General features: G+C 36.2%; 1 protein-coding gene across 1 annotated transcript; it reads right to left on the bottom strand.

Moving 5' to 3' along the window:
* Nucleotides 1-16,419: 16,419 nt before the first annotated feature.
* Nucleotides 16,420-70,430, bottom strand: LOC149543294 (histone deacetylase 15-like). The gene is made up of 5 exons (XM_089798131.1): nt 70,106-70,430; nt 45,630-46,285; nt 45,383-45,464; nt 17,149-17,273; nt 16,420-16,943 (listed from the first exon to the last, which is right to left on the bottom strand). The coding sequence occupies exons 2-5, from the start codon at nt 46,170-46,172 to the stop codon at nt 16,830-16,832; spliced, it is 864 nt and encodes a 287-aa protein (XP_089654257.1). The 5' UTR covers nt 46,173-46,285; nt 70,106-70,430; the 3' UTR covers nt 16,420-16,829.
* Between the last annotated feature and the right edge of the window lie 1,659 nt (nt 70,431-72,089).

Below are 72,089 nucleotides of genomic sequence, written 5' to 3'. Positions count from 1 at the left end.
ATATAATTAGAAACCATAACAAGATACTCATGCACAATAACACCATATATGTTAACTAGGGAAATCCTTGATCATAGGGAAAACCCTGGTGGGGATGGTACCCACAAGGTGATGTACTAATATAAATATTCCTTATTAGAGGATGGACCCTAATAGGAGTCTATAATAACATTTAGTACATATCTATCCCTGTTAGGAGATTCCAACCCTGTTAGGAGTTATGAAAGATAATTGGATCCACTGCCCAAACAAATTCAAGGGAAATATTAATGAACCCATTATCTAATTAATCTCTATATTATTCCTTGTAGAATAATAGAAATGAATTCTACTTCCTTAATCTATCCTATCAACTAGATCTCTGCTCCTTTTTATCTCATAACGAGATCACAAAACTCACATCCAACAATCCCTTGGATCACTTACTTGCATTTAGTAAATGCTTTGCTCCTTTTCACACTTCACACTTCATAAAATGATCACAACATTCTTAATCATCTTACAAACAAGGAAAACATCTTTCCTTTATACCATATCTTCAAAATAATTCCTTGAGTTGGTCTTGAGGTTTTTCAATTAATTATAATAAAATAATTAATTAATTACAATTATAATAGCACTGTCAGTTCACAGTCTATACAAATTCTCACACGTATGATACTAGGGCTTGTGCATCCACTAACATCATCATTAGATTATCCTCTATCACTGACTGAATGCACATCTTCTTATTACATATTAGATGAAATATATAATACAAACATTAGAAACTACTTTCCAAGAACTTTGTCTCTATACTGCTCTTAGTAAATCAAGTACAACTTTTGTACGTCTTCAAATTATGTTCTATGCATTGAACCTCATCATCAAGACATAGTGAAGAACATCTCCATGACTGTGCATCACTAGAAAAGAAAAACCTTGTCAGTACAACTAAGATCTCTCTACTATTCTGCCAATCTTCACAGACTTACTGCTATGTTGACATCAATGAAAAACACAATCATGAATACAACATGTCAATACTCTCCAATGCTTAGGATACTCCCCCAATGTAGTATCATTAAAATTCATTCTAATAATCTCTGTCTTTGGCATTGATGGTAGCATAGATGAAAAATAGTTCCATGAATACCCAAACAATACTCTATTACTACTGTTGTTGTTCTCATCTTCTCAAATCCTTTTCATCAATCATATATGAAATCCTCTAGAACATTTCTCATGTTCTACATCTTCTTTAGGATCAACAATAGTTATTGACATCAATGAAAAAGTCCTTATTATGTCAATTTACTGCTCCAAGTCTTCAACTAGCTCAAGTGTCCAAAGACACTATTAAAGACCAAATACCAAGAGTCCTTAATGACTCAACTCATCACAGATACTCCCCCATATGGGAAGTATTATCATTTAGTCTAGTCTAACAATAGTGCTTTGTACCACTAGACTGATGCACTTACTACATCATCTACTCAAAATTAGAAAAGGGCATAACCCCAAGAATACCTCTCAAGTACTCAAATGTATCTTTAGGAAAAGGCTTTGTAAAGATATTTGCAATTTGATCTTTATTACTCACATACTCTAATTTGATCTCTTTTTCTACTACTTTCTTTCTCAACACATGATACTTAATAGATATATGCTTAGTCTTAAAATGAAATACATGATTATTATACATACTCACTATAATTGTATTATCACAATATATGATAACAGGTTCTACAAACTCAATTCTTATATCTTTTAGCATCTATTTCATTCACATCACTCGATTACAATTATTTTCTGCTGTAACATACTCTGCCTCAACTTTACTCTAAGAAATGCAATCTTGTTTCTTTCTTAGCCAGGAAACCAATCTTCCTCCAAGAAAAAATACTACACCACTAGTTTTCTTTCTATCATCCATACTACGTACCCAATCCACATTAGTTTATGCACATAGAGTGAAATCACTTGATCTATCATACCAAATTCCATAGTTAGATGTTCCTTTCAAATACCTGAATATCCTCTTTACTACTACATAATGACACCTCCTAGGATCAACTCTAAATATAGCTACAATCCCAACTACATTTTTTATATCTGGTCTGGTGTGAATTAGATATTGCAAACCTCCAATCATGGATCTATACTTCTTCTACTCAACTGTAGGTGTCTCATCCTTGCTAGATAACTTGTAACTAGTTATCATGGGTGTACCAATAAGCTTACAAATTTCCAATCCAAACCTTTTCAAAAAATATTTCAGGTACTTAGCTTGTGAATGAAAATGCTATCACCGTTCTACACAATCTGCAATCTTAGGAAATACTTCATTTCTCCTATCATGCTCATTTTAAACTCATTCTTCATTTCTTCAAAAAAATTATCATTTGCTTCATTATTACCTCAAAATATTGTGTCTATCAACAAATATTACTATTATTAGAAAACCATTCTCAATTTCTTTCAAATACAGGTTACTATCTGTCATACTTTTAGAAAATCAAAGTTTTGCCAAATAATTGTCCAACCTTGCATACTAGGTTCTAGGTGCTTACTTCAGACCATATGGAGCTTTCTTTAGTCTACATACCATATCTTTTTCTTGTGTCAGAGGATAACCTTCAGGCTGTTCAATGTATACCTCTTTTTCAAGTTCTCCATTCAAGAAGGCTGATTTAACATGCATCTAATATACTTATTCTTTCATTTCTTGATTCCAATGATCATCTTTACATGCTTCATCTACATTGTTAGGTTCAAATTAAGAAAAAACATAATTCACATGCTTCTTTATTTACCTACTTTTTTGTTTCTACTCACAATGATCTATTCAGAAGGGTGATCTCCACTAGGAGTTTTCAACTGAACTCTTCCTTCTACTCTAGGCTCAGATTTATGTTCTTTAATCTAATTCCCATTTTGTAAATCATTGTTAATCCCAATGATAACTTCTATATTTTCATGTTAGCCTTTTGATCAATAATAGTTACCAAAACCATCTCTTCTACTACTTTATCTTTATCATTATAGTCATTCAAGAATCTTTCCATACTTTCTTTAAATTCTTCATCTTCATTAGAAAATAAATTCTTTCTAAATTTTCTTACTCTCTTAGGACATCTGGATGTAAAATGACCAAACTATTTACATGTCCAACAAATGAAAATTTTCATACCTTCGAGCTCTTTTTCAATAAGCAGATCAATACTCTCCTTGATCTTTTTGTCTTCTTTAGATTTGGTTCTATCTTTACTTGTGCTTCTATTCTTTTGTATGCAACAAAAGGATTCTGGATCTAGAAACTCAATGCTCAGTTCTTTACATAAATCTAATACCTCACCAAGAATCTCCATCTTTTAGGTGTCAAAATTTCCTCTATCTAACTTAGGATTATCTTTTATGAAATAACTTGCCATTGATCTCCCAAAGCTATTAAGCTTTTCCTTCAAGGGCCTGAAGCTATGATACCAATTGTTAGAATATATAGTCCACCAATATAAATGAGCAGGGGGATGAATCAGTTATCCAACTATTATCACAATTATTAACCTTAAACAAATTTAGCCATATGAGAAATATAATTAGAAACCATAACAAGATACTCATGCAGAATAATGCTAGATATGTTAAGTAGGGAAACCCTTGATCATAGGGGAAACCCCAGTGGGGATGGTACCCACAAGAAGAAGTACTAATATAAATATTCCTTGTTAGAGGATGGACCCTGTTAGGAGTCTATAATAACATCTAGTACATATCAGTCCCTATTAGGAGACTTTGAATCCCTATTAGGAGATTCCAACATTGTTAGGAGTTGTGCCAACCTTGTTAGGAGTTGTGCCAACCCTATTAGGAGTTGTGGAAGATATCTAGACCCACTGCCCAAATGATTTTTATATTATTCCTTGCAGAATAATAGAAATAAATAGTACTTCCCTCCTCTATATTATCAATTAGAACTCTACTCCTTTTGATCATGTAACCAGATCACAAAACTCACATCCAATAATCCCTTGGACCTCTTACTCATATTCAGTAAACACTCTGCTCCTTTTCACACTTTATGCTTCATACAATGATCACAACATGCTTACTCATCTTACAAACAAAGAAAACATCTTTCTTTTATACCATATCTTCAAAATAATTCCTTGAGTTGGCCTTGAGGCTTTCCTAATTAATTATAATAAGATAATTAATTAATTTCAATTACAATAGCACTGTTAGCTCATAGTCCACACAAATTCTCATACATGCGATACTAGGGCTTGTACATCTGCTGAAATCATCATTAGACTATTCTCTATCATTGATTGACTACACATCTTCTTATTACATCTCAAATGAAAGATATGATACAAGCATCAAAAACTACTTTTCAAGCACTCTGTCTCTGCATTTCTCTTAGTAAATCAAGTAAAACTTCCATATGTCTTTGACTTACATGTTGCACATTGAACCTCATCATCAATACATAGTGAATAACATGTCCATTACCACACATCACTAGACAAGAAAAACCTTGTTCATACAACTAAGATCTCTCTCTACTACTCTGCCAGTCTTCACAAACTTATTGCTATGTTGACATCAATGACAAAAAAAATCATGAATGCAATATTTCAATAATCTCCAATGCTTAGGATACTCCACCTATATAGTATCATCAACATTCATGCTAATAGGTAGTTCTTGGGATACCACACTTGATGCCTCTAGGGCTAAGATGAACAAGCTAGACTAGAACAAGAAAGACACATAATTGCTAGGATGAAATCTCATATGTTTGAGGAAAACAATGCTCACAATGCTAATGCTCATGGATTTGTAAATCATACACCAATGGATTTGGAAATCATCACACTAATACCTTTGGAGATTGAAATGCTAATGTCACTTATAGCAATCCCTTTGCGAGCTTTGGGAACAATGGAAACAATACCACTTTTAGGACTCCAAGGTCCCATCTTGAGGGTAATATGTCTCCACTTAGAAATTCGCACCATGAAAAACCTTCACATAGGTCACAACATGGGAGTGAGGCAGATAATGAAGTTACTAGCGATGACCTCATAAAATTTGAACAAAAAAATTATCTTCAAAGACTTATGCTTAAGGCTTTAGTGAAAAATGAGGATCAATATTTTGCATACTTGACTTCTATAGGTTGGAAGCTGCTCCATGAGTGTAATGCTCAAAGGATTATTCAAAAGAGAGAACCTACTAAAAATGAGATCTTGAGAGAATAAGTCTAAGATTTACATAATGAATTCACATGCATGAAAAAGGAAAATGAAAAGCCCAAGTCTTCACTAATTGAATCCATATGTGCACTTCCTTTTGACAAGAGTCTCTACATGATTCCTTTTCCACAAAATGTTGAGATCCCTAAATATGACAAATATGATGGTAATGGGGATCCACATGACCATTTTAGGCAATTCTATGCTCTTAGTATGGATTTAATGCATGATGAAACATATCTCATGAGACTCTTTCCAAGGATTTTGAATGGGAAATCTATGGAATGGGTTAAAAAGATCACCCCTCCTCTTAAATCTTATGATGAACTTGAAAAAATATTCATACAATATTATTCTTACAACATACAACATTTCATCACCATACTAGACTTGTGAAACATCAAACAAAAACAAGGAGAACCTTTTGTCACTTATTTTCGAATATGGATAAAGTTGCATTCTAGATATCCTTGAAAAATTTGTAAAAATGAGAAGATTGACATCTTTGTTAGCACTCTTATACCCAAGCTACATTATGATCTTATAAAGCAAGTGTTTCTCAATTTTAATGATATGATTAAGAAAGCATAAAAAATAGATGATGTTTCTATGGAGAAGGGGGAGATAATCTTGAATAAGGATTAAACTAATGGTAATAGGAATGGAAAAGAAAAATGAAAACCTTGGAATAAAAAAACTATCTTCTTAATGTTGGAGTAGTTGATGTTTTTGGAAATTTGGCCAGATAACATAGTGTGAAGATATCATTTATGGCAACATATAATAAAGATTGAGTGAGTAGATATTGGAGGTGAAGATTTGGGATAAAGACTTAAAAAATTGTCTAAGTATCACAACGTTTATTTGTTAGTACATACACTATTTTGATCACCACACTTTACAAAGGCAATTTTGGCATGTGTGTTCTTAGGTATAGTAAGTACAATATGTCAAGATTCCATAGGCATGTGTGTGAGGTCTAACAATTAGTATAGATGAAGATATTATTGTTTTATAGTGAGAGTGTCGAGCCAACAAAATAGGGTAAAAGCATGGAATCAAGTATTTTATATTAAGGAATTATTTTATTTACTACTTGATTAATTAGGGATGACATCCTAGATGTTAAACCTAAGTTAGTGATGGCTTCTAATTTGACAAAAACTCAACAACCTCTTAAAAGGATTAGAAAACCTAGGAATTAGCTAGAGACCATAATGGGCATTTTGAGGCAGAAGTTAAAAGGACCAACTAACATGACTCTGATGACTCTGATGACTCTAAGATAGATCTATCTTAACACTTTGTGATAAGATTATCATTCATTTCCAGATCTCATACTTGTCAAAATATTCAATGAAAACCATAAAGTTCTTCCACTTTACATTAAGAAGTTACATAACCCATTAGATTATTAGAAAAAGTAAACTAAAATATAATTCAAAACAAATTACAACTGAAATTTAATTAAATTTTCCATTAAATCTCAAAAAATAGAATGGAGAAAAAATAAGAGACAAGATCTAGGATGAACAACCAACTTTTTGCATTTTGTATTGACTTCTTTGAAATGTATAAAATTCAATGACAATTTATATTAGAAGACAACTCAATTATACCAACAACTATTAACTTTTTTCATTTAAAATATGGAACAAAATCATATAGTATGGACCGACACAGGAATGAACAAGACTCTATTTAGATTAGAAAACATAGACCCTCCCTCCACATCTTGGAAATTCTTTTATAGAAACAAGGATTGCAATAAGATTAAGTTGGGAGGACATATGTCATCTAGTTATTTGAAAGCTTATTTGTTACAACATGTGACTTAAATTGAAAAACCAACATTTCCCAACATTGCAAACTACCTTGATATGACATGTGAGACAAAACACCTTTATAAACAATATCTTTTTGTTAACAAAAGAACTAATTTTATAACCTATTACTATGGTGGGTACTTGTGGTTTGAGTCATCATTAGGATCATATTTCTTTACCCATTCATGATACTCTTCATCTGTTGGCCATGCATGCTCAAGGGTTTGATTTGCTACTTTCCTATAGGAGTTATACTTTACTATAGCTTGAGTAACCTCCTCCTCAAAGTTCTCATAAAAGGTACTATAATTTACTTATATAGATATACATTCCTTAAAAAAGTGTCATATCCATATTCTTTGTTATTATTTTCACCATGTTACTCACCTCAGTAATAGCATCTACTTTCCAGTTAGTAAATTCTTTAGCAGTCTTGTTCATATCTAGGAATGATGGGACAAAGGTATATTGGTAATTCTCTATTGAATATTTTAATTCCATCAATCTATTTTCAACATTTTCCAACAGCATTGAAAAATTCCTTAAGGATTTAACAATCTTTGTAGTTGGAACAACATTTAAAGAAGCATTAGGGTCTATTCTTGCACATAATTCCACCTTCATTTTTTCTACCCTAGTGATCCATTTTTGGTATGTGGCTTTAGCCATAGTTCCACCATCTTCCAATTTGCTAATGGCCAAATATAGTATCTTACATGCTTCATAGAGATTAAATAATTTTGCATCTATCTTTTCATGCAATGTCATGAATGCAGTTCTAACAATAGTTTTTTTGTCATGATCATGTTTCTCCTTAAAAGTTTTTAATTGAATTTGTAAATTTTCCACTTGTTTTATTAGTGCATCATCCTTTTTTCTCTTTTTGGTTTTGGTTTGTTACAACTAAGCTTATTGAGGGAAAGGCATATTACTCAACTATTTGGAAGGCTCTTCTTGTCTTATTGCATATGTTTCAACAAAAACAAGGACTTTGACAAATTATAATTCATATATTCTTTTTTCTAACAAATTCATTTTTTTTTGCATGTTAGTCTCTTTTGTCTTATTCTCATAAGTAGAAATGACTTGTTTAAACTATTCTTGCAATTCTTCATGTATGTTCTCTTTATCTAGTGCAACATTATGAAGGTAAGCAACTTGTTCCTACAAGGTCATGGTGGAATTAGACAACCTTGAATCTTTTACCTTCTGTATGATTACATTTCCTGTAACTCTAGTGCTTGTTTCATTTCCTCCACCTGATCTAGATATAATAAGATTCCATGTTGCCAAGGCACCTAAATCTTTAATGTAATATGTGCCACTTGATATATCTTCTAACCCTTTCAAGTGTGACCTTTTCAATCTTATATTCTTCATGATGGAGTCAAAAGAAATGGCATCAACAATTTTCAAGTTTTGTTCTAGCTAGACTCTTGCTTGTTTGACTATTTGTCTCCCCTCTTCTGGACAAATTTTATCAAAGATGATCATCATCTCATTTTTAACCTCTTGTTCTAGGTCATTAGCATCAACATCTAGTTTCAATTTCCTCTTTTCTTCAACCCTTTTTAGAGACTTCTCTATAATGTTTCCACAAAAATTTCTTAAAATCTACTAATTTTACAAATTCATCATCATTAACATCAATATCACAAGCTTCCTTCTTCAGCTCTCTAGGGACAATACCTTTTATTTATTGTATGGTAATGTTAGAAAAAGGGGTTATAGGGGTTTTAGGATCTGCTCCTTTCAATAATTCTTTAGGAGTGTATAGATATTCATCATCATCATCATCATCATAAGGTAAATTCAATCCTCCTGATTGTTCTACCTATTAGATGTGTTCCTTTTCTATGATGGGATTTTCTCTTTGGGCTTTCACCTCCTTTCCTTGGGGTATATCTTCAACATGAGCTTCTATGGCATGAGGAGTAATATGATGTGGAATAGGAGAATTAGGAGATGGGGTAATCCTCTTAGGATCTTTTGCTATGATAGCTTCCATGTAAGGGATTTCAACTATATTAGGATCCATAGGTTTTTCTCCCAAACTCCTCTAATACATGCTTAAGCTAGTTTGAGATTTTGGTTCTTGGCTTGTTTCAGTAGTAGGGATCAATGCCTCCTTTATGGCACTCTTCTGTCCTCTCTTCTCCTTTGGGATTATATCCATGGACTATAACAAAGCATTGCAACTCTCTTCATTATCCACTACTATGATATTTATCTTCTTTCTCTTCCTTAATTTCTCATTATTTATGCTTTATATCTATGTGAATTTGTTGAAGATTATCCTTAATCTCTACTCTAGATTTTTTCAATTTAAGAGAGGGTCATAACTAGGGTCTTTCTCATGGATTTCACTTAACATATCTTGGATAATATGCCATCCAATCTTCTTTCTCTTTTGAGATTCTAAATATTCATCATTTTTGATGATATCTTTAGGAAAATCAAATTCATGCACACCCCTAGGGTTCATGTTGATTTTTTGCATTAATCTTGTGTAAAAACCCTCAATGTCATTTAGTCTTTTAGAACTGACATCCATATTATAAGGTCTTAACAAATGAACCAATTGATCTCTGTCTTCCTTCATTATTGAAAAATGATGAAATAAGGTAAAGTCATGGAAGAAAGTTCCTTTCCTAGATTTCTTTGGTGGGAAGTTAGTGTCTTGCCATATTGTAATCTATTTGATAACTTCTAAGAATCTCATTCTCAAAGGAACATACCCAGGCAAAACATTTGGCCTACCTAGAAAACCATATGTTCTGATGACTATTATGTGTTTGTAGAAATAAAAATCTCCCCATTGGTGACACATCTTTGTTATTGTACCATAATCAATTCGCCTAAAAATGTCCTCAAAGCTTGAGGAAAATTTCTTACCTTTTGCAAAATTCTCTTACTCAACACTGTCCTACATTCATTCTCAAATAGGACGACATTTGATCTTTTGGAAATATAAGATAGGCTCAGTTATTGAGAGAGGATGGGTGAATCAGTAACCAAGAAAACTTAAACTTATTTCACCAATTAATCCTTTATATGTATTTTGATCTAATTGCATACATGAAAACTTAAAGTATTACAAAATGCATATGAGGTCAACAATGCAACTAGGGTTCTCGCACTGAAAAGGCAACTAAATCACATTCAAATAAAGAAAGGAGAATCAATGAATTGTTACTTCCTAAGGGTTGCCAGCATTAGAGATGAACTGTCAAGTATAGGAACCATTATTAGTGACACAGAATTAACGCTAATGGCTATAGATGGATTACCAGATTCATGGGAGACTTTTGCACAAGGAATAAGTGCCAGAGATGATACTCCTGACTTCAACAGACTTACGAACGATTGTCTCCAAGAAGAATCCAGAAAACTAAAGAAAGAGAAACTGAAAACAGAAGATGAAGAACTTCATGTTCTTAATACAAATTCCTATAAGGGCAAGAAGAAGTGTTTCATGAAGAAAAAAGGAAATCAAAAGAATGGAAAACTCAAGAAAGATTTATCCAAAATAAAGCGTTCCAAATGTGAAAAGTTAGGACACTACAAATCTAATTGTCCTAATAATTCTAAACAACAAGCAAACTGTACAAATGTTACTGGGGAAGAAGATAGCTATGATCCTGAGAACCGTGTATTGTACTCATCATTATCAAATGAAATTTCAAGTAAAGCATGGATAATTGAAGGAGACATATAACAGGATACAAAGAAGCACTAGACTCTACTTTAGAGAAGGTCAATGGCGAAGTTACCACTAGTGATAATTCAGCACATCCCTTCGAAGGAATTGGAAATTGTACCTTGAAACTAAAATCTGGAAATTCTCTCCTCTAAAAGGTGTACTCCACATACCAAGAATTAAAAGAAATCTAATCTCAATTACAGCACTTGAAGATGATGGGCATAATGTTGCATTTGTGGACGGAAAAGTAATAACTTGGGCAAAAAACTCCTCAATTAAGAAAGCTAAGTTGATAGGTCAGGGAAAAGGATAGTTGTATGAATTGAATTTAGAATCTAGTCGATCTATTCAAACCTTAATTCATGAAGTTGAAGACATAAATGAAATTAAGCACAGAAGATTAGGGCATCTAAACTTCAAAACCTTATCAACGATGGAGAAGATTGTTACTGGGTTACCTAAATTAAATAAAGACCACTCAAGCATATGCAAGGGGTGTGCTCTAGGTAAGAACACCAAAAGTCCATTTCATGATAGCACTAGAAAAACAAATAATGTTTTGGAATTAATTCATTCAGATCTATGTGGACCTATGTTTGTTCCTTCTCTTGGAGGATTTTGGTATTATATTTTGTTCATAGATGACTTCTCTAGGAAAACATGGATTTACTTCTTAAAATGTAAAGAATCAGAAGAAATCCTAAAGAGATTTAAAGAATTCAAAACATTAACTGAGAAATTATCAAGACATAAAATTAAAATTCTTATAACTAATAACAAAGAAGAATATACCTCAGATTTGTTTAAATGGTTTTGTAAAGAATCAGGAATTAAAGAGTAAACCATTCCTTATAATCCAGAACAAAACGAGGTAGTAAAAAGAAAGAATAGAACAATTATAGAAGCTGCTAGAGCTATGATATTTGATCAAAATCTAGAATATTATCTCTAGGCAAAAGCCTCTTGTACTATCATCTATATTCAAAACAGAAGCCCGCATTCCTACCTTAGAGATAAAACTCCTAGAGAAGTATTTACTAAGGTCAAACCTAATATAAGTCATCTTAGGATTTTTGGGTGTCCCGTATATATCCATATTCCAAAAGAAAAGAGAACTAAACTAGAACCCTCTAGGAAGAAAGGTATTTTTGTAGGATATAGTGAAACATCTAAGGCATATAGGATTTTCATACCTGGACATAAAAGTATTAAACTTAGTAGGGATGTAATTTTTGAAGAAAATCTAACATTCAAAAGAGCCCTAAGTTCTGAAGAACTTTCTCCTTTACCTAGTTCTGAAAGAAATAGTGAATCTAGGTCCCAGAAGGAGAACTTAGAAGAAATTGAAGATGAAATTCAAAATCTAAATCTTGAAGAAACTCCAAATTCAAAGAAAATACCACTTTGGGCCATTAAAACAGTTGAGGCGGCTCAATACTTCGCTGCACCTTCTGGAACAGTCAGAGAAAGCAAAAGACCTAAAAGATTCTCTAGTTATACGACAAACATGAGTGATTTATCCAAAACAGAACCAACAAATCCTTCTGATGCTATTAAACATACAGCTTGAAGAGAAGCTATGACAAAAGAATATCAATCTATTATGAAGAATGATGTTTGGGAAATTGTTCCAAGACCTAAAGGAAAATCCGTTGTTTCTTCCAAGTGGATATTTAAAATAAAGCATGCTACTGACGGTAACATTGGAAAGTATAAAGCTAGATTTGTAGTGAAAGGATCTTCTCAGAAAGAAGGGATTGATTATGAAGAAACCTTTGCTCCTGTTGCTAAATAGATCTTTGTAAGAGCAATCTTAGCAATTGCAGCATCGAATTGATGGAAAGTACATCAGATGGATGTAAAAACAACATCCTTAAATGGAAAGGTTACAAAAGAAGTATATTTGGAGCAACCTGAAGGATTTGAAACTCATGATCCTAACGTTTTTGTTTACAGGCTCAAGAAAGCTCTCTATGGGCTTAAATAGGCTCCAAGGGCCTGGTATGAAAGAATTGATAAGCATCTCACCAGCTTAGGATTCTCCAAGAATGAAGCTGATCCAAATTTATATTATAAAAGAGATAAAGATGATATGGTAATTATGATACTGTATGTCGATGATTAAATAATAACAAGAGATGATCCTCCTATAAATCAATGCAAGAAAGATCTAACAAGAGAATTCGAGATGAATGACTTGGGACTCCATTACTTCCTAGGACTTGAAGTACAGCAGAATTTTGACAGTATCATACTTAATCAACGGAAGTATACATCAAACATTTTGAAGAGATTTGGAATGTGGAATTGCAAGTCTATGTATTTTCCAATGGAGACTAATCTACATAAACTTAAAGAAGCAACTATAGAATCACCTTCCATAGATTCTACTCTCTACAGACAGATGATTGGGTCCCTTATGTACTTAGTAAATACAAGACCTGATATTTGCTATGCTGTTAATGCCTTAAGCCAATTTATGTGTCAGTCAAAGGAGATTCACCTAGTTGCAGTTAAACACATTATGAGATAGTTACAAGGCATTCTTACTTTTGGACTCAAATACGAGAAGGTTGACTTAGATTTACATGGATTCACTGACTCAGATTGGGGTGGAAGTGTTAAAGACAAGAAAAGTACTTCAAGATGTTGTTTCAGTTTAGGATCAGCAATGATATCTTGGATATGTAGAAAGCAGTCTTCAATAGCTCAAAGCTCCATAGAAGCCAAATACATTGCAACAGCGATGGCATCTCGAGAAGCAGTTTGGCTTAGGAAGTTACTTGTGGGATTATTTGGGCAAATTAAGAATCCTACAATTATTCAGTGTGATAATCAAAGTTCCATCAAGCTCTCGGTGAATCCAGTGTTTCATGCCAGGTCCAAGCATATTGAAATTCCTTAACATTATGTAAGATATATGGTAGAAAAGGATTCTATAAAATTAGAATACATATGCACTGCAGATCAAACAGCAGACATACTCACCAAACCTCTATCTAAAGTGAAGATAGACCACTTCAGGAGAAGACTTGGTATGGTTGAATTGTAATCTATTTGTAATAAAATAATTTTATTTGTCAGGCTATTGACTGTTATGGGCTCCACCATTTGTATTCATTATTTAAGAGGTGACGATCTCTGAGATAATGAACACTTGTATAAAAGACATTATGAGAGATGAGATCTCTTAGATAATGTGCTAAACAATAGAGTTCTATTGTAAGATCTAGATGAGTTCAAGATCATATTGTGATGCTGACACTACTATGTCAATGAGTCACAATTTGGATAAAGGAAGAATTTTATTATTCTCCGAGTTTATCCTATACTTTGGTAGGTCTTAAACTTAGGATCATGTTATGATATAGAAATACCAGTATCTATGAGTCACAACTTGGATAAATGAAGAAATTAAATTAAATGATAATGTTTGTATTAATATTAATCTAACAACATTGTTTGTGTTTGTAATTAATATTTAATTATCCTTAGAAAGTCGCCGACTTCTAGAGGTTAGGCAAATGATTTTGGAAGAGACATGTCCCTTCTAAGGACATGTCCCTTGACTCCTATACTTATAGAGGGTAAGAATGAAGTCTTATAGCACACAAGAACAAATACAAGTCTGCTTCTTAGTCATTATTGCCCCCATACAAATTGCAGAAGTAAAAGACAGAATTCTCATTTACATTTCTAATCCAATTAAAGGCAATAATCCGAAGTTATTCACAGCAAGCTATAAGGAGATAAAGAAGATAGAATCCAGTCTATATTCAGTCCAAAGAATTTGCAGAAACTTTACAGAAGTGAAAAGATTCTAATGATTATTGTCAATGCAATTGGGTAGTAAGGTTCCATAGATAAAATTACTAAATCAAAGAAATGGCTGCTATATGCTACAATCTGTGTGCTTGTTAAGGAAAGTCAGGTGCTTGCTATTCAGATTTCCTTATCCTATAAATTTGAAATTTGGGTATCATTTGCCATTCGTGTGGCAATATGGGGCATAACTCTTCTTTAAGAAGGAAGAAAACCCACAATGTTTGGGAGAGAAAGGAACATTGGCCTGCCCCTCCTCCCTTTCTTTAAGGTTTAATAAGATAAAAACTTCTCTCTATTAATACTCAAGGCTTGATGATGCTGTTATGTTTTCTCCCGGTCTCAAAAATAAAAGATATTAAGATGAAAACAAAAGCTCTATAGACAGTTCAAAGATGAACCTTGATAATAGAGAAGTTAGTATTTCATCCTTGTCTCAAGAAGAAAAGGATCCTTGTATCACAAAAGGGCAAACTAATCTGCATCACATTTTGTAACCACCCTGATATGGTTAGGGCTGATCTTCTGCAGCTTTTGGTCTCATTGCTGCTTGGGTGCTATTTATTTTTTGGTAGCTGCTTTTTGGTAGTTAAGCGCGCTCAGGCTGGAGTAGTACTGGGATGGGTGACCTCCCGGAAAGTCCCAGTGCTTCACCCCTGTTAGCATCGCCTAGATCCAATGGGTGCTAAGTGTTCCATTTGTTCTCATGAGAGATGGATTCATATTGAATCACTACTCATGAAACATGGGTCAATGAGTTTGACTAAAAAATCACACAGTTAAATCCTGATAGCAATATCACAAGTTCCTTTATGTCCAAATGTCCTTAATGCTCTATCTTTTATAAAAAAATATGGGTACACTCTTAAACCCTGCTTACCCTGATCAAAAACTATAGATGAAGATCAATGAATGCTTTAATAAAGGTATTGCTTATACTAACCAATTGCAGACCAAGCAAAAATATGTATCAAATAGGATCACCTTCCCTTACCATGACAAGCATATTTAAAACCACAGAAACATAAAAAGCACTTATATCCAACTCCTAACAATGACCCAGAAGACAGCATATAATAAATACGTCATCTGGAACAGGCATACTATAACAAGACATTATAAATTAATTTATCCCAAAAATAAATGCCCATCCCTATGACCTGGGGGGTGATCAAAACAGAGTAAATCCATGTCATCAAGAAAAGCACAATGTCAACAAGCAGCAAAAGCACACTGCAACATAAAGCTTAACTACTCCTAGAGAGTATTTCCTTGGTTCCTTCATAACCAAAAGCACTCCCTTTGCTATGTATAATAGCCTACCATATTCTGAATGGCAGCATAATTGCAAATCATGAACTGAAATAGTCATGTCAATGAGATTCATGCATGAGTGCTCAGATAGCTACCATGCACCTATCCTAGCACCTATCCTAGAGATCATAATCAAACATTACATAAGATTTGCCTAAAGGTACAAAAATGACGAAAGCTAATGCATACATGGTATCTTTGCTGCAGGCTATACATTTATGTCTTCAATGTGCAAACTTGAGTACTGAAGGCCATCTAGCTAATAAATTTAAATGGATGATGCTTTAGGTGGTAAGTTGTGACTCATGATTATATGCTGATATTTCTTTCTGTTTATAATATTTTCAACTTCACTTTCTACCTTATAGATTATTTTGACTTGCAACTAACAAGGACTGTGGTCGACTCTACAAACTTCAGTGACCTTCTGTACATAGAACCCAAAATCAGTCTTTCCATAAAGATGCCAAAAGGAAGTATTGTGATATTGAAATGCATATCTGACACTTAGTGTATAAAATTATTGTTTTGGGTAGACCTAGTTTATTCCATTGCAAGGTTAACATGTAGTTAAAACTCAAATTCCCTGACAATTGGTAGCATATTCTCCTCTCAAGACACATTCCCTAGATCACTGTCATTTAGCCACTCTAAAGCTATCCATGCAAGGAATTCAGAAAACAGCTGTGTGTGTGTGTGTGTGCGCATGCATGTGTGCATGTGTGCATGCGTGGGTGGGTGGGTGGGTGTGTGTGCATGCATCTGTGTGTGTGTGTGTGTGAGAGAGAGAGAGTGAGAGAGAGAGAGAGAGATTGTACTAATGTGACACTACACACACATTCTCAAGAGCCAAAAAATTTGATCTATCAATGTTTCTAAATTCTAACAATGCAAGATTCTCTTTCTTGCGACTATATAACAACATCAATACAGACCTACAGACCTAACTCCCAAAAACATACCAGCAGCTGTGAGACTTCCAATGATTGCTTGAAGACGATCGGGCCTTTCAGGATGAGGATGTGACTTCATCTTAATCTGTTTCATTTAACAACAAACCTGTGCATGAATTTCCCAAAGGAAAATCTAGTTCATAGACATGCCTCTGGATACAACTACCACACAACAATACAAGAAAAGCATTTATAGTTTGACTTGAATTATACGCATGTTTACAGGGAAACATACAACAAATATGAGTTTCTGAAAGTGTTCAAAATTAAATCTAAAACAACATGCTCACCTCTGAATGGAGTAGCATCCGCTCATCAAATCCAATTGCTGTCCGTTTATGAAATGATGATGTGCATGACTCCTCAAGTTTAGATGGTGCGAGAGATTGCAAAGTAACTGCATCATTTTTACTTTCTGCCAATAATGATATCACCGATGTCAGAAAGGTGCAGAACATAGTCAAGCATAAACAACACAGGCATTGGATTGAAAAAGCAGTTCTCCGCAGAAGAAAAATACGTGCATAGCCCATGTACACATTTAAACTTGCACGGTTTCCATAAAATTGATGTGAGAGTAAACAAATATGAAAGATAAATTAAAGTCCGAACATAATAAGAAAAAATATATCAGTACCAAATTTACATGAGACCTGGCTAAATAAATTGAGTGTACAACTTGTATAAAATGAGAGACTAAAAATTGCAAATAGTTTGGAGTGTAGAATGGGTGAGAGAAGGCCAGAAGAGATGTCTCTGAAAGCATGTCAATTTTTCACACATACTACATACTGAAAATTGGAAAATTCACAATAACCTGTGTTCTAGAACAACATTGTGTCAACACAGAGAATCATAAGTTCCCACAATGCTTGTATTCATTCTAGAATTTATACACATGAATTGATACATACCAAAACTTATATTGTATTCAGGTCCCAGGATCATCATACAGGAACATACATATAGTAATCATATGGCTGCAGCATTGGCAAGCTAAATGTTGAAATAAAGAATTTTTTTGTTACTGAAACTATATGAAGACATACAATACCTGTTGGTAGCATTTGCCATTGCACAAAAAGCTCGAACTATTAATGCCTGATACAAATGCCCAGATTTACCTGAATCCACCGCACAAATCTCTAAGGAGGTGCTGACCACCAAGTCAACACTCTCAACAATCTCCCCCTCAGCACCGACTGAGCCTTCAGCACCCACTGAAGGGAGTCTCGAACCCGTGACCCAAGACTCCGATGCCACTTGTTAGTAGCATTTGCCGTTGCACAAAAAACTCGAACTGTTAATGCCCGCCAAAAATGCCCAGACTTACCCGGATCCAATGCGCAAATCTCTAAGGAGGTGCTGACCACCAAGTCAACACTCTCAACAATATCATGATCACCTTACTGTGATACAAATATTATCTTTTATTTAGAATTACCTAAGCATCAAGCATCTTTGATTCCATTGAAAAAAAACATTAAATATTGGTTTTTGTCACTTTATGAATGTTGTTCATCGGCCAAGGCAGCTTGACGGTACTCGGCGATTCAGTTGAGGTAGCTGTCTTGGCGAGTCAGTCAAGCCTCTGCTAGGACTCAGTCGAATCCAAGTCTAGAGGCAGATAACCTCAAATGCCCACCTCGCCTCGAGACTCACCAAGTCCTATAACACTGCAAATACGGATCAAACTGGGTTCATAAGGTATCAATCAACGTAATTCTTCAATACTCCAACCAAACACAAGCAGAGGAAAGACCAAAGCATTTTTTGCACCTCTCACATCATCAAAATCATAATCCACCTTGAACAATACAAGATGACGAAGAATGTAGATGAACATGCAAAAAAAGACCTTCGAAAATTTATAGCATTGCAGTGCATTGTTGAATGGCACCAAGTCTCCATACTCACAAGGCATGGTGGATGTTATTATAATTACAAGTCCTAGGTCCAAAGCCTTACGTACAAATATTAAGTGTCGGATGCTTGATGAAATGATAAATAACATTTCCATTGTCGCTGAACATTAATTAGAGTAACCAAAAATTAGAGTCGCCAAACATCAATGATGAATGGTTGGACAAATAAAAGAAAGTAATTCCTCATCAAGTTCCTTATCCCATGTGATCTTGATCGAATCTTTCTAGAATCTATGGATAGATCAAATAGGGTAAAATTCGTGAATAGCTCAAATGCTTGACAAGGTGATTTTACAAGTAGGCACACAAAACATGGTATAATTTAGTATAGACAACGTTGTCGCTTGTGTTACCACTAAGAAAAACCTAGCAGGCAATTATCCCTTTGTTTTTTAGCCGATGTGTAGCACACTACCTTGATCTACCCCTAAAAGGCATTGCAAAACTTGAATAGGGTAAAACAGTATTCAAATAGGCCTAAACTATTACCAAATTCATCTATAATCACGAAAGGAAAAGAACCACTTCAGCCAAGACAAAAAAAAAATGCTATGCACTTCCTTGCTTTGCAAACTCTTTGCTAACAAAAATTCAATTTGAATCAATAGTTCATTTCAAATGAGTGGATGTAACGTAGCTTTGCCAATCAAATGGATAAAAGAACAATGGCAGATTGAAAAAAGTTGCAATTTCATGAAACAATGTTTAGTAGTTTTCAGTTTTTTAAAGTCTCTAATAAAAGTTTAGATATTAGTGGATGGGGGCAAATACACAAGTGTAATGTCCCCATTGGGTCATCTCCAACATTCAGCGATTCATGGATTTGGCCTTCGTTCGATGTCATTTGGACTCCATTTGCCATACTTACTATGTATAGTAAGTCAGGGGTAATAGAGATGGACACTTTCTATTTTTAGAAACTGTATTTGGTCACATGGGGAATTATGAAGAGAGATATTCCTATTTCAGACAGCATGGCAATCAGACAAGTATTTCAAGAGATATTAAAGTTTGAGTGACTTAAGTGATTTATTTAAATATTTAATGTTATAAAGTTATAAAGTCACTTAAGTGACTAAAAGACGAAATTGGCTTTTAATCCCACATTGCCTAGTGGTTTGTGTCTTCCCTCATATCGAGGTTATAAAAGCATGGAGCTACATTGGGATTCACACAACGAATATATGATATTATAAGGATCATGAATGGTTGCTTAAATGTGATTGGATTACTCTTGAGGACAAAAACCCTTGGGATGGTGGAGACATTGGACGTAGCCCCAATAACTCCTGTACTTTGCAATCAGCTCCAGTACGAGAAATCAGAGTGTGTTGTTCAATTCCTTATTCAACATTTGACAATAAAGTAGTTCAATAGTATTAGCTAAAGATAGAGCAGAGGAATAATGGTTTATGTTGCTGAAGAAAGAAGGGAAGTAAGTCATAAAAAATGGGTTCAGGCAGATACAGACCAGTCAGTACAGTCAGCATACACAGCCTGTAGTACAGGTGTTGGAAGTTAGTAATACCAAAGAGCATCGGCCTTTAACATTGAATACCATCACAGCAGTAAGGACGTCTATCCATTTACACACGGCTGCTCTTGTTTGGAAGTGGTGTGCAGTCGATACCACCTGTGCTCTAGCAGTGACTGGAAGCGGCAAGCCAATACTGGTCACCTACTAACTGTTTCCCAGTCATGTCACCCAGTCAAGATAGTGGCTGCGAGCTCATTGTGAGACTGTCATAGCTCAAAGAAGATCATAACAATGGCAGCGTTGGAATGGCAGGTGATAACTTTCATTGAAAGGTCTACACCCAGTGCGGTATACTTTACATCAGATACCAGCGTTATCTATCGTTTTGCTTCTACAATGAGGCAAGGGTCATTACTTGCGGCTCCAGGTTCTTCTTCCTTAATGATTGCATTTTGTTAAATAAGAGACTGTATCTGTTCTTTACTTACTGCATGCTCTTCTTGGGATTGGAATATATGAATGTGAATGACTATAAAATAATTAATAAAGTCAGAGTGTCCATGAATTTGTCTTTTCATATTTGAATCTAGCATTTGATAATGTCATTCCCCTAGAGGCTTAAATAGTGATATCAGAACCTTGTACTATGTTGGGCACCAACTGTTTGTTAAATTGTCACTAGTCAATCTGTGAATTTCATTGTCAACTAAGAGCGAGAATATTACAGTGGTATCAAAGCCACAAGACCTACCATCTTGTGGGAAAATGGAATATTTGCAGACTGATTTTTATCCAAAAATGTCAGCTGGGAATGAGCAAAAGACATTATAAATTCAGCCATCCTGTTGGGTACAAATAGAGGTTCGTTCAAAGTTTGATCCTCCAATGCTATTATAAAGTCCAAAAATGGTGCTTAAATTGGCTATTGATGAAAGCAGCAGTTGGCAAACAAGAGGATGATCAATTCATAGATAAAACAAGGTATACTTGGCATGAACTTAGCTCCCCATTCTCATGGGTTATTTCACACAGTATGAAAATCCCTCAGAACAGAGGTAACAGGCAGTGTAGAATAATTGGAAAGTTTTATATGAACTGGCGGTGGCAGTAGGGAAGTTATTTTATTTTCAGTTTGTTGTTCCATTTGGAGTGACCAGCACTCTAGTTTGTTTTTTTTTCTTCCTATGGACAGACATAGGAGAACAGGTAATTGTAGAAGCCGGTGGAGTAATGAGGAATTTAGCATGAAAATGAATGCTTTCCAGGAGAGTATGGAAAAAATTAAGCTTCATCAACAGAGGTTGGCGGAGAGCTTGTTGTATCCAAAGATAGTTAAGAGGATAGTGAAGTATATAGTTTCTGCCCTTAGAAGGCCGACTTCAAGTTTGCAGGGAAAGAAGCTTCAATTTTTCCCAACAGGTGACCATGATGTAGATGTACCTATATTTAGTACGAGACCTGCTAGTCTTATCTGCAGTGTTGATGGTGGACCCTTTTTACAGAGATCAGTAGATGGGTCAGTACCCTTGGTGGATAGTGAAACTAAGCTTCAGCACGTTGAGGTCCCCAGAGTTGTTGCAGTTAGCGCAAAGATAGTTGCTGCAGCTACTACTACTAATAATTCAAACTCTCTTGAGGGAATTATTATTGGAGATTTGTATGGGGGTTGTCATAGTGTTTCTCCAATACAGGAGGTAGTGGCTTCCTCGGGTGGGACTGATGCATGTATGGAGTCTCCCAGCTGTGATGCCGGTGATTTGGGGGTTACAGCAGAGTCAGTTGATGTGGGTTCATGCTCTAGCATTATTGATTCACAACCTGGAATAGAGTCATGTGTGCAAAGTCAAGTGACGGTAGTTGATACTCTATTAGGTGACGAGGATGTAGACAGTGTGGACACCTCTGGTGATTTGTTTGATGATGTTATGATTTGCACTAGGTATGATACTCCTTGTCAGATATTGGGTGATGACACTTATGAGATTTTGGGTGAGTCTCGAAATCAATGTTTACAGGATCTTACTATTGAGATGGATGCTAAGACATGTGTGGAGATTGAGATTGTGAGGGCTTCTATTTCTTCGGAGTTGTGTGAGGTACATAGTAGTTATATCTCAGATGCAGAGTCGTGCAAGGACGATAGCACATATATGAATGATCTTGTGGTGGACGGTTCTGATTCAGTTTCCTATCACAAAACAATTAGTGAGACACAGAGCTTGCATAGGAGTCAGGGATTACAAAGGCATCATTTGACTTCTCAGCTGAGGGTGAGTGATAGTGACATTTATTCATCTCTTGATCATTATGATGCTATTCGGCAAATGCTGGCTACATCTAGTTTGGGTGCCCAGTGTCAGATGAGCACAGTGATAATAGTTTTTCCCTAGCAGAGATTCATGTGCTTCAAGAGGCTGTTAGGATCTTGAAGCATAGTTATTCTCAGTTGGTTGATGACAGAGATTATCTTCTAGAGTGGGGTAGCAACTACTATGAGGTGTTGGTAGGGAAAGAAGACAAGGTGGTTGAGCTCACCTGAGCTTGAGATGACGATGGACTCTCTTCAATATACTCAGTTGGCTCTTCAAGAGTCACAGTCACAATTAGGTGAGATTACCGTAGAGTTAGAACGGGTACAGTCCAGCCCCAGACCTTGTTTAGTTACATATTGTGGTTGGTGGTGAGTTTGCTTCTATGGTTGAGGACGAGGGACATGATGATGTGGCAAACACCTTCATCAAAGATATGAGTGTAGCATGTACAGAGGAAGTAAGAGCATCAATCTAGACGAGATCTCATGGTGATTTGCTTCCTTCTACTGGAAGTGAATCTATTTCTTCTTTACATACAGTTGGTAGCATGGGATAGTTCGCATTGTCACATTTTCAAAGAGATCAACTATGGATTGCGGGGGAGCAAATTGATGCTTCCACATATAATTTATGGAATATTTGCTTGAGAACTCGAATTTGCAGGAGGTTTCATACAGTATATCTGAGGGTGCCCTCATTCAAGGCTCTCGTGCTATTCGACGATTAGTGAGGAAGATTGTAGAGACCTTGGTTACATTGCTTCCCAATAGGGATTTGGTGGTTGGGCTTGCTAAGGGGCTTCCCCAGGATCCTACCCGACCAATAGTTCAAAGTCAGAGATTGGAGGGAGATTATGAGATACAAGGTATTGGGAAACAACTGGATGTGCTAGTCACTGAGATGAATAAAAATCACAAATGGATGACCCAATTGATTTCAAAGCCGAGATTTGAGCCAAGAATGCTATCACTTTTTATAAGAGCAGAAGGTGATGATACAATTGCGGCTTCAGATTTGCAGGACATTTCTTATGAAACACTGCATGAGTTGGGCACACTTGAGGTGGAATGTGACGATAATTTATGTCAAGTTAAGTTAGATGATGTAGTTGTCGGCATGAGTTCCTCGGATCATGTTTTCGATGGTGATGTAGCGAGTGGGGGTAGGAGCATGCAAGGATACTGCCATATCAACAGCCACTTTTGTGTTGGTTCAGCCATCCGTTGACAAGTTTAGCAGTATGCATGTGGTTGTATATGTGTGCTCCGATGATAGTACACTTGTTATTGTTGATGAGGTGAGTGATGTAGTAATAGAGTCATGTTACACTATCGATCAACAAAGTGTTGATGTTCACTTCATGGATAATCCTACGTTTGACATGGATGCAACATTGTCTTATGACAATCTGTTGTTTGAGTTTGAGATTGATCACTCACCTGAGTGGAGTTGGACTCAATTTTCACCATCTGTAAAGATTCAGTTTTGTGTTGCAGAAAATAGTAATGTTCCTGTGTCCACAGATTTTGACGTGGCTACACCTATGGTTGATACAGTGGACCTGAGTGTAGATGGTTCTCCTCTAGCTATGTCTCTTCAATGGATTGTTGATCTCAATTCCAGTCCAATTTATATTATATGGGTGAGAACTAGGATGGAGATATTTCCTGTGGTGGTTAGCACAAGTTTTGAGTGTTATACTGCAAGTTATGTTGTTGGTCTTGATGATGTTAGTAGTATGCAGTTGGTTCAACGTTAACAAGGGTGTCACCTACTACTTCATTTGGGATCTAGGTGGAGGTTGGAGTTCACTTTTATTGCTGGATTGCTTGAGGGCAAGGAATCTCGGGAAGGGAGGACTGTAATGTCCCCATTGGTTCATCTCCAACATTCACCGATTCATGGATTTGGCCTTCGTTCGATGTCATTCGGACTTCATTTGCCATACTTACTATGTATAGTAAGTCAAGGGTAATAAAGATGGACCCTTTCTATTTTTAGAAAGTGTATTTCGTCACATGGGGAATTATGAGGAGAGATTCCTATTTCAGACGGCATGGCAATCAGACAAGTATTTCAAGAGATATTAAAGTTTGAGCGACTTAAGTGATTTATTTAAATATTTAATGTTATAAAGTTACAAAAGTCATTTAAGTGACTAAAAGACAAAATTGGCTTTTAATCCCACATTGCCTAGTTGTTTGTGTCTTCCCTCATATCGAGGTTATAAAAGCGTGGAGCTACATTGGGATTCACACAACGAATATATGATATTATAAGGATCATGAATGGTTGCTTAAATGTGACTGGATTACTCTCGAGGACGAAAACCCTTGGGATGGTGGAGACACTAGATGTAGCCCTAGTAACTCTTGTACTTTGCAATCATCTCCGGGTACAAGAAATCAGAGTGTGTTGTTCAGTTCCTTATTCAGCATTCAACAGTAAAGTAGTTCAGTTGTATCAGCTAAAGATAGAGCGAAGGAATTCACGGTTTATGTTACTCAAGAAAGAAGGGAAGTAAGTCATAGAAAACGGGTTCAGGCAGATACAGACCAGTCATTACAGTCGGCATACACAGCCTGTAGTACAGGTGTTGGAAGTTAGTAATACCAGAGAGCGTCAGCCTTTAACACTGAATACCATCATGCAGTAAGGATGTCTATCCATTTACACACGGCTGCTCTTGTTTGGAAGTGGTGTGCAGTCGATACCACATGTGCTCTAGCAGTGACTGGAGGCAGCAAGCCAATATTGGTCATGGCTCCTACTAACTTTTTCCCAGTCACGTCACCTAGTCAGGACAGTGGCTGCGAGCTCATTGTGATGCTGCCGTAGCTCAAAGAAGATCGTAACAGTAGCAGCATTGGAATGGCAGGTGATAACTTTCATTGAAAGGTCTACACCCAGTGCAGTATACTTTACATCAGATACCAGCATCATCTATCGTGTTGCTTCTACAATGAGGCAAGGGTCATTACTTGTGGCTCCAGGTTCTTCTTCCTTAATCATTGCATTTTGTTGAATAAGAGACTGTATCTGTTCTTTACTTACTGCGTGCTCTTCCTGGTATTGGAATATATGAATGTGAATGACTACGAAATGATTAATAAAATCAGAATGTTCATGAATTTATCTTTTCATATTTGAATCTAGCATTTGATAATGTCATTGCCCTGGAGGCTTAATTAGTGATATCAGAACCTTGTACTATGCTGGGCAACAACTGTTTGTTAAATTGGCACTAGTCAATCTGTGAATTTCATTGTCAACTAAGAGGGAGAATATTACAACAAGCTATTTATATGAGCTAATGAGGGGTAGGATGACAAGTAACAAGGAGAAGTACATGCCATTGTAGAGCTAAATCAATGATAGATGGCATCGATATTTACATTCTTCTCTCCATACCATTATATATTATCTAAATCTACTGTTGTTCTGGACACCCTAATTTCCAGATGATGTTAAAACCAAAAGTTTACTTAAGTGCATGGAGAAAATGCTCCTTACCTCAAAAGCATTAAATGCAATTATGACGCAGCTAATAATATACAAGCTAGGAAGGATTTTCTTCTCAAAAATGGTAGTTGTGCATGGCGATAAGACCTTCAAACCAATTAAACTCCATAAACGCTTCACAATTTTCTATATTGTAGACATGTACATTACAAAGTCGTGAGAATTGCCCACATCCTACATGATATTATCTCAAAAATGTCTTTTTCAACACATTAATGAAAATTGTGGCAAAAAAGCCAAAATCCTTCAATGATGGCAATATGTATCTTGACCAAAACATACTATTAATCCACTTTGAGCACACTTGGAGTGTTTTTAAACACACGATCCAAGAAACAAAATAATGACTGACTTGATGTTTGTTCATCACAATGTCTACTTGAAGCCAGAGAAAACTTGAGGTTAGAGTTCTAAAACACCTACAATTGTGATTTTAAATTGTAAACATTCGTTTCTTTCATTTCCAAATCTAATTTCTATATAATAAATATCAGATACCATTAAGGAAGTCCAACCAATAGACCTTGACACTATCAACTAGATTCAAAGTAGTCACAAATCACAAATGGTGAACCCTCTATTTGAGGTTGAAGATATTAAATTACTTGGGGAGACCAAGTTTGATAGTAAAGTGATTGAATGATTCACGCCAGACTTTGAACCTAAAGTTTGATTATCATGAACTGCAGCCTTCTTGTATTGTCTACATTCCTTTCAAATTCATTTGTGGGTAGATATTTTACAAAGTTGGTCATGATAGAAGATTTCAGAGTATTAGTTTGCAATTATCATCTATGCACTATGCAGTATTCATCATGCAATCCTATATTGTAAAGTTTCTATCAGATTTCAGAATAATGCTAACTGATGCACGATTTTATTTGCAGATTCAAACTCTAATGGCAATGGGTCTGATTTACTTCAGAATCTACGTATTACTTTACAGTAATATAAAAGATATATTGTGATGCTTATGTTGCTGCAGGTATGCTTGGCATTAATAGATTTCGATGCTAGCAAGAATGAATTCATTTGGATATATAAATCATATGAAAAGGTACGGGGGTGAATGGGTATGTCTCTAATTAGAGACATGACCATTCATCACCGTATCTTCTCATAGATAATTATCAGTTAACAAATGCTAATGGCGATCGGTTTGTATATGCACTGATTCACTAATGTGCATTACCCTTACATAATACTAGCATGATTGACAATGTTTATTAGCCAAATATGGATCAGCTTCTGCCGTAAGGCTGATAATCACATGGAATGTGATTCGAACTTCTCAAAAACGAAACATATATCTGCATCAGTCAGATTCAGCGATCAATAACAGAATAATATTGAATTACTCCATTGATATATATATATAGATAGATAGATTCAGATCTCTTAGTCACAGAGATCGTCTGACCTACATACTTCAACAGATATAATCAGCAATATGGACATAAATGAATAGAATCAATTTCCAAAATTCATGGAGTAAACTCCATTTCTATTTGCTCTCTATGTTTCTATGCAATCAAATGCCTTGTAATGTGTTTAAGACAACATTTTTTTCCCTTTCTGCATTTTCCAAAATCTTTTTTTTTTTCATGAATGCTTTCCCAGTTTTTAATAACCTTTTTATGTTTTGGTTTTCCAATTCCTTTTTGCTGCTATGATTACAACCTTTATTGGTCAATCTATCCTTGCATCACATTTTGATTGACAAATAAAAAGAAGCAATGCCTCCATCCTGTTTCATATTCATAAGTTCCATTATCATGATTCCATTTTGGAAATTTCTTTGGCTGTCTCTTCACAGCACAAAGAATTGTGTTTCTCTCTTTTGCTTGTAGAGTTATAACTTATTTTTCATTATTAATCTCACAGCCTAAATAAGCTTAAGGATAAGCTTGATCATGTAGTGTGATCTGAAATGTCGATGCCAAATAAATTTTACAGTCGAAACCAGAAGAAAGAATAAAGCATTTATATGGATTGAGGAAATCTGATAAGTTCAATAAGCTTAAGCATTTAAGTTTGAAAAGTACAGGCCCTTTAATATCTAAGAAAGCCCACAATCTCTACATACATCAGTGTTGGACTACAATTTCTCCTCTTACATTATTTTAAGAAGAGAATCCAACTACATCGTGAACAAAGGACACATTCTGATTACAAATCTAAATTTCTAGAAGAATTGAAAGATAGCTAGAGCTCATCTGGAGAGAATATAATGCAATTTGATCTTCCGGTTGAAGAATTTGTTTTGCATAAGTCAAGTCAGGTTTCTTAAGCAATCCGTCTTTAAGAGTATAATTTTCCATCCTTGATTGCCTATTTGTATTCGTTGTGAAAAATCGTCTCGACTCTCAAGTCTTACAAAGTGTAAAGTAAAGTAAGGGAATGTGAGTAGTTCATTGAATTCAACCCTGTTGATAGTTGGACTCTAATCCATTAATTAGAGGATATCACAAAATGAGATGCCTGAAAGTTTTCTCATGGTTTTACTTGTGCTAATTTTCTGTTTTGTCAAAGTCCTGACTCTTATCATATTTCAACATTTGTGGATACCTGTTTGTATCTATCTCATTTATCGGCAGCTGTAATGTCCCCTTTTTCTACGACATTATAATTCAGTGTTGCCAGCTCACTTCACCTAGGTTTCGGGGGCAAAAAGGTTCTTTACGGGGTTCAGTTCGAGATTTGGCCTAGACATTTCCAGTTGCAGACCCATCTGAGCAGTTTTGGCAGGTTGTCTGGATGATTACTATTTTTAGTAAGTAAACAGAACTCAGAATTCTTGATAATTTAGTGTTGGTTTGGAAGCATCTTGCTGAGAGCTTTCCAAAGAGCTATTGCACGTGCTTATCCAAGTTCATTTGGTCAGTTATTTTGATGCCCGATGATTATATGGTTTACTGGCTAAGTGACTTTTAAAGTTCATTTAACTTGTCACTTTATTTTAAAAAGGTACTATGTTCACTAAAGTGACTAAAGGAAAAAAAAGGTGCTTTATCCCACATTGCTTAAAAGAGTGTGCGTCACATTGGGAAAAGTGATAAAGGTACAATAAGCTCACCATGGGAAGTTATGAAGATTATAATATTTAAAACAAATATTAATCTGAGATCTGGTACTGGTTATCTCTTCGAGGACGCAAACCCTTGAAGAAGCATTTGAAGGTTGGACGCAAACCTAGCCTTCTTACAAGTTTCATCTACATTTGCCAATCTGACTATTTTTTCTATTTATAAGATTGGATCATTTGGATAGTTGTATGTTATTGTATTGCTGTTATATAATACAGTAACGTATTTCACGGTTATTTTTGTGTTAACTCCTGCTTATATTTGTACTTCTGAATATTGGAGGAAATTAAACAAGCCTTTCTGAGTGTTCTTGTATGCATATCTGCTGGTTATAAAGTCGATTTAAGTTCTGAAATTTATTTCAAATACTGGTTCACTGTTCAGTTTTAAATTTGTAAGTTTTATATCAAAGACTTTTAGTAGATATCTGGAAAGGGATATTTCAGCAGCTCCCCTTTCAGGATGGTAAGGATTTTGTTCTCATCAATATTTCCTGATGTAGCCTCTCAAAACTACCTCGAAAGATTGCATTCATAGAACATTGGTGGAAGCAACAAGTCAGATGGGAGTCCAAAAATTTATGCACGGGCACAGTGACAGGTCACATATAGACAAGCACAAAAATCAGGGCAGGCTATTGCTGATAGGACAAGCAATGGTGTTGGAATTGATTGTCATCAATGTCACAAAAAAATCTAAACTAGCAAAAATTACTGTTATAGATTGTGGAATGGTACTAGCAAAAATTTGAAACTGTCAAGTGAAGAAGGAAAGGTCAAGAGAAATTGTTGATGATTTCAAAAAAAAGAAAGACACGCATAAATTGCAAACATATTTTACAAGAATCTTCCCAACTTAAATATACATTTGAGATGGCAATTAAAGATTAAAAAGCAATCAAGGTGGCCGAATATGACATTTTCATGAATAATATTTGCTATATTTAAATAGGCCTATATGCACAATGGAAAAATGATTGCTAGCCAACCACATTTTGGCATATAAGTAAAATTACTATAGTCTATGCTGACCAACAACAGCTTGGTATATGTTCCAAGATATATATAAATAAAGATTAATAGTCCATGTTTAAAATACAATAGATTATGTTAAGAAAAGCTGTGATTGTGTTATGAAGAGCATTTGGTAATGAATGAGGAGCAGTGAGTAAATAATGAGAAGCAGCAATCATTAAAAGGCAACAATAGCACAGCGATTGAGAAGTAATATAGCAGTAAATATTATGTGTCAGGCAGCAATTAACAAGAGAACAGTAATTTTAAAGAGCACTGATTAAAAGTCTTTTAAAGGGGAGTGATTAATTACAAAGACACTGATTAAGGTTTATAAAGAGTCATGTCCATTTGGAAGAACATTGCCCTTCATAAAGGATGCATCTCTCGTTAAAAACATGGTGATATAAAAAGAATAGAACTGGCTAGAAGATGTGTGAGATTTGTGTGGAGAGAAAGAAGAAAAAGTGTAGAACCAAAAGGATACATCATACAAACACAAGAAGAGTTCATGAGGAGTAAAGAATACAAATTTTATCAAGGTAGAATTGTGTATGAAGCGAACAAAGAAGATCATTAAAGGTAGATTTTGTGAAGGTGATCTATGAGAAATTGAGCAGATTTATGAAACACGATTAAGCATATTTATGAAGCATAATCGAGCAGATTTATGAAGCATATTGGAGCACATCTAAATCAGAATTATAAGCAGATCAGAAGGAGATTTGTGAGCAGGATTAAAGCAGACTTGTTAAGAGAGCTTGAGCAAATTTGAGAAGATACCTTGAGCAGGTTTCGTAATGTCCCCTTTTTGGGATTGCCACAATTTCCATTAAAATAAGAACTGTAAGATGGTTAAGAACTGTAAGATGGTTAGTGATATAATTTTAGCACTAATGATAACTTTTTACAAGGTAAAACCTGATTAGAGTCCTGCAACACTAAAAAGATACAAGAGCACAAATATGCTTTCATAGACTACATTTATTGTTAACATGATATAGTCTGTCTTGTACATTTATAACTTGATAAAGAGAGTTCCTATCCATAACAGCATGTAATGTGTAGAATTTGCTTTCCTAAAGGAGGTTCGAAAAATTACAAAAGGTACCCTAGCCCCACCCTAGGCACAAGAGCGGAACTCTATCCCCCATGGCCCCACGCTTCACAAGGTTGGCATACCTAGTGGGCCTCACCCATTCCACCTTTTTGTAACTTTTCCTCCATCAATGTGGATTAAACCTCGCTAGATAGTACCTTTGTATGATGTAGCCCATGCCTGTTCTACTGTGGGCCTTATCTAGTACCTTTGTATGATGTGGCACATGTCCATTCCACTGCAGGCTTTACCTAGTGCCTTTGCATGATGTAGCACAGTCCATTCCTCCACAGGCCTTACCTTATCATGTGAGGTAATAAACTTCATGCAGTTAAAGTATAGATATGCATAGTACTTTATCTATGTCACTCATTCCTACATAATTTAATTGTGGGAGGCTGATGAATATGCCCTACAACATCAAAATATCAATTGAAATACACAGAGCCTGATTAAGATGACAATATTTATTTGTACTGCTATGATACAGTTGTATTTAATGCATGACTGTCCATCATAGAAATAGCATGCAATCAAAAACATATTTCATTTGCAACAACATATACATTTGATATTTTTCCTATTCTTGAGATATAAACGATAATTCTCTAATCCACTAAATTCATGAATCCCTTTAATAGTCCCCATCTATATAATAATCTCCTTTTTTAATACAGCCATATGAAATCATAGACTTGAATTAAATATTCATATGGCTGTATATGTTAAATGTCTATCTTCTATTTATATTTGTTCACTAGTATGTTTGCACATTTCTAATAAGAAAGATATGTATACTTGTTTACAGTAAGATAAAGATACAGATAGGCGTTGCTGTGTCAATATATGTTCTGACTTACTTTAACCTGAGGTTTTCTTTGTTAAATAGTAAATATTTTATACTGCCTGATGTTTACTATAACCAAGTGATTCTTATAATGCTGGTCAGATCCCTTTATTTCAGCAATAATATAAAGTCTAAAGAGGACAATCCTGATCAATTCCTAATATTCTTTTGACAAAGTGATAAGTACTGGTTATTTTACTTCTTTACTAAGCGGTGATGAGAAAGGGAAACTAGCAAGTGAAGTCCATGGTGATTTTGTAATGGGAATTGATCGCAATATATATCAGAATTGATGCCTTATGGAAAGACAGATATCTCTTCCAAATCGAAGTTAATAAATATCAATTACTTATTATGGTCTTAGACTAATGACTACCAATCAGGTGATTGGCATTAAAAAATAAAATAAAATAATATTATTTAATTCACTTTAATATATTAAAATAAATATATTTTATTATGATATATTACAATACTTCTGTTTAAATGGTTCTATATTAATATGTAACTTATAATATCTTACAATATTAATAGTTTGTATGTTACAATATTCCTATCAAAAAATAATTGTATGTTACATTATTAAATTATTAATATTAATGATTATACATTACAATATTAATATTTAAAATGTTATATAAGGAATGGAATGTATATTTTATATTTTGAACAGTTCATATTTTATTATTTATCCTATTACTTATTTATTTCATATTTTAATTCTATCATGGCGTAATATTAAACTCCATTGCAACAAGGGGGATATTACAGATTTGTAAGAAGTTTTGAGTAGATTTGAAAAGGGATATTGAGAAGACTTGTGAAGAGAAAGGTTGGTGCTTCTCTGTAGAAGAAATTGGTCTCTCTTCCTAAGTTTGTATTAAGCAAAATTTTGTCATGTTTTTCTCCCACTAGAGTGATTGTTAAATCTTGTGCAATTAATATTATACTGGTTTTTAAGTTTTGAAAAGGTGTAAAATTGTCATAAACTTATTCAACCACCCCCACCTCCCCCCAACCAATAAGCTGATGCTCATCAGATGGAATGGGGAGAGTTCAGCGACTAAATGCACACAAAATTGAAATTCATGATGCCATTTTGGTGAGTGGAGCCAAGCAGAGTCCAACCAACCACGCCCGTATACACAAAATGGAGAGGCATATTGGATTTGAGACACCTTGCACACATTATTCGATAAGGCATCGAGAAAATGACTTACATATAATGGTCTGGTGAAAGTTTGACAAAGAGGCAATAGTTAATTTAACAGTTTGTAGTTTGACACATGGTAGTTACACATGGCACGTTCTAACTGGTTCCAAACATATATAAGAGATGTGGTAATAAATTTCCGTATAAAGTGAGTTGGCCAAAACATGTCTTGACATCACTGACCAATTTTTTGTTAATTACACCAAGGAAACCATTAAATTACATCAGTCCAAGCGTGAATACCACATCAGCAATGTGGTATAGTCAACACACACTCAGCAATCAGGATTTTGTACCTTTTTTTCAATTTTGTTTGGCAGAAAAAAGCATGATGGATAAGTTGATAACTTACCTTCAAATGGCCATGACTGACATATAGACTTCATTTGGTTTTTGCAGCATTGAATTATAATCATAATTCATTCTTAAGTTAAAAGATCTCTTTGCAGAGATCTGCTATCGTTAACGTTAGGCTGCCTCAACAAACATCTTAACTTCATCAAACATGTCTTGAGGATTATTTAACATTTAAGGCCCAATTTCAAAGAGAGGGAATTAGAAATTTTTAGCTTCAAGCTTCAACTTTGAAAAGCTTGTACAAAATTTCCCTTAAAATTTGTAAAAATCAGGTGAAGATTTTATGCTAAACTTAAGATATATGCTTTATAGTATTCCTATTGATGTAACCAAATTACAACCAAAAATTCGCCATTAGTGATGGTGATAAGCAACTACAAGAGAAATTAAGCCAAAAGTTTTCCTTATTTGGCAGATTTTTGTAAAATCCAAACTTTGCCAATTTAGGTAATTTTCAAATCTACTCCAAAAAACATGAAAACTTCTAAGAATCCAAAAAAAAAATGGCATTAACTGCCAACTTCCTAATTAAGAACCAATTATAATTGTGAATGTATAATTAAATTTATATTAGATTATGGTATGTAAGTATTTATGCTTTCAGAATTGTTTGATGAGAAATCTCTGATCTCTTATCTGCAGAATTAAGATCCGAAATTATAAAATTTGCTCTTATGTCTACTATGACTGTGATACAAATATTATGTTAATAATCACTGAATATTTGTAAGTCAGATTATTACTGGTAATGGCCAATCTGTTCTAGAATTAAAAATTGATGGATTTCAATATCTATTTGGCAGATTGGTTTAGTCATATATATATTTCTATGCACGGACATGTCCATGAATGGACAAGTCTCCACACGGTGGAGACATGTCCATTCAGGACATGTCTCTTAACATGCATCAATTCAGACTTAGTAATCATTAATCAGGGTTTAGTTGTCACTTGTTCTTATCAACAATTTTGCTTGTGAGATCGCCAATCTGAGAGGATATAATCACACTTATCTGATTCAATGAGAACATTGAAATGATTACCAAAAGTCACTGATAATCTGCCAGAACAGATTCAACAATATACTTGGTTCTTAATTATGATATCATGATCAGGTATGTGAAAGCTTCAAATATCTTACCATAGCTATTATACTTCAACAGTAATTTTTGGAATAAATTGAGAAACTTCCTAGAAACTATTAAAAAAGCAGAAAAGCCTATTCTAAGGCCCTACATGAAGGAATAGGACCGTGAAAAATGCATTGATCCAAGGTCCAACGAAACTAGGTTCAATCGGCAGTCCAATCAACTCCTCAAAATACATGTCCACATCAAATTTGAATGCAGTTAGATAATGGAGTCAAAAGTTATCACTCTACAAAGCTCTTGCACGATTCTCCTCTGGTTGAAAAGAACACAGCTCTGCCAAGTTCCTAACCTCAAACTAATGCCACTTAATCTTATAAAACTTCAAATCCCACTCTATAATCCATGTACTCTCTTTCGGCGCCAAACATTCCCATTGTACCAAGTATCTATTGTACGCTCCTTGTCGAGCATGAATAGCTTTCTTATCTAAAATCTATGCAATATATTCTCTTTTCCTATTCAGAATTATACCCTGCTAAGCCACTTCTCCTTCATTGTCATCATCATCTCTCCACCATAAAATGCATACAAATCAGAAACATTAAACACAAGGGAAATAGCAAGAGTGGCTGGTAAATCTACCTTGTAAACATTATCATTCATTTTCTAGAGAATCCTACAAGGACCAATTTTTTTATAGTTAAACTTATGCTATGTTCCTCTATGATACCTTGGTCAGACCAACAATTCTTTATGGTTCGGTGGTTTGGGGGCCCTCTTTGTTAGCATCTGATTGGGCTTCAATGGAAAAGGTCTAGACTCTCCCCCTCAAACACATCATCAGGTACCACCAGTCTACCCCCTCAGCATCATTTTGCTCGGGTTCAGGGCTCACCCTTTCAGGTTCGGTACCATTTTTGACCTCGTTTGGTCCATCCGACGTCTTCAATGCTTTGCAGACTCGATTAAGGGTCATCATAAATACTCTTACATGGCTTATCGCTCCTCAAAGGCGATCACAGCTAGTGACTCCACTGTTCTGGCTCGTTGCTAGTATGCTCAAGTTGCTTCCTTTCTGAGGACTATAGGGATTGACATTGACCATCTCCCTCTCTTTCAATACTCATTGGATGCCCTTGCTCATCTTCTCCCTCCTAGGCAAGAGTTGAACAGGCATATCAAAATGTATATCTATAGATAGTATATACGTACCACTTGGGTTGACCCCCCAGGGGGGATTTGGTCGAGGATGACTTTCTACTTCGAGCAGTTTATGGTCATACAGGGTAGGGTCATTCTGAGCCCATGCTAACTTCCTCTGTGTTGGTCTCATGTGCTTCGTATTTCTTTGGGGTCCTTTAGGGTGGGGTCGCATCAACTCCACATACAAATAGATCACCACATTGACAAAGGGGACCCAATTGATCAGCTATGTGACATGGTGGAGGTTGAGATAGAGACGCATTTCATTTTCCATTGTCCCGTCTACTATGAGATTCGTGGGAGGTTCTATTGCCTGGTCAGGAAGTCTCAGTCTCTCTCAGCATTCTTCAGGTGTGCTTCTTCAAGACCATGCTCAAATTTGTCCATGATTCAATAGGTACAATTAGTGGCATGCACAACCCTGTATTTTGTGAATGTTCTTTACTCGCTTAACAAATCCAACATTTTGTCACATGCCTGCTTATGTCTCTTTTCAAATTTGGCCAATACCACTTATCTTCTATTGAGGCTATTGTTTTATCCTTTCTAAAATGTCCAACCAAACCACTACATTGAAATTCTCTATATTCTCTCATAGAACCAACTGGAATGCAAGATTTCTTCCCTTTGAATGCATAAAATACTCACCTTGAACATGATCCAAGTTTTTGGCAATTGGGTTTCCCAATTGATCCATAACCTCCCTAAAAATTATCAAATTCATATAAATCCTTGATTGAGTCAAAGCCAACTATCTCGTTTTTTATGGTGATCAACAATATAATGCGCCTACTCAAGGCAACTACAACTTGGTTTTGTTTCCCTAACTTGTGTTTCAAAACAAAGGTGTAGCCTACAAAAAGGAAACTCATTTTGCATGTCTGCATTTCAACTTCCTTTGTATGTTTAGATACTTTAACGCAATATATTTGTAAACAACACAAAGTCCCTGGAACTAGATAATGCCTCCAACGTCTCAAACTTTGTACAATTGCATAGAATTCTACATCATAAGTTGAATAATTTTTCCATGAATCATTCGACTATTCAATAAAAAAAAGCTATGAGTTTACCTTCTTGACAAAGTACAACTCCAATGCCCACATGTGAGGCATCACATTCTACCTCAAATAATTTCTATAACCTTCTTCTTGAGATACTTGAAACTTTCCTCAACTTCTGTAATCCACACAAATTCTGTTCCTTTGATGCAATATGTTATGGGTGCTACAATACTACTAAAATTTTGATAAAACTTCTTGTAGAAAGTAGCCAACTCATAGAAACTCCTTACCTTTGTTATCCTACGTGGGTTAAGTCATTCCAAGATTGCACTAACCCTTTTTGCATCCATTTTAACACCATCTGCAAAGATGACAAAACCCAAAAAATACTAGAATATCCCATATGAACCGACACTTCTTCAAATTTGCATAGAGTTTCTTCGTCCTCAATAACCCTAGTATGAGCCTCCAATGTTGAAGATGTTACTTTCTCTTACTAAAAACCATATATCATCAATATAAACTACCACAAACTTACCAATGTAAGGCTGCAACACAATATTCATTAGCGTCACTAAGGTGTTGGGTGAATTAGATAACCCAAATTGCACCACTATCCACTGGTATAAACCATCCATAGACTTGAAAATTTGTCCCCCATTTGTCTCTTCGAATCCAAATTTGGTGGTATCAACTTCCTAGACCAATTTTGCTAAAATATTTAGCTCTTGCAAAAGCATTTATCATGTCATCCAAGCATTACAGAGGGAACCTATATTTGATTGTGATATTATTGATGGTTCTGTTATTTGTGCACATCCTCAATGTTCCATCCTTTTTGGGAGTTAACAATGTTGGTACAACACATAGACTCGTTCTTTCCTTCACAACTCCTTTCTTTATAAGTTCAACCACTTGTTTATTAAGGTTTGCATGTTGGGTACGGCCCATCCTATAGGTTACTTGATTAGGTAGAAATGTCCCTGGAATTAGATCAATATGATGTTAAATATCCATTTTTAGTGGTAGGCCATCAGGTAACTCAACTAGTATAACATCAATTAATTCTTTGAGTACTTCAACTGCTTATGTTGAATGATACTTCTTTAGCTTCTCTTCTTTGGGCCATTAATGCATTACAAAACCTTGTTACCTTCATTTCTTTGATTGTCTCTTTCGCAATCAACATGCTCTCAATTTTGCCTTCATCCTTGAGTGGGTATCAATATCACTTTAGAGTCATCTTTCCAAAAATTATACGCATTCTTTTTGTCCATCATGCATGGCCTTTCTCTCATCCTACCATGGTCTCCCAATAAGAGATGTCACACATCCATTGGAATGACACTGCACCATATTTCATCTTTATAAGTCTTCCCTACTGAAAATTTGACTAAGCACCTCTTATCAACAATGAGTTCATTCCCCTTTTTAAACCAAGTCATACAATAAGGATGGGGATGGTTTTCATAGCATAAGTTTGATGTTTCTACCATTTCCTTGGAAACCATATTTTTACTATTGGCACTATTAACAATGACTTTGAACCTTTCCTCTTAAGCTGCATCTAGTTCAAAATATGTTTGTTGAGTCGTGATCCCTCATTATCACCATTAGGTATGTTGTGTTTCCCATCCTCTACCACCATTATTTCCTCAACCCCTCTAGAACATCTTCCTCTTTGTTGAGTTGATGGAGCTTGGCGGGTTTCTTCTTGTAGCTTGAAGCTCCATGTGATGGGGATAATGTAACCCTTCTTACTCCTCTATTCCTTGGAAATATTATCAACTTTGTTTTTCTTTTGCCTTTAAGGTAAGTTGGTAAGCTAGTGACTTGATGTATGCTCAACTCATATTGGATAGAAACCTTTCAAGCTATTAACATTGCATGTACCCGTATGTTCATCAATTTTATGGGGGTCCACACAAATGAATGATTTAAAGAATTCAATTGCATACTCTTCTACAATAGACAAAAAAATTTCAAGTTGTGAAATCTTCAAAAAGAGATTGGACTTGGTCCACATACAGAAATTTTCTTTCAATTTCTTCTCTATCTTGTCCCAACTTCCTATCTTCTTCACTCCCTTTCAGGTTCATTCTCTTTGCAAATGATCCCACCAAATCATTACATGCCCCTTGTAACTTTGTGCATGCAAATTTTACTTTCTTCCCTTCCATCATATGGTTCTATTAAAATTATTACTCCATGTTGTTTAGCCAATCTATCAGCTTCTCTTGTTTAAGACTACTATCATAGTTGGAGACTTTAATTCCAATCCAATTATTTCTCCCTTCGAATGCCTTGACCATCTTTTCATCAAAGCTTAGTTCATTTAATTGTTCTTCCTCTTATTCGACTTTTGCATGTCGGTCCACTCCTCTTTCTTGGCCCACATCATAAGAATCATCTCATCTTTGCCTTGCCATTATTTATGTAAGTTCTTCTACTTGCCATTAGAGGCTATGCATGTCTCTACACATCTATGCAAGACCTCCTCTTCTTCCTCTCCTAGCCGTCTTCCCACTCTATTACTAGATGATGCAACTGTATTACAACCAAAAATTGATCATTAGTGACAAGCAACCAGAAAATTGATGAACACCAAAGATGAAATCAATTGTTCTATATTATCCATCCACTACTCTGGTACTACAAGTAAGTTAAGCCTATTTAATTACAAACCAAAATAAATCCTTATCTGGCAGATCTTTATGAAAACCAAATTTGCAATTTTAGCTAATTTTCAAATCTACTAAAAAAAACATGAAAACTTCTACAATCTTTTAAAAAATCCTACAGAAGGAATTGCCAACTTTCTGATTTAATAGCATTTATGATTTGGTATAAAAAGAAAACCCAATTTTATATAACTGAAAAAACAGGAAAAGCCCACGTTGAAGACCTAGATGAAGGAATTTAGCCCTGAAAAATGCATCAATCTGAGTTCCAACCAAACTAGATTCTGCCAGCAATCCAAAAAACTCCTCCCAATACATGTCCATGTCAAATTTCAGCCCAGTCGCATAACAGAGTCAAAAGTTATGTCCCTGCAAAGTTCTTTCATCAACAATCAAATATGTCTGACATGTGTCACTTTTTCATCGACTCAAAGCCTCAGTACTGCTCTAGCAGATTAAAAAGCTTCAGTTGAAGTCTGAGGCATCATCCAACTTGTCTCATTTGTCCTAGTTGGCATCTAAGTTGTCTGACATCATTCCTCCTTGATCTGACATGGCATTTTGCCAAGCCATCTAAAAGTTCCTACAGAAGCCACTCCTTTTGCCACATCATCATCTGTCACCATTCATAACCCACCCACCGAGGATCTAGAGCCTTCAAAAGGCTCCCTAGTGTTAATGATATAGCTTCAGTCGAATTGAAGCAAATTATAAATCATAACAAATAGCATAATTATGTGCACTTAAATGTAAAAATGTGTGTGTGTGTGTGTGTGTGTGTGTGTGTAATATAAAGTGAACTGATTTCAATATGATTTACAAAGCAATTGATCTGTTGAGGCAGACCGATATATATCACATGAAACATGTCTCTTGAGCGACATCCATTCATACCTGTCGCAGATAATCTAATACATGATGGGGGTCTTATTTACTATGAGCATCGATTAGTATTTAGTTGAGATTAAAACATACACCACATAGGGTCATGACCCTACGTGGCATAAGCCATGTAGAGTCATGTTCCTATATGGGGTATGACTATTCAAGTCTATATTTAATCATGGACATCGCTGACTGGGAAGATATATACATCACAAACAATATCAGTACTTTCAGCAATGCCACATTACATAATCTCAGGCACTGAACAGTCTTCACTGTAATTTGAATATATATCAATACAGCTATCGAACAGAAGTACATAGTAAATTGAATATTCATCAATCCAGTTTCAGAATCATACTATATAATAAAGGATAAACTTATTTGTTTCATATTAAGAGATCGAGGTTGTGAACTTATATCAGAATTATCATTAAGACTGAAAGAAATAAAATCAATTGAAACTTTATCTTAGATCTAAAATCCTTCACACCTAGAACGACAAGTTCCAATGGAATGAGAATTGTCGCAACTTTGGATACTATGTGAATGCCACAGGCATCTTCTCTATGCTATCGCTAGGACATTGGAGCTCAAAAGAAGTTCCAACAAAAGAGGAGGCTTTAGCAGATTGATAATTATTGCCACATTAAATGCAACATAAGCTGTCACATACGCATCTTCTCCTTCTCCCTTGAGGCGTTGTAACCTCTGAAAAGATTCCAGTGAAATGACAAGTTACAGTAGAATCTTTGATTTCTTGACGTGTCCACATAAGACATAACTCTTGTCCCACTGACATCTTGGCCAGTTAAATCTTTGCAATCTAAGGTTGCCTTTTGCACTGATGCAGTGGTCATAGCTTTAGTATTTCTTCCAACTTGAGTAACTGCACAGTGAATCTAGGCCCTTGATTTGACCATTTATTTCTTTAACTCTCCAGCTTTACAAAGGTTATCAAGGAAATTGGAGATTGGGTTTTGACAAGGTTGTCACAACCTTATTGAGTTCTAATATGGAAGTCAAACTTCATTAAATTTAAAAAATAACCCCGATATTTTGAGGAAATTGGAAACACTAAATGCCAAAGTTAATTTTGAAATTTGGTAAGTATGACCTTAGGTGGGAAAAGTAAAGTTCTATAACTCTTATAACTGAAAACAAATTTTCCCATGAAAATCGACTGCATGGTGCACAACAAGGTATAAGAATGTTTGAATTTGGCCGAGTTCAAAAGTAGGCCAACAACAAACATAACCATTTAAGACACATGCATTTCAGATGAGTGTTGTTGATGGACCATAAGGATAGGATCCAGAATCTATATCCCACCTTTACAAACATCACCAGAAAATGTTTGGGAAGGGTAAAGCATGTCACATGGAAGAAAACTTGAGCTTGTTTGTTCCAGCTTATACACACTGAGTCACCTATCTCTTGCAAGAGCAAGTTCCATTTTCGCTCACATTTAAATGTTATCCATGTATCCATAAATTTATTTTGTGAAGGCTACGCTCCTTGCGTTGATTTAATTCAAAGTTAAAAAACCATACTTGAAAAACAATCATGACATCATGTAAATGTTCAATATCAAATAGAAGAGAAATATAAAACACACTTTGGAAGAATTTCTATCAAGCATTGTACTCTGGAGTAACATATTATAGTCTATAGTCCCTAGCAATATGGTGCAAAAGAGCAGACAACTGGAACTTTGGTTGAGATGACATGATGTATGCTCCAAGCCCAAGATGTGCATCAAAGACTTCAGTCTGAATCTGTCTGTTGTACTAAATTTGTTGAATATGTGCATAGTACAAAAGAAGCCTGAAAAGTGACAACATTTGAGAAATGATGTAGCAAGAAGATGGTTTATATGCTACAGCTTTTGGTGGAAGAAGCTTGATCATAAAAGCCAATAATGCATTATAGTGGGCTATTCAAAGTAGTTGATAGCACAGACATTATGGGATCTGGCGTAAAAAGAGATCATCATACAAAGAAATGTCATCTTCGTTGAGATGAGCACTGTCAAAATTATTGATGTAGACAAGCGTAGTGACTGTGCTAGATTCAAAGGTACTTTTAAAGGAAACAATAAGGATCCTTCCAGGGATCATGAAGTTGTATCAAGTAGTCTTCCAACAAATGAAGCTCCAGTTGTTAGTAAGCATTCAGGTGGCCACCCCACAATAGCAGCTGAAGGTGACCACACATGTAAGACAAATCCAAGTCAAAGAATTCCCTAATTCTAGGCAGGATTTAATCATCTTAAGTAAAGTAAATAACAAGCTTGAAAAGACTAAGGAAAACAACGAGATAAGACTCCCACATGTTTGAATGGTGACTGAGAGTCTAGGATGATAGATACACATGATACACAATCCTATGCAGGAACCAAAGACATGGAAGAAAGAGAGAAGGTTATAGCAGAAGCATACAGTTCCTTGATGAAAACTTGAATTGGAAATTGGCAACTCTTCTTTGGGGAAACAACAATTTCAAACATAAGTGGAAATATCAGAATCAGTTCGCTCTAGATAATTTTATTGAGAGGCACGAGTTTAGGCAGCAGCCTAAATAATTTTATTGAAGGGTGCGAGTTTGGGCAGCAGGGTAGTGGTAAAGGGATATTTCCAGAGAGAAGATATTTGTTATTGAAACCTATGCTTTGAATGATAAGAATCCATTTGTAGTGTCTCTGCAGTCAAGTGTTTGGCAGGTGCACTAGCTGTATATAAACTTAAAGTGTTCATTTTTTTATGATGTTCAAGAAGAGATGTACAAGGAACAGCCACAGTGCTTTGTCCAATATGCCAACTCGAAGCTTATGTGCACACTTTAGAAGTCATTTCACCCTTTAAGTTGTGTCTTGAGGATGTGTCAGAAAGTAAAAGGCATTTTAACAAGTGCACACTTTAGAAGTCATTATATGGGTTGGGTACCATGGGTGGTCTTACCAAGCATTGTCTAAGAAGATTGACTGATTCTTGACCATTATGCAAGGTCGACCACAAGTCTGTAAAGGGAGTGGACAATCATATTTTGATTGCAGTTCTTTATGTTGGTGAAATCATTATTTAAGTTGATGGTCTTGACTCTTAATAGACAGACTCTAGTTATATCCAATAAGATTTTATTAATTTACTGCACCATTTCCTTCATATTTAAAATTTGTAGTTGGATGAGGGGATCTTCATCTCACAACATAAATGTGCAGTGTGCACTTGTTGAAATATTTCATATGCAAATATTAGCTTCTACGTGTATTAAACAGAAGTCAAATTGAAAACTCTATTTTCTACCATTCAACAACTGTCTGTATGCAACTTGTGAGGAGTCATAATGCTCTCACAAGCCCTTCCTTGGCACATTGTCTTGTGTGTAGATCAATGAAGGAGCCTAAGGAGTGTCATTTGGAACCAGCCAAGAGGATAAAAAGATGTATAAAGGGGATTTTAGACATATAATGGGTACTTAAGATATATAAAGGGTACTACTTAAAAAGATATCATGCCCTCTAAAGACAGTGATGAGCTCTCAATGGGGTGGGTCAATCAGGATTGAACAGAAAACATTGATGAGAGGAACTCTAGTTCAAATTTTGTGTGCTGTTGCCTTGGTTCTAACCCAAATTCGCAGTCTTCCAAGAATAAGGCAACTCTGCCATCTATCATAGAGAAAGAATATAAACTGTCATCTATCACAAGAAAGAATATAAAGGGGTAGTAAATGCAACACTGGAGTCAACAAGGTTTTGTAGTTGCTACAAAAACTTGGATTTTAACAAAAGTAGCTAATTATTTCCCCTCAAAACAACAGTGTTATATCAGATTTCCATTAACCAACGATCAGATGGCTGACACGTCCATCAGTTTCCTTACCGAGGTGAAGCTCGTCACGTTGCAAGTGATGTTCCAACTTTCATGAGCAGTCATTAGGATGGAGAGGCAAGGCCCCCTTGGAAGCTTCAACCTATTAATGACACCTTCATTTCACCCTTTAAGTTGTGTCTTGAGGATGTGTCAGAAAGTAAAAGGCATTTTAACAAGTTTACTTAATTACTGATGATGTCATATATCTTCAGGTAACTTATAGTAAATGTACATGTACCTTACAGGAGCATTAGAAAGTAAAATGCATTTTGATTAGTTCAACAGATCACTCATCTTGTCAAATATCTTTGGGTAGCTTGTAATATATCCATTAGGGTTAGTACCTCTATATATCAGATTACCTTATGCAACGTCTAGCAAATGTATAAATCCAGTACCTCCCAACGAATCATCCAATTTCATATAAACATTTTCCACGTGTTTATTTCATTCAGCATAGCACCACATATTTGTATTCTCTATCTGATTGTGGATTTTAACATTTGTTTACTTATGGATTCATTTCATTAATCTCAATAAAATATACATAAGCACATATTTACATATATCAAACAAATACATATGAGATATGACATTTTGAATACCAGCTCCCTAACACTGAAGGAAATGTGATCACATGATCAACAAATAAGTCAAGGGGAAATGCATGCAAGCAAAGGATTGTGTGCATTGGCAAAAGGGCAGGATAAAAGGACTTTATAGCAATAGCACAACTATGATAATTAAATTCAATCTACTGATAGTATACTTCTACATACTAATTATAGTAGTTAGAGGTTCTTGAAATGAAGAATTATAAATACACAGGTAAGTATGCATAGAATTACACATACAGTTAGCACTGCATCAACGTGATTATTTTACAGAAGCTGATATTAATAGCATAGATTTACAAACAAAGGGATTGCATTACCTTCTAGCCTCTCCCTAGGCGCCTCAAATTTTTCCAGCATTTTTGACGGTATGAGTTCAAAGTTCCGATGTTCTCCACATAGCTTCAACAGATAGAATAATTATTTTTTTCTCAACAATCAATATATGCATGTAAAGCACAAAGACAAAACTGGGCAAAGCCCCATAAATTCTTGTTGATACAAGCAAGTAATATTGAAATTTTTAAGCCTCTTGAAATCAAAAATATCTAGGATGACAGGTCATACATCACAACAGATTGAATCATCAAAATTAGGCATAGTACAATTGGTGCAGAACCACTTTTTCTGGACGGTAAATCGTCGAAAAGGTAACCAGTCCCTGTCATCTTCCTCATCATCTTCCAAAAGTTCTTGCTCATATAAAGAAAGCGCTTCCTCTATTCTTCTGTTACTATAAGTTTGTTCTCTCCTATTTCTGAGCACCATCCCCCCATTGTCCACACCTGGAGTCCCTTCAATTTCTGAATTATTGACTTCCATGCCATCTTCTAAGTGGTCAATTGCGTTATTGTTCACATTCCCTTGAGCTTTAACAACTGTACTTAAACACCTATGAGGAGTGAGACAGATGTCATGGGGAGAATCATCTATCAAATTTTCTTCTTGATCATCATCCTCAACATAAGAGAATTTATTGTTATCTAGACTTTGGTTAGAGGCATCTTCTTTCACATTTTCAATGTTCATCCCAGACTTGTCCTTCCAACCATTTTGATCACCTGAATATCCAACTTTTTCAGGATGGACCAGCTCTTCTGCAAATTTCATTGCAGCCCTCTTAGCATACAAAATAAGTGTTGCCTCAACAATAAGATCTAGAAAGTGCTCTGGCACTTGTTATAGCCCACAAAGGTACCACACAAAAAAATTGGGAAATGAACCTGCAAAAAAAGGTTGACTTGATTAGCCAGCTTAACAAAAACTTAGCTACAACCCCCTCCTCAACCATAACACGTCAAATAAATGATGCAACTGCATAAAAAATTATAGAACAAATAAAAAACTCTGAAATGGTGCACATTAGATTAAATAAATCAGCTACATATTTTCTTTGCTATAAAGTTTCAGTAGTCAACTACAGATGCCAGAACACATAATAGAGCTTTCAAGGGTCAAAGAAAGCTTATATCTGAGTCTCATTCCGTCATTCAACACCGTTCATTTGAAAGAAGAAATCAAAGTAAATAAATTTAAGAATATGTCAGATACTTCATATGCAACCTAGATTATCATGATATCCTAGATAAACTAGCTACCTAACTATAAACTCAAACAATCCAGCACTTGACCCTGATCATATAAATTATTGTTACTTTACTACTAATTTATTTAATGACTTTGAAAGTTCAAATATTTCCAACTATAATAGTTGAGTGGCAACAACATCAATGTCAATAGAAGCCAGGTTAGTAAGACTACAAAAACAGAATTTAAATAACAAATCTATAATTATAATGTATATATGATCATATCACATAAAAGCTTATGACTTCCAAATGATGCCTTCGTCTTCCACCTATGCTGCAGAGCATATTAATAAACAGTGGAGATAAAGGCAAACTATAATTTCAGATTAGCATCTGCAGCAGAAACGTGGGAACAGAAAATCATTCAATTGAGCTGCCATATATGAATAGCCTTTATCTACAACAGCTAGTAATTTTCATGTGACTTCCAAATAAAGCATTGGTCTTCCACCCATGTTGCAGGGCTGATTAATAAATACTGAATAGTGAAGCTAAAGGCAAATTATAGTTTCGGATTAAGAATTTGCAGCAGGAACATGGCAGCAGAATATCATTCAATTATGCTGTCATACATGGATGCACTTTATCTACACAAGCTGAGCAAGCAAAAGCAATTTTAATGACTAAATCCAATCAATTCTTTTTCCACAGAGATATGTAACATGTGCATTTAAAAGTGATGCCCACTGAGTTGCAACTGTCGTTGCATTGAAAATTTACATTTTATTTTTATTTAGCCATTTGGATACACGTGTTTTCTTCTTTTTTTCTGTCTGGCAACGAGGCTAGGGAATATGAAAAGAAAATCATGGACTGCAAGGGTGCATTGCAAGGGCCACATGGATACACGTGTCATACATGGATGCACTTTATCTAAACAAGCTGAGTAAGCAAAAGCAATTTTAATGACTAAATCCAATCAATTCTTTTTCCACAGAGATATGTAACATGTGCATTTAAAAGTGATGCCCACTGAGTTGCAACTGTCGTTGCATTGAAAATTTACATTTGGTTTTTATTTAGCCATTTGGATACACGTGTTTTCTTCTTTTTTTCTGTCTGGCAAGGAGGCTAGGGAATATGAAAAAAAAATCATGGACTGCAAGGGTGCATTGCAAGGGCCACATGAGGCCAAGAGCGATGCCATTTTCTCTTGGACGGAGGGTAGAGGGTTGACAGACCATGGATTCCTTATTAGGTACACCTCCTCATATAGATGGAAAGGGCCACATAAAGTCGAGAGGGATGGCATCCGATCTTATGCCTAGGGTAGAGGATTAATTAAGGCACCTAGTATGCCTCTTATCCTAGCTCTCCTAAGGTTGAACTCCAATGAAATATATAATACAATCAAATAAATGTTTCTAATATCTATTTTGAGGATCATGTTTCAATTATTTCCTAGCAGGTTGCAGGAACTCAACCAGGTACATGATTCTATTCTATTTCTTGTTCTACTTGGAATTTGTAATTTAGGGCAAAAACTAGGGCATTTATGAAAGAGGACAATACAGACTTGGTTTTGTATCTTAAATATTTAGAAATGCATGATTCATGGCTGTTTAACTTTACCTGGTCTAAGAAAGGGTTTCTCATTTATTGATTGACTAGATTTTTTATGTAAATAATAGATTCTTTGAAGTTTCCCACGTGAATATTTCTCACTGCTTCTATATTTTTTTCCATTTATTGTTCTGGTATGCAAAACATATTTGTTGTAGTTGTTTGGAGCTATTACTAAATTTTTGAAGGTTTCAGAATTTGTTTTTAATAGTGCAATTTTTGTGTTTAAAAATTCATTTGAAATCAATAGCAATTTGGAATGCAATGTTGCTAATTGCATTTTAACATCCACTCAAATCATACAACAAGACTAGAAATATACTAAAAATAACAGTTAACAAAAAGTTTTATCGTTAACCAAGTAAAACCTTTATCAACTTCATAAAGAACTTTACCAAAAAGTTATTTACTAGCAAACCTTGCATGCTACATTGCATTCTGCCATCTTAAACAAACATTTTATTCGGGCAATTCATTGGCTAAACTCTCTATTTCTGACAATTCATAGGCTAAACCCTCTCTTTGATTTGCTCTTTATATCACTATGCTATGAAATACCTTTAAATTTCAGAAAAAAATAGCTTTTGTCTATTTTTCAACAATTTTTAATCAAGAAATTTCAAAAAATCTTGCCATGTTTCCCCTAAAAGATTTTTGCTGCAATAGTTTATAAAACTGAGGAAAATAAAATAAAATCCAAGTAAATAAATTATTCAACATCTTTATTTGAGAACTTTGAAAGAACAGAATGAATACTTATTTAAGAACACAACAGATGAGAATTATAGAAAATACATTGAAAACAAATATGATTTTCTTTTATTTTTGGAAAACTTTGAGAAGAAGTGTAGAATTACATGAAATTAGAATTATGCCAGAACTAAAAGAATCAAAACTTTAGAAGGAAAGGGCAATTATTACAATTGGAAGAGAACTACAAAGAGGATTGGAGAGCAAGCAAGGACTAGAATTTAAAATGTTGAAGGTTTCTCAACAAAAGCTCAAGTGGGATTTGGAAAGAATTTTGAAAGGTAGAATCTACGTCCACAGGTTGTTTATGTTGAATTAAATAGCTTCATATGAAATAATTTGCTACAAATTAATGCATTTGTATGTGCATATTTCATTTTCTCTTAAAAAGTATTTAATTATAAATATGGGAACTTTACCACTAACATTCTATTGGTGGAGAAATTGTCTTTAGATCAAATTGTATGTCTACAGGTGTAAGCATGATGCTCACTATCTGGAGCAAATTTCTGGGTTCATGCATGGGTCTTATTCTTCATCGTGGGGAGTATATTTCAAACAATGATTTACAACTGCCGTCAGATGTGTTTTCTACTTTATACAACCATTCTTATTATTAATTGATGGGACTGAGATTTATCTACATCTTCCATGATGCATATGGAAACACATACGGCTGATGTGTGATGTGGAAACAGTTACAGCATCATTTTCTTGCCAACAAATGTATCGCATGGAAAAGCAGTAGTAAAACCAAAAACCAACTAATCTGGAGTGTATTCAACCAAGTCTAAATTGATTGATTGGGTCGTATCTCATTGGCATGCAGAAATATGTGATTCACTTAGATATTATTTCTGTTCAATACAGACGTGCAGCTTAGCATTTTTTTCTCTGCATATGATTAAATAAACCTGTGTCCATTTCTTAGTTCTAGAATACACAAAGAAACAACTTCAGTTTGGAGTTGCTGTAGGCTCTGATTGAACCTGATTTCTGAGAATTCTTCTTACAGAGTAAACATTTAATATTTGCTTATTGTACTTCTGTAGACCATACTCATAATATTTGAGAATATTTGATTGAGTATTTGTAATATTTGTAATGCATCTATTGAGAAATCAATCAATCTCTCTGCATATGATTTAGAAAGTCCTGAAGTTCAAGCTCTGTAATTTTGTTTGAAATTAATAAAATCTGTAAACTTTGAGGGTTGTTCCCAGGATGATCTTTTGTTCAGTTTTCTTAGTTTGCTATTACTGATTCATTTCTAACATGGTATCAGAGCCAGGTTGGTAAATTCAAACTCGAAACAGATCTTTACTACCTGCAGTCGATCAATCTACATCATGGCACTTGGTCTGAAGGCTGAAGTTAGGTTGGAAGGAGCCACCAACTTCATATCCTGGAAGTCTATAATCTTATTGGTTCTCGAGGAAACTGCTCTTTTCAGTTACGTGGAATCTGAAGTTTCAGAGCCTATTGACAATGCAGAGAAATCAACTTGGAAGAAGAATAAAATTTTGCCAAGAAGGATCATCATTGATTCCATGTAAGACAATCTAGTTCCTGCAATCTCTAAGCTGAAGTCTGCTAAGGAGATGTATGATTATCTTCACAGCATGTATGAAATCAATAACATGAGCAGTGCTTTAGCACTTCATATGCAACTTCTTAATATTAAAATAGTAAAGCTGACTCCATAGTGAAATTCTTCTTGAATATTTCTGAGTTAAAAGATCAGTTAAGTGGTATTGGAGAGTCAGTTAATGACAAAGAATTTGTCGTGCTTGCCATGAATGGTCTCCCGCACTCTTGGGAATTGTTCACACAAGGCATTAATGGGAGAAATGAGCTACCAAAATTTGATAGATTGAGATCAGACAGCATTCAAGAGGAATGCAGGCTGGAAGCCAGAGGAAGTTCTCGTAAATCACATTATGTGGAGGACCAAGTTCTTGCTTCTGACACTTCTAGTAAAACAGGAAGGAAAATTAACTTTAAAAGATTTGATACCAAAAATCCTTCCACTTCACCTTCTGATTTCTAAAGGAAAAGAGATCCTTCAAGAATAAAATATTTCAGATGCATTAAGTTTGGTCACTTTGCTAGAAATTGTACAGTGGAGCTTAACTATCATGTGACTGTTTCAGATCTGAAAGTTACTTCTCCTTCCAAGGATTATAATGTTCAATCAGAACAGTTCCTATTCATTTCAGCATTATCTAGTAATGTTCCAGCTGATTGCAATATCTGGTTGATAGATAGTAGTGCTTCGCACCACATTTCAGGATATAACCAGCACCTCTCAAATCTAGTTGAGAAGGATTCCCACCTCCAAGTTATCATTGGTGATGATGCATCTTATTTTGTAAAAGGAGCTGGTAACACTTCTTTCAAATTAAACTCCGGTATCCCTCTTCATCTTAGTAATGCTTTATTTGCCTCTGGAATCAAGAAGAATTTAATTTTCGTTTCAGCCTTAGAAGATAAAGGTTTTAATGTTTCTTTCACTAATGGGAAAGTGATTTCTTGGAAGAAAGATTCTGATTTCAGCTCTGCTCAAGTGATTGGAGTATGTCATGAAAGCCTTTATAAGCTGTCAGCAAATCCAATTCAAGTTTTAAATCTTGATGCTTCCGATAACAAGTATAACCTGTTATGGCATAAAAGGTTTGGTCAACTCAACTTCAAATCTCTCTCTTCTATGGACAAGTTGGTTGTAGGTCTTCCTAAACTCGGTGCTGCTCATGATGGTATCTGCAAGGGTTGTGCCTTGGAAAAGATTTCTAAGAGTCCTTTTCATTCCAGTGAAAGTAGGACTAAGCATGTGTTAGAGCTGATTCATTCTGATTTGTGTGGGCCTATGTCCTTAGCTTCTTTAAGTGGTCTTTGGTATTATGCCATGGTTATTGATGATTTCTCTCGCAAGACATGGATTTACTTTCTTAAATCCAAAGAACCAGATGAAGTTTTAACTAAGTTCAAGGAGTTTAAAGCCTTAGCTGAAAATCATTCAGAGAAGAAAATCAAGACTCTTATATCTGATTATGGAAGTGAGTTCATTTCAAGTACATTTCAGTCCTTTTGTGTGGAAGCAAGAATTAAGGGGAAGTTTGCATCCCCTACAATTGTAGTGCCTCTTGTGTTTGCAGTCGGTACCTTGTCTATTTTGATTTGAGAGATACTTGATACTCTTCTATATGTGCTTTGACATGACCTGAGGGTCGGATGTTATACTTGGATTCAGTATCATAGATGCTATACTTCTATGCTGTTCAGTTTATCATATTTGCATGTTGATGCCATTTTGAGATGACAGTAGATCTATGATGATATTTGATTATCTGAAATTTGGACATAGTTTCTGATTTTGTTATGCGATGGATTTTATGCTATGGTTATTTACTTCATTCTTGTCTCTTCATGCTTTACACGAACGTGAGTGATGTAAATGGATTATTTGGGTATAACTGAATAAATGGCTAAATTAGTTATTTAATGCATTATTGCTTCAGCTATGATATTATATGCAATTGCACTTGATCGTGTGTTTTAGTGTGCGGGATTTATATCCCTGGCAGTGGCACATGGAGTTAGTGATTCAGCTATTCATATTTTACCAATGTCATCCTTGTTTGGTCAACGTATCCTTATTTTAATTGTTTAAATTAAAACCTTTCGGTGATTATTAAATCCAAACTCATCTGCATTATGTGATTAGACTAGTAAGCGTATCTATGCATTTAGAGATTCGCATTGTCACAAAAGTTGTTTAGTGATTTTCTGTGATTTTGGGTTTTCGGGCTTTAAATCTTATTAGATTTAATTTCTGGCAGCTTTGCCTTAGGTGAATTCCTGTTACGAGGAATAACTTGTTTTCGCTTGGGTCAATTCGGAGTCTAGCTAGTCCAATTGGCTATTTGCCCTAGTCAACTATTCACTTGAAAAGTGAATAAGTTTGGAGAGAGGAATTTAATTCCAAACTTTTTCTATTTTGCAATTTAGAAAATTTGGAGAGCTTTTCTAAAATCCTCTTCTAAGGGATTGGATTTTTGTTCGTTCTGGGAGTTGTGATCATGGGATTTTCACGAGATCAGTCTCGTTGGATCTGGCTCGGGGAGACCTTTCTTTGCCATCACTTTCGGCAGTTTGAGAAAATTGTTTATTTTATCAGCCTGATTTCAGTTTCTGCCCCTTTTGCTGTCAATTAGGACTTTCCAGCTAAGTTGCTGAATTCGGACCCTAGAGCTCAGGTTCGGGTCCGGATTCAAGCCCAGGTCCGCAACGGGTCTTGCACGGACCCGGGCGGACCCGCAGGCCAAAACACAGACCCTACCCAGACCCGAGTGAATCCGGGCGGACCCGCAGCAGGTGGGGCCAAAAAGTGGCCCAAAAAAGCATTTAAAATATGTTTTTTTTTTTTTTTTTTTGGCCAAACCCTAAAGTAAGGCCTATTAGATGCATTTCATTCATCTAATCTCTCATTTGCTTTGTCATTTTGCTCTCTGATTTTGGTGGCCATTTTGCAAGTTTGAAGAGAAGGTTGTTGAGATTGTTTGTGGAGTCTCAAATCCTTCAAATAATCAGTGCTGAGTGTTCCAGGTATGCATTTGATCCTTCCTTTTGCTTCTTTCATAGTTTGTTTTTAGTTTTTTTAAATATTTATTGTTCTAAATTTTTATCAAGTTTTGTATAAGTTTTGAAATATTTTTTTTAATTTGTTTTTATAGATTGCAAGAATCCAAGAATGAGTAGTCAGGGTTCAGTGGGTGGGGTGGGATCCCAAAGATTTAAAATTGATAAAGGCTCTCCTTTGTGGAAGTATACAACAAGAATTGAGCAATGTGCTGGTGGGGGAGGGTATATATGGAAATGCAATTTTTGCCAAAACCAATATAGAAGCTCCTATTACCGGGTTAAACATCATTTGATAGGTCCACCAGGTCAAGGGATTTCCATGTGTGAGGGGCCCCCAGAGGGACGTAAAAAAGGGTTGCCGGCTCCTCAAATAGCAGGCATGTTAAAAGAACAAGAAGAGGCTGATAGGTTAGTGTCAAAGGCAAAAAAATATAAGTCAAAGCAAAAACCACCAACACCACCCTCTCAAACAATCAATAAACCACATCCCTTCCTACCTACCCCATCTATGGATGAAGATGAAATAGAAACACCTGCATCCCACAAGAGAGGCCCATTAGATACAGCATTTGAAAATGACAAGAGAGAAATTGCTGACATAAAGATTGGGCGTTGTCTCATTACAAATGGTGTTTCATTCAATCTAGTGAGATCCCCTTATTGGAGAGAGATGGTGAAAGCAATAAATGATGCACCTCATGGTTAACAATCCCCTGGATATGAAAAGTTGAGAACCACCATATTGCATAAGGAGAGAAAGAATGTAGAAAACCTCTTCAAACCAATAAGAGATTCTTGGATCCAAACAGGGGTGAGCATTGTCTCTGATGGATGGAAAGATTGTAAAAACCGTCCATTAATAAATGTGATTGTTGTTTGCCCCAAGGGGGCAATGTTTTTGAAGGCGGTTGATTGTGAAGGGCAAGTAAAGGATGCAAATTTTATTGCCCAACTTCTCATTGAATCCATAGAGTCCGTGGGAGCTGACAATGTTGTCCAAATAATAACGGACAATGCTAAAGTTTGTAAGGCTGTAGGTGCTTTGGTAGAAGCACGATATGAGCATATCTTTTGGACACCATGCACTGTCCACACCTTGAACTTGGTGATGAAAACAATGGGCAGCCAAATTGAATGGATGAAAAATGTGTATGAGGAGGGTGAGCAGATCCAAATGTTTGTGACAAACCACCATATGTCACAAGCAATGTTCAAAACTTTCTCCCGCTTGGAATTATTGAAGGTAAATTTTAAACCTCATTTAGCTTCATTTATCATTTTAATTTTTGTGTCATACTTTACAAAATTTAATACATATTCTTAAATTTTTGTGTTATCAACTTATCATATTAACTTACAATTTGAATTAACATGGTAATAGGTTGCTAAAACAAGGTTTGCTTCACACAAAATCATCCTTAGAAGACTTGTGAGGGTGAAAGAGGCATTGGGTCAAATGGTTATTAGCAACAAATGGGGTGGATGGAAGCAAGCTGATATAGAAAAGGCCAAAACTGTAAAGGATTTGATCTTGAGTGATGATTTTTGGAATAGGGTGGAATGCGCACTAGAACTCACCAAGCCCATCATGTGTATGCTTCGGTATGCCGACACGAATGAGCCTTGTTTCGGGAACATATATGATGCCATGGACTCCATGCTAGAAAGAATGAAATCAGGAAGTTTAAATTTTTATACAATACTTTATCCTTGTTTATTGAGAGATTTTTATTTTTTATTTTAATTAAGTTATTAACACTACATCAAGATAACTTACATGTACATCATTTGACATCCCAGGTCATTCAGAGGAGAGAGCAGGATCTTGATACCTTGTACACTAAGGTGGAGAAAATTGTTCTACATCGTTGGAACAAGATGACTACACCTTTACACCTCCTGGCATATGCACTTTCTCCCAGATATTATAGCAATGAGATACTTGCTATTCCTGGTAGAGTGGCACCATATAGAGATCCTGAACTTGCTGTTGGGTATAAGAGGGCACTTAACAGGCTCTTTAGTGATCCTGATGTGGCATCAAATGTTAGGAGAGAGTTTGTTGATTTTTTCTCAAGCAAAAATGCAAAACCTGATGCAATCAATGACCAAAGTAGATTGGATGCCATTGGATGGTGGTACTTACATGGGGAACATTACATGTACCTCCAACCTCTTGCCATTAAGATCTTGTCACAAGTATGTATTTAAGTTTTTTTTCCTTTTCTTATGACCACTTAGCTTGTCGAATTAGCACTCTTAAATTCCTATTGTATTGTAAAATTACTTAGCTAATTTTTTTAAATTTGTTGGTTGTCTCTCTAGGTTGCGAGCTCTTCTGCTACTGAGCGAAATTGGAGTACATACTCCTTTATCCACTCAGTGAAGTGTAACCGGTTGAGTTCGAAGAAAGCAGAGGACTTGGTATTTATTCACAACAACTGGCGCCTCCTATCACGCAAGGATCCAGGATATAAGAAGGGACCAGAGAAGTTGTGGGATGTACTACCTGAGACTTCTGACTTGGATATGACTGTCCAAAATATATCTAGAATTGCCTTGCTAGATGTTGAGGAGGACGAGGACGAGGATGTGGCTACATCTGGGGCTAGTGGAACCGGTTTGGATTCCAATGATGAGGAAAATGTCAATGATATAGATGAGGATGAAGCCATTGATCCCTCATATTTTGATGACCCATTTGAACCTTGAACGGCATTTGCATCTTTGATAAACTATGTTTAAACATTTGCCATTGACTCATTGAGTCATTTATGATTTATCACCATGTTTCACAGTTTCAAACTTTATTAAATCATAATTTATTATCTATCAATTTGATGAAGTAGTCTATGTTTTGAAATTCCATTTTGCATTTTAGTAATTCAATGTATGATTTTATTTACAACATTAGCATAGATTAATGAGTGAGTATTTAATGTTTATCTTTGACATTTGGCATTGATCAATAATCAAGTAACATTGATATATTCATACTATGGAATGACTTAGTTTTACTTTTACAACTATGTGAGTTTTTATTTTTTTTGCATATATACATACATACATATATATACATACATACATATATATATATATATATATACACACACTCACGAACCCACCCATGAACCCAAATGGGGAAAAAAAAATTTGCCCGAACCCACGAACCCGAACGCGAATCCGAATCCGTCCCCAAACCCGAATCGGCAACTTAGCTTTCCAATTTGCTTGTTTCTGCTTCATTTCAGCTTCTATTTTTTGTTGTAGTTTGTTAGGAGGCTAAGAACTAATGTTCTCCTCTATTTCTGTTTGTTGGTTTTGCCCAGTTGGTCGAGTATGAGCATTTTCCCTATTTTTGGGATGGGGATTTGGGGTTTCGCACCATTATGCTAGTCGTTATTGCATACGGTGTCCGAACTCAAATATTATTGAATTTTCAGGATTTTTGCACCCAAAGGCCAAATAGGTTTTAATTTCAAAGTTTTCCAATTTTTGGGATTTTTACCTTGTTCTGTGTGCCCCCCTGTTGTCTCGGGTTTTCTTGGCATGACTTTGGTCGTGGACCTAGATTATCTATTTGGATGTCAGTCGGACTTTTATTGCACTTTTATGTTGCATGGGATGTGTCGCATCCGTCCTCCCAAGTTTGTTTTCATTTGAGTGACTTTATGCTTTGTGTTCTAATCTAGTCCTTGTGTTATGATCTTCATGATGATGGTGCGCCACACATGAGTACGTGCGCGTACATTTCTCGGGTGACTTGCGAAGCCTGATCTTCCGTGGTACTTTTAGAAGTTATGATCATTGGGGGTTGGGTTGGGAATTTGCATGCCTACGAGCACTCATCGTTGGATGAGCATGGGTAGGGTAGGGTAGCATATGGAGGGGGCTACGAGCGCCATAGGGTTGGTAGAAGAAGTTTTAAGTAAGTGATAACTGAATAAAACGCTAGGTGGTAATAAAATTTAAGATAATAAAACAATTCTTCAATGTGTGAGCCTTTCATTGGGAAGTTGAGTTCACACAAATCTGAGCTTGAGTTTGTCGATGCCAAGCAACTCTCCATGATGTCAGCCCCTACTTAGTAGCCCATTGAGTGTCTGACCAAGACCTATAGTTTATGCATTGTCTACGTTCTTGGTTTCAGTCATCATATTATCTAGCGTGTGTGTTAGCCATGGATATTTGCTTTGTGTGTGTTTGTGGTTGGATCATTATCTCCATTAGCACGACGGGAGTGGGCCTCCGGGTTCTACGTGGTTGGGAGGCGTAGCTACCTATACCACTGCTGGGGACCAGTGTACAGAGACAATCTACTATCCCAGTGTGACCATTGTTAGATATTTTTACTTGGTGCTTCAAGTTCCTAAGTATGCTTCTTGTGATTTATGCTTTCACTGGGATGCTTGTATATCATGTTTAGATGATGTTAGTTATAGATTCATTTCCTTATTATGATGATTAGCATATGATAGATGATGTTATCCATATTGGTAGGATTATCTTATGCTTTACAACTAGCATGTTAGATTTCCTTATGCTTATATTGTAGCACATTTTAGTAGTGACGTCCTTGTATGATAGTACTGACAATCTAATCGGTAGCTTGGGATGTTACGCACAGGGGATGGCTAGGGCCCAGGATGGTCTTATGATGCTATTATGGTTGGGAGGAATCGCGTACTTAATTTGGTTGTATTGTTCATTGCGACATTATTTCTGTTTATTGCAATGTTGTTTTAGTACATTGTGATGTTCTCCTTCTGTACTTTCCCTTCACTGCTTGTTAGATGGTTAGATGCTATTTCCGTCTTCTAGCATTTGTTCTAGTGTCTTTTCCTCGATATGTGGATCTGGTACTCCCTGGTGTGGAGGAATTCAATTTCTAATTTTCTCCCCTTAATGTTTTCTAGCTTGTTGTTCTTGTTTCTCATGCGAAATTGCAATTTCTCGCGCAAGAATGCAAGTTCTCACATGGTGTGTTTGGTTTCTTCACACAGCTTCTGGCATGCGAGAATGCAAGTTCTCACATGGTGTGTTTGGTTTCTTCACATAGCTTGTGGCACTTTCTCGCGAGAAACCCAACACCAGTTTCGGGTGTCTTGGTTGTTCAGCCAAACACTTTCTTGCGCCGTATGGTGCACATCCTCGTACGGAAGGTATTTCTTCACGTGGCATGCTACACATCTTGGCATGAAAATCTGTCTGCCATTGGTCCTTGCACGAAAAATAGGTTGCATCTCCACTAGGTTTCAAGGATTGATTTTTGGTGATTCTAGTACCCTTTGGGTTTACTTAATTTTCCATGCTCTAATAGATCTTAGATTCTTAGTTTTGTTGTCATTTTGGTTTTTCGAACCTGTTGTGTGTGTCAGTTCGAATAGTGGCATTTGGAGATTCGTTGGTTGTCGAGATGGTGGTTAAGTCTTCCGTTGCGATCTATGTGATCCGTGTATGATGTTGTCATGTGCACTCATACTTGTTTTTGAAAAAAAATAAAAAATTATCTTGGCTTGTATTTCATCCTTGTTCCATGGATCTCCGGGCGAGGCATTACATCCTTAGCAAAATGGTGTTGCTGAAAAGAAAAACAGGGCTATAGTTGAGGCTGCAAAAGCCATGCTAAATGATCAAGGTTTGCAGATTTTCCTTTGGGCAGAGGCTTGCAGAACAGCAGTGTATGTTCAGCACAGATGTCCTCACAAAATTCTAGATAACATGACCACGGAAGAAGCCTTTTCTAGTTCCAAACCTGATGTAAGTCATCTTAAAGTCTTTGGTTATTCAGTTTATATTCATGTTCCTAGAGATAAAAGATAAAAATTAGAACTTTCAAGTAAGAAGGGAATTTTTGTTGGATATGGTGTGTCATTAAAACTTTATAGGATTTATATCCCGGGTCTAAAGATGATTGAGCTTAGTAGAGATGTTTCCTTTGAGGAAAATATTGAAAGTAGAAGATCTACTAATTCCCCTCTAGATATTGACTTGGAAGTTCCAGCAATCTCTCAAGATCTTCCCCTTGCTACTCTTGTTGGATACAATTGATTAATTGTGTATTGTCTTTGATGTTACACAAATGTCATATCATTATCAGTCAGTATATGCCGAGCTCATTCGGGCATTGAAGATAGTTTTCTATGGCTACCGAGCAATCCAAAGTTCGCCTAGTTTAGAAGGTAGTGCCTACTGAGTTCACTTGGGCGCCAAAGGAAAGTCTGCGAATGATGAGTGTTAACCGAGCTCACTCGGTTACTTACGAAAGGAACTTTGCTAGTATGCAGTGTTGACCAAGCTTCACTTGGTTAACACAGGAAAATTGCTTTTGAGTTAGTGTCTACCGAGCAAGGTCAGCTATCACAGGATTTTCTTATTTTGGCATATCAAGTTCAATTGATCTATTTGTTGGTTCTAGCCAACTCAAGAAATGAATATTAGTTACTCTAAGTTATATTCTAGCCGACTTGACAATGTGAATGCTATAAGTATAAGGTCAAGTTGTGGATAGAATGTGCGATGTACAATCATTGAAGATCTGATAAATGCTAAGAAGAAGCAAATCAGAAGATAAGAAGAATGTTTTTGTGGAGCTGAAAAGATACATTCGATCAGGAAGGATCAAGTACAAGCCAAAATAGAGATCTGTAATCAGCAATTTAGTTGCATCAAAATCAAGTCATTTCTTTGTTACTCTCTAACCATTGTAGCAATGATCTAAATCACTTAACAAAGTTGGTTCAACAATCATTTGTAAATCCTCTAACAAGGTGGCAGTTCTATTGAATTGTCTAAAGACCTCTGATAAGGCCACTTCTAATAGGGTCACACCTAACAGTGTGTTTTGTAACCTTTAACAATGTTGGCTCCTAACAGGGTTCACTTTAGAAGAGTGAAAACAGTAACTAGTTGCAATTGGTAGTTTTTCCCAAATTGGGTTTCCACGTTAAATCTTGGTGTCAAATGTGTTCATGTTATTTCTTTTCTATGTTTGCAACTAAGTTAAAGTAATGATAATCACAGATAACATCTTAAGATCTGCATGTTAATTAATTACTGAGTATTCTCAATGCTTGCCGAGTTTCAACTTTTCTTTGTTTACTGAGCATCAACAAAGTTAAGTTTATTTTACAGACATCTAAGGGATCTGAGAAATAATTTTTATAGTAACTGATTCACCCCTCCCCTCTCAGTTACTCCTCTTATATTTCCAAAAGCTCCATCTTCTCCTAGTCTCTCTAAGAGAGAGGATTCTTCTACTATGTGTCCTTCCTCTCCTAGAAATCAGGTTTAATCAAGTGCAGGTCCAAGTGTTCAAAGCTAGGTATGCATGTGTGGCTCAGTAGTAGCTAGGTAATAGGAATGCATGAGTGCCTACGAAAGACGAAAAATAAGCCTTCCGCTTTTAGGGGACGCCCCGCTTCTGGCAGTCGGGCGATCAACTGTTAAGCCCACTCTAACGTGACATTAATCATTCCCGAGGCTATAGGTGCATGTACATGTTACGTAGATAGTCTAGATGGCCTAGACACCCTAGGTCTATAGGCAGGCAATTCCCTTACCTTACCTTATAATAGTAGGGATAGGGGCCCCTAAAATAGATTATTATAGGGGTAGGGGCCGCTTGTTTTTTGAGCATCAATCTAAACTTGACTGGAGCTACTCCTTAGAGCCTCCCAGTAGATCCCCTATAGTTGTCGGAATTCAACCACTATAAAGTAAAAAGCAATAGGCCTAACTGAACATCCTTACCACTAGCAAGGTCGGGTGGGCCCCGTAGGAGCAACGGCCCCCTATCAATTCCCCCCTAAACAGATTATTCAAATCTTTCCCTTACAAATCCATACCCAAATCCAAATACAGATCGAAACCACCCACATGAGTAGCAGAGAAAGTGCCAGCATCTAAGCTAGTCTTAGTTCCAATACCAGATCCATCAGTCGCTTTGCTCGGAACCTTCTTTGCTTGCTTTACAAAACTAACCTCCTACGTGTATAAAGTTTGCTATTATCGTGTCACACTTCCTCCCCACACCTTATTCGCCGATCCAGTCACTATAGGGTCTCGATCAATAGGATTCTATCTCCCCTGCATGCATCGGAACTATCGGTGGAGTGCCCTTGCTACCTCCGTCAAATCGTAAGTAGCATCGTGTGACAACTAGAAATGCTACTACTCGATGTGCAACAACCCAGAAGGCTCGCACGAACTGCGTGAACCATCGGGTCAATAAAGCCTCACCACTAACTAACCGCTACATCAAGCCGGACCCAAGCTATACAATTCGAACAATCCAAAACCATTTTGATGTTTTGGTCCAACCCAGCGAGCCCTTTATCCTTATTGGGGCTTTAATTTTAAATTATGGTAACTGCATCAACCGCCTATGTCTTTGTAACCAAAGAGATTGAAGACTTTGCATTCAACCAACTATTTTTGGGCAGGATATCCGGAGTTACAATATCCGAAGGGTAAATCTACCCACCCATATCATAGCAGCACACTATTGCTTGATTTTGTATCAATCTAGGCAGGTCGCAATGCCAGAACGCCTTAAGGCCAACCTCAAGCTGCCTATTATTTTAAGGTTGGTTGTTGGGCAAGTCGACAATATCTCTATCTCCATCCATAGCAATCTCCCCAAAGCATCAAGACCATGAATGTGCCACAGCCCCTTGCATTAGAATAGCAGGGCCCTTATGCTAGTCACCTTTCATGTAGTCCAATATAGAGGTAGGGCCCCCTGTTCTAATAGAGCCCTGCTCTTCTATAGGCCTTTGGGTCCGGGGGTGTGATTTTGCTTGCTGTTGGACCGGGTTGAGGCCCTTTTGCTCCTCGCTATCGCTTGCCTGAGTTGCCTTGCCCATCAAAGATGATCCGCTTTCCATGGTGAGTTTGAAACTGCATCTTCTCTTGCCCTCCCGGTAGCCCTTGTTGGTGAATTAATACTACAAGGAGCATCAGTACATTTTACAATGCGGCAAATGCCATGGTAGTGGTGCGTGCCTGCGTGCGTGCGTGAATGTGTGTAGAGGACCCCTCAAATTTTATGGGCTATGGTTCTATGGCCCGTTTTTAGGCAATAGCCTACTATTCTAAGGCTCCTGGGGCATAGTAAAGAGGCTGCTATCAACAAAGACCACTGCTAGCATCCTCTATCTCTAAAGGGTAGACCTCCATCCTCTTTCACAACCCTCAACTTGTTGAGGCGAGGGCACTGGAGGCATCATGTGACCCCTCCACCAGCTTGCCCACTTAAGGGTAAAATATCCCTCCACCAGCTTACCCACTTAAGGGTAATTTAGGCCCCCTCGGCCTTACCCTTCTTCGGCTCGAACGAGGGCATTGTCCTCATACATCCCGCTTGAGGACATCCTCCTTACCCTTCCATAGGCCCGAAACCTCTATGCTGCGTGAAGGTTACCCCTGAATGTTAAGAAAAGTCCATTGTGGGCAAAGAACATTATGCAAGATGCTGAAAGTTATTCAGCTCCTCATGGAACTTTTCGGTAAACTAAAATGCCTCAAAGATTTGACGGTTATGTTGCATTGATGTGCAATATTATCAACTCTAAACCTTCTTGTTTTGAAGCAGCAAAAGAACAATAGGTTTGGAAAAATGCTATGTTGGAGGAATATGAATCGATCATGAAAAATGATGTTTGGGAAACCGTTCCTCATCCAAAAGGTAAATCAGTCATCTCTTCTAAGTAGTTATACAAGATAAAACATGTTGCTTGTGGGAGTGTGGAGAAACTCAAAGCTAGGTTTGTGGCAAGAGGTTTCAGTCAAAAGGAAGGTATAGATTATGATAAAACTTTCGCTCCGGTGGCTAAATACACTTCTATTAGAACCATCATTGCAATAGTTGTGGTTAAAAGATGGAAGTTACATTGAATGGATGTATAAACAGCCTTCCTTAATGGTGATATTGATGAAGAAGTTTGATATGCTTGACCAAGGTAAGTATGCACTAGACATTCTCAAGAAGTTTGGTATGCTTGACTGTAAACCAAATGTGACTCCTATGGAGGCCAACCTGAAAAAACTTCAAGAAGTTGTTGATAATTCAGAATTGATTGATTGTACACCTTATAGGCAGTTGATTGATTCTCTCATGTACCTTGTCAACACAAGGCCTAACATGTGCTATGTTGTTAACACTTTGAGTCAGTTTATGAATGAGCCAAGGAAATTTCATCTCATTGCAGCCAAACATATTCTAAGATATGTCAGGTCTTGTTCTACTGATTTTCAACTTCATGGGTTCATCGATTCTGATTGGGCTAGATGCATTGTGGACAAAAAGAGTACCTCAGGTTTATGTTTCAGTCTTGGATCTGCTATGATTTCTTAGTGTACCAGAAAGAAAATATGTGTTGCTGAAAGCACAACTAAAGCTGAATATGTGGCAGCTTATACAGCAGCCCAAGAGGCTGTATGGCTTTGAAAACTTCTTAGTGGATTATTTGGAATATCTTTTGAACCCACAATAATTTTTGTGATAATTAGAGCTGCATAAGATAAGATAAGATAAGAGAAATTTATTAATGTCCAACGAGAGACTACAAGGTTCTATAGGACTAAGAAACTTAAAAGACAAAAGGCCACCCACTACAAGACACCAAATGGTGTTTGGGAAAGAGAGCAAACAAGTAAAGCCAGAAATAAAAGAGATACAAGAAGCAAGGAGCAAACAAATGAGGCAAGGACTAAGGGTCCTTCCTCGGTGAAAAGAAGCCAAGCACTGAAGGGTAAAGGCTAGGACGAGAAAGGGCCCTAGCACACCGCTGAGAAGTACTGAGAGGGTGTCACTGACAAGTATAGCCATTGCAAGGCCTAACAACTCTGGAGTGACTGGTGGTGGTGTCACTAGGAGGCCGCACGCGTTGAGACAAAGGGGAGAAGAAAGTTGTAATGAGCTGAGTCAAAGCCACCCTCTAGGCAAAACGAATCTGTAACATATGGTCATGGAACTACATAGTCTCTCTAAGGTACAGAGCAAGGCATATCTGGCCCATAAAGTTGAATAAGGCCTCAAGGGAACTGCACTCTCTAAATAAGTAATAGAATCTCCCATGAATCTCGTAATAGATGGGACAGTAAAAGATGAAATGGATCTCCGTCTCGGTCATGCCCAAAGAACACAAGTGACACATACTATCCTCTCTATCAATGAGGTGATCTATCTGAATACAAAGCCGGTGGGAGCCAACCCTGAAGGAGACCAGAGAGATATGTAAGGCATGACACCAATGCCAAGACAAGTAGGTAGGGGGCACAATAATACCATCCTAGATGACAAGGAAGTGCTCAACATAGAAGGCTATCTTCAGACGCAGCCCACCGACGAGGTTACACCATGTCATACTGATATACTATATGTAAATGTCAAGTCTAATGTGCCCGTTCAACTCCTATCATGAGGGGAGGAGGTGAGCAAGAGCATCCAGTGAGAATTGGAAGGGGGGAGGTGGTCAATATTGATCCCAATCAAGCTCAGCAATGAAGAAGCCTGTGCAAACCAGCAACGAGCCCAAGAGGTTGGGTCAAAGACCGCCACACTAACCGAAGAGCAATAGGCCAAATACGAGTATCTATGTTGGTTGTTCGCAAGGGCCGCAAAACCACAGAGACAGTGATCAGAACAAATTGAAAATGGCAGCCAACCTAAAGGGTTTGACCCAAACTCAGCCAGAATAATACTATGGGGAGTGAGTCGATGGCATCTAATAATACACCGGAGTAACAAGGTCTGGACGCGCTCGATGGAGGCATAGTCTGAATCAAGAAGGGAAGGCCCCCAAACCACCAAGCCATAGAGAACCGTCAGTCTAACCAAAGAATCCAGGAGGGACAGCTTGGACTGAGTGTCCCAGAAGTGGTATTTAAAGCACTGCATCTCGAGCATGGCAAGCGAGCCCATACCCTTACTAACTCTCGACTAGAGAGCGAGTTCAAACTGAAGCGAGGTCCAGAGAACTTAAGCCCAAGATACACATAGAACATGGCGATCTCGATCTCGTGACCCTAGAAGTAAAAGCGGAGATGAGAGCTCTTCAAACAATTGAAGATCATGACCTAAGTCTTACCCAGATTCACAAAGGGCTGGTGCAAGTCACAAGAGGAGGCCAACCATTGAGAAGCCTCTGAAGGCTCTCTGGAGAGAAGGCCAAAAGGATCACGTCATCGGCAAACAAGAGAATGGAAATCAGAACCAATTGCAGGTAGCAACCATCTGTAAGGAGTGAATGGACTCTAAGAAAGGTCTCCAACTCATCAATGTAGACACCAAATAGGACGGGGGAAAGAGGGGAACCTTGTTTCACCCCAATAGTACTCTGAATCGGGACTGAGAAACCATCCGGCACCCTAAATCTACCAGTAACACTCTTGAATAACCTCATAATGGTTGTCAATAGAATCTCGATATCTCGATATCTCACAGTCCCTAGAAAAGGGCCACCTATAGGATAGTATCAAAGGCTTTACAAAAGTCCACGAAGCAACAATAGACTTTTGCAAAGCAGTGGCAAGCCTCCTCAATGATGGCCCACAAAGTCAAAATGTGATCCATAGCCTGATAGTTAGCACGAAAACCAGCTTGGCCCCTGGCTCTACAATCTCTCCTATCAAGCTCCATGGAAAGAATAATGTTCAAAGTTGTAGCATAGAGCTTGGCAAAGGTGTGCCCAATCATGATAGTTCTATAGTTACCAAGGTCCGATGCCGAGCCGGTCTTGAGGATCAGATAAGTGATGTGTCTCTACCAAGAAACAAGGAAACTGGCACAAACAGCTCTATTAAAGAGCGCAAGAATAAAGGAAACCAAGATTGGGGCATCGAGCTTAAGGAGCTCAGCCTAAAAACCCTCATCGTCAATAGCCTTATTGGAACTCAAGAATCTGATGGCCTCACAAATGACGGACGGGGTAAAGAGGTGGCAACTGGGAGGTGGGATGAGGAGGAGAGGAGGTTGGCCAAGGATATCATAAAGAGTGGAAGCATGGTCGATAAGGGAGCGGAGATCCATAGTGAAAGGCGGGGGGGCAGCAGGGGAACAAGGTACGCATAAAGATTTCTAAAAATTGTGTCTTCCATAACAAGTCCAAACATATAGAAGTAAGTATCATTATTTAAGGGACATGGTACTACAAAAGGTTGTGGAGCTGAAATACATAAGCATCGATGAACAAACTGTTGATATTCTCACCAAGCCTTTATCAAAGGTGAAGTTTTCTCACTTTAGAGATAAGCTAGTTATGATCAATCTTGAGTCTTAAATGGAACTCAGTCCTATTTGTGTGTTTATGTTAATAAAATTGCAAGACTCGGCTATGATAACTCTTTCACTCTGCGAAGTGAACATCGTGTTGAGCAAGTCCATGATGACATCACGTGAGAGATTCTGTGATGAAAATTGGATGTCATATTAAGAGATTCCATGACAGTTCACATTGAGAGAATCCGTGATTTAAGGCTTAACTATGATTCTTACAAGATTATCATGTTGAGTGATTCCATGATTACTAATGGTGAATGAATTATCCTATCAAATCATGTGTAAAATCTGCTTGGATTGTCATGTAGAGAATAACCATGACTACTCAGTTGATTTCATATTTGTTAAGAGGGAGTGTTGAATTTAATAGCTTCATATGAAATACATTGCTACAAATCAATGCATTCGTGTGTACATATTTCATTTTCTCTAAAAGAGTATTTAATTATAAGTATGTGAACTTTACCAGTAACATTTGTTTGGCGGAGAAATATTGTCTTTAGATCAAATTGTGTGTCTACAGATGTAAGCAGAATGCTCATTATCTGGAGCAAATTTCTGGGTTCATGCGTGGGTCTTATTCTTCATCGTGGGTAGTATATTTCAAACAATGATTTATAAATGCCATCGGACGTGTTTTCTACTTCATACAACCATTCTTATTATTAACTGACGGGACTGCGGTTTATCTACATCTTCCATGATGCGTGACGTGGAAACACATATGGCTGATGTGTGACGTGGAAAAACTTATGGCATCGTTTTCTTGCCAAGAACTGTATTGCATGGAAAAGCAGTTGTAAAACCAAAAACCAACTAATCTGGAGTGTCTTCAATGGAGTCTAGATTGATTGGGTCGTATCTCATTGGCGTGCAGAAATATGTGATTCAGTTAGATGTTATTTCTGCTCAATACAGACATGAAATTTATCATTTTGATTCTCTGCATATGATTAACTATCATGTGTCCATTTCTTAGTTCTGAAATACACAAAGAAACATCTTCAGTTTGGAATTGCTATAGGCTCTGATCGAACTTGATTTCTGATAATTCTTCTTACAGAGTAAACATTTAATATCTGTTTATTGTACTTCTGTAGACCATACTCGTCTTATTTGAGAATATTTGATTGAGTATTTGTAATATTTGTAATGCATCGATTGTATTGAGAAATCAATCAATCTCTCTATATTGAGAAATCAATCCATCTCTCTGCATAGGATTCAGAAAGTCCTGAAGTTCAAGCTCTCTAATTTTGTTTGAAATTAATAAAATATGTACATTTTGTGGGGCGGGGTTGTTTCCCTCCACCAAGAGGGTTTTTCCCAGGATAATCTTTCGTTTAGTTTTCTTTGCTAGCTATTCCTGGTTCATTTCTAACAGTTTATACTTAAAAAGGTCTAGTTATTCATCTTAATAGAGTTAAATAAATCAGGATTACCATAGTAATTCATCTTCAATTGAACTTCAGAAAATAAGCTAGTCTGCAGAAGTGACAATCCAAAAACATCTGCAACTGAACTTGTGGGAAATATGGGAAACTAAACAAAAAGCCAGCTATAAAAGGTTTTGAAAACTTTGGGTTTCTGGTTTTGATTATTAAACATAGATCAACAGAATAGATGATAAACCCTAGATTTGGGCAATCTGGAAATTGAAACCCTAAAACTTAACATGAAAATTGCGACAAGCCATTAAGGAGAACAACAAATCGGAAATAGAATTATGTCTATGTGATGGAATTGGATAGGCAAGTGATGTGTACGTTGTTCTACAATGCTTGTTTATTTACTTTCATATGGATGCTTTGGAAAACATGAAGTCAGTGATATTATGTTTTATGCTCATTTGACAACCTTAGACTTGATTTTTTTTAATTGAGTTTTGTTGAGCATCATTTGGAGTCATAAGAAAGTCTTGGTGTGATCTAGTTTTTAGGTTGGACACTAAGATTTGTTCTTTGGGTCACCTGTGGGAGTTGATATTACCTACTAACAATTTATTATAGGCCAGTTAAAATGCTGTGACTCAAAATCTAGGAAAAAGTCTGATGTAAGGATGGCCCACCGTTTCGAGAAAAATTCTGAAGTCAAGTTCAAAATTGGACCTTCGGGTTGATTGTGAGTCACTCAAAATCAAACCCACAAGCTGCAAGTTCAATTCCTCCTTTGAAACTCAAGTCTGAAACAGCTTAGGTTTTAGTCAAAAAAATTAAGTGTGTCATAAGACAAGTACTTCCGTTGGATAAATGATTGAAATCTATATACGAAGTAAGATTGGAAGCTCATCCAACTTTCCACATAGACAAACTTTTATACTTTGACGTTTGGTGAATTTTTTACAACATTGTACGATAGGAAGTTTGCTTACTTTTGTAAGCTGACCGAAGTTTGGGTGCAAGCCCTCACAAATTTAACGGAATAAAAACTCCTTATACCTCGACATAAATTAAAGGTAGGGTAAAATTATAAAATATTTTTTTTGCATTGCTCCTAATTAAGTTCATTCGAAGAGGCACTTCTGAATAATTTGAGCCAAATACAAGAATAATCTTCATGTCTGAAACATAACATGATTTGCATTTTGAGTAAAAAAAGATAATTTTTTAAAAGGCAAGAATTTCGAAATTGATTTGGCCCTGATAAGCATATCTCCCTTAGAAGGTAAGTTTTGTAAGCACAGCTTACACAAGGTAACGATTTGTTGAAATCGCGAGGCACAAAATTCTTTAGAGTACAGTGGAAGAGACTCCCGCTCCTATTTTTCCTAAGAGACCAGATACTACAGCTGAATAACACGCTTACAACATTTCAAAGAGTCGATATTCTTAATTACCGTTAATAAATTTATAATGGGCGAAATTTTATGGCAATATCCATGTCCACTCGGTATTAAACTGCAGCAACTATATCTTTCTCCCTTCTGTTATCACACTGCAACAACTCTTCCAGTTGCTAGAAAAACAGAAAATATATACGACTATGAAACTGTAAAAGGCTCTTAAATTTTCTGAGACAATCCAGTCTTTTTATTTTCAATTAAAGTTTTACAAGGTAAAATAACGTGTTTTGAAATGTTATTCATACCCACGCAGTCAAATACATATGAAAATGGTGAAAATTTTGGAACGCTTCAATTGAACTATGCATACATGTAAGAGTATAGATTGCTGCCCAAATCATAAAGGATAACAAGGTCAGAGTGGGGAAAGGCTTACCAAGCAACAGATTCTCACGAAGAGCCCGAATTGAGCTACACTCGATTAGCCTGAAACTACATATTGCTGTTTAGAGAGCTAAGCAACAACTGCATCTCCCTAAATACCATTCCCGCTCTCTTCTTTCCCAGTGTCGCTGAAAGCCCTAGCACGCCATAAGTTCAATTTACATTTATTGGACTCCCGAAACGGACAGAATCCCGGGGTTTATATGCTAAAAATTGAAAGAATGTGGATATATTAAAAGCTTATTATTGAATTGCAGTTTTAAGTGCTCTGTCGCTGGAGGTGAATTTACGGGTGGAGTTTTTTATGATTTTTTGGCACTCCATTCTCGAAAAGGAATGGTTTTTATATTTAGTACTGTAGGAATGATCGCGTTCATGAAGGTGAAATTATCTTGTCATTATGTTGGTATTATTATAAGCCAAATATGTATTAGTGGTTGTGTTTAAATTTGGGATTATTTTGTAAATGTGGAGTAGAGAAGAAAAAACATACAATAAAGTTGGAGGAACTAAGGTAATTGTACTTATAAAATGGGAACAAATAACAAAGAAATAGTGATGTATAGTTGTAAATTAAAGATGAAGTTAAAATTTGATTCATGTATCATATAAACTGTGAATATTTTGTAAATGAGGGGTGTACAAGGAGAAACATATGACAATACAAATTAGATAATTATGTTGAAACTGAAACATCTCAATAATTTATAAAAGCACCTTTACATTCATAGAAGTTTAGCGAATAATGATACATGCAATCTAGCCAAGTATTGATTTAAATTCAAACTCTGAAAATTCTATTGATAATACATTTAAATCTGAATAACTAGGAGGTAAGCACTTATGAATGAAAGGAAAAAAATTGAAGGAAATGAGAGTGAGTTAAACTCGTTATTCACAAATTTTATGGATATGATGTATAAAAGGATGATGCATATTAGTCATATAGAACTATTGCAATCACCTAACATGGTTAACTTATTTGTGGGCACAAAAACACAAGGATTTGAACATGTTATTTGGCAAGAATCACATGTTTAATTTGATTGTTGTTGTTCCAAGATTGTCATGTTGTAGAAGTCTCATTTTAATACCTAATATAAAGAAATGATGTAGAAGTGGGCATTCATGGGATTTAAACTCTCAGTGGTTCATCTTTAGTCTTGGGCATGGAGGATAGATTGTTCAACTTACTTTTAACTCTTATTTTTGGAGTATGAAATGCCATAAAACTTGGGTGTGCTAGGAACAACTATATACGAAATCATATAATCAGTGTCTTAGTTTACAAGTACAAATATTATTGTTATGTGGAGCCTAGTTAGACTCAAAGGTTAATTTTTCCCTAATTCATTAAGTGTGATTTCCCCCTAATTTATCTACGAGGGTTTGGGGGCAACACCCCCAAGACAAGGTCAAGGGGCAATGCCCATTATGGGGTCCTGGTGTAGAGCCTTTTAAAATTGTAAAAGGCATTGGGAGCTATTTTATATTGGTCAGAATATTCTAGCCCTAATTTTTTAAGCACCAAAAAACTTGTGTAAAATAGCATAGGGTTAGGGATTTCATAACGTATGATGAGATTGTAGCTTCTTGCGAAGGTATTGAGCTACAAGGGATTGCATATTGTAATTAGGTTGTAATCACTAGATAATAAGAATATTGGACTTGTTATTTGGGGGACACAACCTAGGGATTAGGTGAACCACACTAAATCTTTGTGTCTTGTGTTCTCTTTTATGTGATTTATTATTTTTCTGATATTGGTTATATTTGCATGTAATTGTTATTTTTGTCTCATTAATCCTTACAAGTGGTATCAAAGTGAGGTTGTTCTAGTTATCCTCTGCAAGAAAGTCTCACTGAGTGGGAACAATGGCAAACAGGTAAGTTGAAAGTTGAGAAGTTTAATGGGAAGAACTTTCACTTATGGAAAACGCAAATGGAGAACTATCTTTATCAAAAGGATTTATAGT

Source organism: Cupressus sempervirens, chromosome 8 (assembly GCF_028749045.1).
Source record: "Cupressus sempervirens isolate cs-2001-9-10 chromosome 8, ASM2874904v1, whole genome shotgun sequence".
Taxonomy (NCBI): domain Eukaryota; kingdom Viridiplantae; phylum Streptophyta; class Pinopsida; order Cupressales; family Cupressaceae; genus Cupressus; species Cupressus sempervirens.
The sequence above is the reverse complement of the archived record's forward strand: the minus strand, read 5'-3'. Positions and strand labels throughout refer to the sequence as shown.

What these genes read in the sequence shown, in the direction of transcription:
- LOC149543294 (XM_089798131.1), bottom strand. Translation starts at nt 46,172, where the DNA reads ATGAAATTTGCAGAAGAGCTGGTCCATCCTGAAAAAGTTGGATATTCA. An exon ending in ATGATTCAATCTGTTGTGAT is followed by an intron (nt 45,465 to 45,629) that starts GTATGACCTGTC and finishes TATCTGTTGAAG; the next exon opens with CTATGTGGAGAACATCGGAA. An exon ending in GCCTAGGGAGAGGCTAGAAG is followed by an intron (nt 17,274 to 45,382) that starts GTAATGCAATCC and finishes CATTATTGGCAG; the next exon opens with AAAGTAAAAATGATGCAGTT.